Source organism: Haliotis asinina, chromosome 5 (assembly GCF_037392515.1).
Source record: "Haliotis asinina isolate JCU_RB_2024 chromosome 5, JCU_Hal_asi_v2, whole genome shotgun sequence".
Lineage (NCBI taxonomy): Eukaryota > Metazoa > Mollusca > Gastropoda > Lepetellida > Haliotidae > Haliotis > Haliotis asinina.
In genome coordinates, this window is record NC_090284.1 from 64,324,912 (window position 1) to 64,379,746 (window position 54,835).

The 54,835-nt window shown below is 39.7% G+C and overlaps 3 protein-coding genes across 3 annotated transcripts; 1 reads left to right on the top strand and 2 right to left on the bottom strand.

Annotated features, from left to right (window-relative positions):
- Positions 1-16,957: 16,957 nt before the first annotated feature.
- Positions 16,958-32,077, top strand: LOC137283197 (fibrinogen-like protein 1). The gene is made up of 5 exons (XM_067814642.1): positions 16,958-17,230; positions 19,594-19,699; positions 20,093-20,308; positions 21,430-21,560; positions 31,751-32,077. Exons 1-5 carry the CDS (start codon positions 16,958-16,960, stop codon positions 32,075-32,077), a joined length of 1,053 nt encoding a protein of 350 aa, XP_067670743.1.
- Positions 32,078-39,799: 7,722 nt separating this feature from the next.
- LOC137283249 (fibrinogen-like protein 1) lies at positions 39,800-43,094 on the bottom strand. The gene is made up of 5 exons (XM_067814676.1): positions 42,816-43,094; positions 41,854-41,959; positions 40,907-41,122; positions 40,615-40,745; positions 39,800-40,126 (listed from the first exon to the last, which is right to left on the bottom strand). The coding sequence occupies exons 1-5, from the start codon at positions 43,092-43,094 to the stop codon at positions 39,800-39,802; spliced, it is 1,059 nt and encodes a 352-aa protein (XP_067670777.1).
- An 8,433-nt stretch (positions 43,095-51,527) lies between these two features.
- LOC137284089 (beta-1,3-galactosyltransferase 5-like) lies at positions 51,528-53,786 on the bottom strand. The gene is made up of 2 exons (XM_067815768.1): positions 53,705-53,786; positions 51,528-52,693 (listed from the first exon to the last, which is right to left on the bottom strand). The coding sequence occupies exons 1-2, from the start codon at positions 53,721-53,723 to the stop codon at positions 51,528-51,530; spliced, it is 1,185 nt and encodes a 394-aa protein (XP_067671869.1). The 5' UTR covers positions 53,724-53,786.
- Between the last annotated feature and the right edge of the window lie 1,049 nt (positions 53,787-54,835).

A 54,835-nucleotide genomic window follows, 5' to 3' on the forward strand; every position in this document is an offset into this window, starting at 1 on the left:
TTTTGTCGTGATTGAGACTCAAGATAACAGCAGACTAAAGTTGAACCCTTTTGCGATACAGAAAGGCATACAAGGAATTGCTGGTGACGTCAAAAATATCAGACGTTTGCGTTCAGGTGCGTTGCTCGTTGAGTGCAACAGAAGACAACAGACTACTAACCTGATGTCTACCACCACATTCGTCGGCATTCCAGTATCAGTATCTCCGCATAGGACACTTAACACAAGCAAAGGAATCGTCAGGGATAGAGATGGATTATTTGCCGACATGTCTGAATTTGATATTGTTTCAGAAATGAAAGATCAAGGGGTCACATATGTTAAGCGTTTTACAACACGTAAAAACCAGGAGACCATTCAGACTAATACCTACCTCTTTTCATTTTCCTCTCCAACAGCTCCCAGATCAGTAAAGGCAGGCTATTGTCACATCAATGTAGACACCTATATACCCAATCCATTAAGGTGTTTTAAATGCCAGAAGTTTGGTCATGGTGTTAGTGCTTGCACATTGTCTGTTGTGTGTGCTCACTGTGGTGAGAAGACACACACAACAGAAGATTGTGACAGTGATTTTAAAAAATGCACCAACTGCTCAGGCGACCATTCTTCATTTTCTAAACAGTGCCCAATTTGGAAAGAACAAATGGAGATAAACAAAATCAAATTTACACAAAATATCTCTTTCTCTGAAGCAAAAAAAAACTGGTAAAAAGATCTGATCTTCCAGAAAGTTATGCTACAATAGCAAAAACATCATCGGGTTCTAGCTCTAAAACAACATCAACCACAGGCTGCCAAACTACTTTGACTTGGGTAAATTGTGATTCTCCACAGCTTTTGTACCCTGCTATATCACAGACTCAGGAATCACTTCCTAGTACCTCAAAGTCGTCTTCTGATCACAAATCATCATCATCTCAGTCAGATTCAAAGTCTCAATCAACAGCTGATAATCGACAAACGGTGAAAGGTAAACCGAAGCCAAAGCCTGATGCTTCAAAACAACAAAGTGGCAGAGCTCCCAAGGGGTCACAAAATAAAGTTCAATTATTTAATAAATACGGGTCTCTTGAAGACATGGACGTTTCTGAAATCGTCCATTCTAGGGCACATAGCTTGTCGCCCTCCAAAAGAGTGCGGGGTAGATCCCCAATAAATCCCCCCAAAAGATAGTTTATTCCAATAATATTGTACAGTGGAACTGCAGAGGATTGAGGACTAACTTACATGAATTACAGCTATTGGTCCAAGACGTTACACCTTCAGTGATATGTCTCCAAGAGACATATTTGAAACAAACAGATATATTTGACCTTCGTTATTTTAATGCATATCATTCTTTTTCACCTCCGGGTGATAGAGCCACTGGCGGATCATCCATTCTTGTCAGACAAAATGTTATTCAAAGCCCTGTTTCGCTTGTTACTAATATGCAGGCTGTTGCAGTGAGAATTACTTTACATGTAGCGTTTACACTGTGCTCTCTTTATTTTTCGCCGTCTTCGTCTTGTATTTATAATGATGGTTCCAACACATATTTACACCCTGGTACGGGGACTTATTCTGCTCTCGACTTGGTCTTCGAATGGTCAGTCCACGGTGACCTCTGTGGAAGTGATCATTTTCCTACTATATTAAAAGCTGTAACTCCATCTGATGTTCCTCCATCATCAAGGAGGAATTTTAAAAAGGCTACCTGGGCTTTATATGAAACACTGCGTGCTGAAAAACTTAAACCCGAACGTTTTATTGACGTTCCCGATGCTATTAAATGCTTTTCTGATGAATTGAACTCCATAGCTGATGAGTGTATACCAAAGTCCTCTGCAGTCCCACATATTCGGGCACCCGTGGCGAGCCACCTCCTCGTGGTGGGTGCTGGGTAACGCGAAGAGCTCGCCGGCACCCCCGTTGTGGACCCGGGGGCATATTTGGTCCACCAACCCGTTTGCCGTGGGTTGCGGCCCTGTGTCGGTGGAGGACGGGAGTCTGGGGGTTGAGGGCACTGGGGACCTGTGACTGCGGTCCCTTTGCTCAACACACCCCTTCGACCCTTACTTCACCTAGACGGGAGGTTGAATGGGCCCGGTTCAACCAATCGGCTGGTCATGCTAAGCCCTGTACATGTAAATTTTACAGCATAAATTTTTAGAAACCATTTTGTCTTTTGTCAGTTGTCATGGCTTTGTGATGATATATCTATTTTACGATTAAATAACTCAAATTTCGTATCTAGCCTTGAGTCCTATGTCCAGAAGGCAGTGGCTCATGGGCCAATCTGGTGGAATAATTACTTGCTGATTATTCTGCTTGAGTATATCATCCGGGTATCCTTGGTGCTGCAGGCTGGAAACCCGCCTGCTCTTAGCATTGTCCTTGTGATACTCCGTGGGGGGTGGGGAGCTCGGATGACGAATTCATACTAACTTACCATGGAATACCAAACCCCAAACAAAAAAACGAAACGCCAACTCGACAATGATGATGATGAACAGCGACCCTCCAAATCTATTGATTACTGGCCTCGTTTTCTGATTCTTGAGACTCTTGATAATACTCCTTTAAAGCTGAATCCATTTGCGATATCTAAAGGTATCCATGGAATAGCAGGAGATATTAAAGATGTGAAACGCTTGCGTTCAGGATGTTTATTACTTGAATGTAATAGAAAACAGCAAGCAACTAACCTGTTGTCCATTGAAACGTTTGTTGGAGTTCCGGTTAAGGTCTCTGCACATAGAACACTGAACACCAGTAAAGGTATTGTACGAGACCGAGATCGTCTATTTGCAGATATGACCGAGATTGACATTGCATCGGAAATGAAGGATCAAGGTGTGATGTATGTCAAAAGATTTTCCAGTCGAAAAAACAATGAAAGTGTTCCAACTAACACATACCTGTTTTCTTTTTCTGCGCCAAATCCACCCAAATCAATAAGGGCAGGTTACTACAGCGTTACTGTTGATGCATACATCCCCAATCCTCTGAGATGTTTCAAATGCCAGAAGTTTGGACATGGTGTGAAGACTTGCACATTGTCTGTTACATGTGCTCACTGTGCTGAGACTACTCATGTAACAGAAGATTGTGAAAGTAGCTCCAAAAAATGTGCCAACTGCAATGGAAATCATTCAGCATTTTCTAAGGATTGTCCCACTTGGAAAAAGCAGATGGAGATCAACAGGATTAAATACACTAACAATGTCAGTTTTGCTGAAGCCAAAAAGTTGATACAGTCAAGGGATACTAGTGAAACTTATGCCTCCATCGCCAGAAAGCCATCAGAAATGACCAACAAAGAAAATACTTTTCAAGTCATTACCTTGTCACATGCCTGTCAAACAGACTTGACGTGGATAAACACAGACATTCCTAAAAATCTTTCTCCTGAGCAATCAACACAGACAGCAGATTTACTTCCTGATCAGCAGAACTTTTCTCAGCACCAATCTCCAGTTTCTCAACTTGGATCACAACCAGGGAAGAATGAGAAACAGACAGGTAAAACAAAGATCAAATCAAGATCAGACACTTCAAGACCAAATCGAGCTCCTAAAGGGTCAGACACGATCAAATTATTTAATAAGTTTGGGTCACTAGAAGATATGGATGTGTCTGATAACATCCATCCTCGGGCACATAGCTTGTCGCCCTCTAAGAAAGTGCGGGATAGATCCCCAATCAACCCACCATAGTTTTTTCCAAAAGTATAATACAATGGAATTGTAGAGGATTAAGGACTAATCTCAATGAACTACAGCTATTAGTCCAAGACTTTGCACCAGCAGCTTTCTGTTTACAGGAAACATACCTGAAACAGACAGATACTTTTAATTTACGTCAGTTTGATGCATACAATTATTTTTCCCCTTCGGGTGACAGGGCCACTGGAGGATCTTCAATCCTCGTTAAACAAGATGTTATCCATAGTTCTGTAGCTCTTAAAACTAACCTCCAGGCCGTAGCAGTGAGACTTACTCTTCACGTTACGTTTACACTATGCTCTTTGTATATACCGCCTTCCTCAGCACTCCAACAGTCAGATCTGCAAGATCTCTATGATCAACTCCCAAAGCCGTGTATCATAATGGGTGATCTCAATGGCCATAACCCGCTATGGGGTGGTACAAACACTAACTCAAAGGGTCAAATACTGGAAGATTTTATCTCCAATAATGACTTATGTTTATACAATGATGATTCAAGCACTTATCTGCACCCTGCAACCGGCACCTACTCTTCTCTTCTCTAGATCTGTCTCTTGCAGACTCTTCACTTCTTAATGGGTTTGAGTGGTCAGTCCACAATGATCTCTGTGGAAATGACCATTTCCCTACTATATTAAAATCTATAACTCCATCTGATGTTCCTCCATCATCAAGGCGGAATTTTAAAAAGGCTAACTGGGCTTTATATCAAACACTGTGTTCTGAAAAACTTAAACCTGAACTTTTTATTGACGTTCCTGATGCTATTCAATGTTTTTCTGAGGAACTGAATTTCATAGCTGATGAGTGTATACCAAAGTCCTCTGCAGTTCCACACGTAAGAAAACCATGGTTCAACGATGAATGCAAACAAGCTAGGAAGGCAAGGAAAAAAGCAGAACATTATTTCCGTCGCCATCCTATGGTGCATAATTTAAATAAATTTAAGATTTTAAATGCTAAAGCGCGGCGTACTTTTAAACAGAACAAACGCCAATCTTGGCAAAATTATGTATCTAAAATAAATTCTCGGACACCTATGTCCAAGGTATGGAACATGGTCCAGAAAATTAAAGGTAAAGGTACTAAATCTAGTGTCCATCATCTTAAACATGGAGATCAATTACTTACTGATAAGTCAGATATTGCGAATAAACTGGGTGAAACTCTCGCTAAACATTCAGCAATATCAAAAACAACAAGAAAAGAAAATTATTAATTTCAATTCTGATAACGGGGAAGATTATAATGAAACGTTTTCTATTCATGAACTCCATACTGCTCTTGATCAAGCTCATGACACTGCTACAGGAGCTGATAACATCCATTATCAACTCCTGAAACATTTACCAGAATCCTGTCTGGAAACTCTCCTAAGTATTTTTGATGATATTTGGACATCGGGTAACTTTCCTCCTTCATGGCGTGATGCCATAGTGGTAACAATACCTAAACCTGGACGTGATCATACAGATCCATCCAATTATCGTCCGATTTCATTAACTAGCTGTGTTTGCAAGACCATGGAACGCATGATAAATAATCGACTTGTTTGGTACTTGGAAACAAATAATCTCATAACAGATATACAGTGTGGTTTCCGTAAAAACAGAAGTACTGTCGACCACTTAGTGCGACTGGAATCATTTGTTAAAAACGCACTAATTAATAAACAACATGCTGTGTCTATCTTTTTTGATCTTGAAAAAGCATATGACACCACCTGGAAATATGGCATTTTGAGAGATTTACATGACTTCGGTTTGCAAGGTCGTTTGCCTGAATTTATAGCCAAGTTTTTAAATAACAGACAATTCCAGGTCCGTGTGGGTTCTACCCTGTTACGAGAGTTATGCGCCCCTGAGTGAAGTCGATGAAATCTGCTGAGAAGAAAAGAAAGTCTGGTAATATAACATTCCCGCATCCAGCATACATATAAACTGCCACAGATACCCAGTAAAGGTTGTAGCACAGATTCTCATTCATGATGATTGATATTTCGCTCTATAGAGCGAGGATCGGACGCTTTAAACACCCGAGGGGTACACGGCAGGTTGACCATGTAAACAGCAGGTACACGCCATTCACAGACGGCTCAGACATGCCCTATCGACTCACCATATGTGCTCTACTGATATCAGTGCATCTTATTCTCTCCTTCTCTCTGACCAAATATGGGGAACAGTTTGACATGTTGCCTTTCTTCACATCCATGCTGTCGACCGATCAATGTTTACACCTGTGTGACAGTTGTGACGTCACTAGCCCTAACACATTGTTTACTTTGCGACCGTTCATACAGTGTGCTTCATCTCTCCCATCAACGATACATCTGGCTGGTGATGTAGAACTGAATCCAGGGCCTCTGAGTAAAGAATTAGAGGAAATGCAAAACAATATTTTTAATCGGATCCAGGATTCAGAAGACAAGGTTTGTGGTGAAATCAACTCAGTTAAAGTGGACATAAAATCCCTCCAGTCTGATATCAGTAAACTTAAGACAGAAATTGACAACACTAAAGAAGAACAGAATGTACTCAGACTAGACATAGATTCGCTGATTGAGAGAATGGAAGACGCAGATGACTATCTGTGTGAGTTAGAGACGAGGATAGAGGATCAGGAGCAGCGAAGCAGGAGAAATAACATGGTATTGTATGGTATTCCAGAATCTTCAGGTAAAGAGACATACACTGAAAGCAAGGCTAAGGTTCTGGAAGTGCTTAATACTGCAAGGGAAGTGAAGGAACTACCACCACTAAGACCAAGAGACATAGAGAGGGCCCACAGAATAAATGCAAAGAAATCAGATTCAAATGGACCTGTTGTTGTGAAAATGCTACACTGGGAGGATAAATGGCATAGTGTTAAAATGAGGGATGTTCTGAAGGAAAAGGGTATTGGCATCGCCAATGATCTCACGGTTGCACAAAGACAAGAGCTTGCTAGAAAAAGAAGTTTACATCCAGATAGGAGATTTTATTACAAAGGCAACAAACTTGTTGAGGAGCCGAGAGAGACAGCACAAAGTGAGGCCCCAATACTCAGGGTAAACGAGAGCGACACACCCCCTCAAACTACCAGCGATAATCTACAAGCCAAACCACGTCAGCAACGTCAAACAGACAAGAATAGGACTGCATCACGCCGTCCTAACAGAACACAAAATAGATAGGGGTTAGGCCAGGCTGAGAACACTCGCAAAAATCCTTTAGAACACTACAATGATCACAATAAAGATAGCGAAAAAAAAACACAAATGTGTCAGATAAAGACATCCATTTTATATTTTGGAACATTTCAGGAATTTTCCATAAACTTTCTGAATCCGACTTTATAAATTACTTACAGAGTTTTGATGTAATAGGTTTAACTGAGACTTGGGTAGATGATCTGTATATACAAGATGTATTTTCAAACTACGTTTTGATAAGCAAACATGCTGAACGAATTGCTAAATGCGGTAGATTATCTGGTGGAATATTTGTCTTGATAAAAAAAGAGTTTGAGAAGTTTTTACTGTGGTCGAAAATCACTGAAAATTCCATATTTATTATGTTTGACAAAAAGATGTTTGGTCTGGATGAGAATATTCTATATGCCTGTGTCTATGTACACCCAGAATCATCTACCTGGTACAACAGACCTGTGTTATCATGTAAAAATGGTATTAGTATTTTCCAAGATAGTCTACTGCAAATACTTAGTGACATCCCCGAAGATGTTTTGATCTTATGCGGTGGAGATTTTAACGCACGGACAGGTACAGATGCAGATTTTGTCGAAGACGATATACTTGAACAAGTTGAAAATCAAAACTTTGCATTCCTAGACTTTATATGTGATAATTTCAACCAAGTGCGTTACTCTGCCGATAAGATAATAAACAACTTTGGAAAATGTTTTCTGGATCTCTGTGCAGTAATTAACATACACATAATGAACGGGCGATGTGGGTCTGACACTAAAGTTGGAGATTTCACTTTCATTGGCAATAACGGCGCAAGCGTCGTCGATTATATTATATCATCTGCACCGTTGTTTGAATATGTATCTGATTTTGAGATAACGTCTCGACCCGAGTCAACGCATCTTCCGCTCACTATGAAGTTACGTACGCTTCATGTGAAATCGTCGCGTATGAAATCTGGTTGTAAGAATACTTATAGATTTGTTTGGGATCATAACAAGCTTGACTCCTTCAGAGAGAACATTCTCTCGGACCCTGTGCAAGATATTTTAGATAAATCTGTGGACAGTGCATTCACATGTATAGACACTAGCGTTAATCTTATAGTAGATGCCCTTTGCCTGGCAGCGTCAGATATGAAAAGAAAGTGTAGAAGTACGAGAAATGATCTGAACGAATGGTATGACGATGAATGCAGAAAACTCAAATCTGAACGCTGTAAATCTTTGAATAGGTTCAGGAAAGATAAAGATAAATGCTCATTGATACAGTATAACCTGTTAAGAAATAAATATAATGCCCTCTGCAAATATAAACGTACTTCATTTTATAACAATAAGCAAAAAATAATAGAAGAAAATATAAATGACTCAAAACGATTTTGGCAGGAACTTAAATCCCTAAATAAGAAAAAGGATTCTTATAATGATATCCAAACCCAGGAATGGTTCCACCACTTTAGAGACTTATTTGCATGTCAAAATACGGGTAGCGAGGAAGACACAAAAAGTAATGAAGGTGGGCCAGAAGACTCTAACCCAACCAGTGACGTTTCAAAAGATATACTTGACTCTCCTATATCGAGACAAGAGATTCTAGAAAGTATCAATAACCTTAAAGTTAACAAATCCCCGGGAATAGATGATGTAATTCCAGAATTCTTTAAACACTCTGCTGATCTTCTTCTACCGTATTTAGAATTGATTTTTAATCTGATATTAGAAAAAGGGACCTTTCCTACAGCCTGGTCGGTTGGGATAATAGTGCCTATACATAAGCAAGGAAATTTAAATAAAGTAGATAACTACAGAGGAATCACATTGCTGAGCATATTCAGTAAAGTGTTCACATCGATTGTTAACCAAAGACTAATTTTTTGGGGTGAATCAATGGACAAAATAAATGAAGCCCAGGCAGGATTTAGAAAGGGTTACACAACAACCGATAACATGTTTATACTACAGAGTGTGATCCAGAGATATTTGAATACACAGAGTGGTAAGCTATATGCAATGTTTGTTGATTTTTCTAAGGCATTTGATTCTGTCCAAAGACATAAACTTTGGTCATTATTTAACATGAATGGACTTAGCCCCAAAATGAGTAAGTTATTAAGTGATATATATCAAAATGTGAAAGCCTGTGTTAGAAACAACACCGAGGTGTCTGCAACATTCGATGTAAACATTGGAGTTAGGCAAGGCTGCGTACTCAGCCCGTTCCTGTTCTCTTTTTTCATAAACGAGCTAGCGGTACAGATTGAGCGAAATTGCTCACATGGTATCCAGTTGCATCCCGATATGTTCTATCTTTTCCTCTTATTATTTGCAGATGACATTGTTCTCATTTCTAGCACTATAAACGGCCTACAGAAGCAGATAAACGAATTAGAAACCTATTGCCAAAATTATTGTCTAAGTGTAAACATGAATAAAACAAAAATAATTGCATTCAAGAAAGGAGGTAAACTATCGAAAAAGGAAATATGGTATTATAAGGGTAATGCCGTAGAAAGAACTACATCATACAAATACCTTGGAGTATATTTTACAAACATTCTGTCATGGTCGACACACACAAAATACGCATCTGTGCAAGCACGTAAGGCTCTAATCGGTATATTAAGAAACCTGAGAGTATTAGGAGATATAAATCTAGCATCCTTTTTTAGAATATTTGACACCAAAATCAGTCCGATTTTACTTTATGGTGCCGAAATTTGGGGCTTGAAATACTTTGATTGTATAGAAAAAGTTCACCTATTTGCTTGTAAAACATTTCTCGGAGTAAAGATGAGCACACCAGACGTTATGGTATATGGAGAATGTGGCAGGTTTCCCCTCCACATATTCCAGCAAACTAGAGTGATCAAATATTGGATAAAGTTATTAAACATGTCATCACACCGTTTACCCAAAAAATGTTATGAAATGATGTTATTGTTGCATGAAAACGGTAAGCAGAACTGGGTATCAGAAGTAAAAAACCTACTCTTCTCAACTGGATTCCATAACCTATGGTATGATCAAAAAGTGTTCGCCGCATCACTGTTTTTAAATACATTCACACAAAGATTAAAAGACATATATCAACAAAAGTGGTTGGGAATTGTTTCATTATCAACAAAGTGTAAGTATTACTCAACACTAAAAACCCACATTTATACTGAAGGTTATCTATCATGTGTAAATGTTAAGAAATTCAGAACAGCATTATCACGTTTTCGTTGCTCATCCCATGATTTATTGATTGAAAAGGGGAGATTTATGAATATAAAAAGAGAAGATAGACTATGTAAATGTTGCACTAACAATGCAATAGAAGACGAATATCATTTCCTTCTTGTCTGTCCAGCATTTGATACACTACGCAGAAAATATATGAAAGAATACTATTTTGTACATCCATCGATTGCCAAATTCTCTTCACTGCTGACGTGTTCAAATGAAAAGGTAATCCAAAATATTGCAATTTTTATTCACAAAGCTATGCTATCCAGACAATTCTTCTATAAATGATATGTATATGGAGTGCGCCCTACAAATGATATAAAGATATGTGTGATATCGAGAAGTGAGTGATTTAGCATGATACTATATTACATTTGCTAAAATGTCATGTATATGATTTGATATGCCATTATATATGATGTACAAGCTGATCTCTGACATATGATATATAGGATATGACGTGAGACGATGATATGATGTATTATGATATGGTATGATACTATTTCCGATGTGAGAACATATATGATACGACATGACATGACATGGTACCATCTGATATCATATGATCTAATATGACGTGATACAGCATTATATGGTATGATATGACTCCATGATATTATACTACTTTATATCATGAGTAGTATGATGTGTGTTTTATACTATAGGCCTGAGGCCTTTCAGTATTGAAATAAATAAACTATTGAATATTGAATACCCTGTCTGATCATTACAATCAGGATCAGGGTGTTCCACAAGGCAGTATTTTGTCTGTCACTCTTTATAGCATCAAGATCAACAGTTTATCTAAAGTTTTAAACGATTCAATTGATGGATCCTTATTTGTGGATGATTTTAATATTTCTTGTCGTGGTAAAAATATTCATACCATTGAACGGCAATTGCAGTTGTGTTTAAACAAGATTAATAAATTGTGTCTTGAAAACGGCTTTAAATTTTTCTAAGTCGAAAACTAACTGCATACATTTTTGTCGAAAATACAAACCACATAAAGACCCTGTACTATCTCTAGATGGGACGCCCATTAAAGTTGTGAAGGAAGCCAAGTTCTTGGGTCTAATCTTTGATTCACATTTAACGTTTTTACCACATATTAAATCACTTAAAACTAAATGCCTGAAAGCATTTGACTTGTTGAAAGTGGTTTCAAATTCTAAATGGGGAGGGGATCAAGCTACAACTCCATCTATATCGATCTCTCGTGCGTTCAAAACTTGACTATGGCTCCATTGTCTATGGTGGAGCCTGCAAAAGCAACTTAAAACTATTAGATTCAGTCCATCATCAAGGTCTAAGACTTTGTCTTGGCTCCTTTAGAACTTCACCTGTTGACAGCCTGTATGTCGAGGCTGATGAACCATCTCTTGAGCAGCGACGTATAAAATTAGCTTTACAGTATGAAACAAAACTATATTCAAATGAGTCAAACCCTGCACATAACTGTGTTTTCAATCCTCTGTATGAGGAGTTATGCATTAAGAAATATTCTCTTGTTCCGCATCTTGGTTTAAGAATAAAACCACTTATTTCTGCTGCCAGCATTGAGCTGGAAAACATAGCTCCTTCCCGTCTTCTTTCTTCTCCTCCTTGGCAGTTGGTTAGGCCACAAGTTGACCTAACATTAACGACTTTTAAAAAATCAGAAACTAATGAATTACAGTATAAACAAGAATATAATCAACTGAAACATAAATATAGCAATTATAAATCCTTATTTACAGATGGGTCCAAGGACGGTGGCGCTGTGGCTTGTGCCACTGTCATTGGATCCAGAACAATATCTTCTCGATTACCAGATAACAGTTCTATTTTTACAGCAGAAGCTAACGCCATACTAACAGCTCTTAAATATATTCAAAGACACCCTAAACGTAAGCAATATATAATCTATTGCGACTCTCTTTCTTGCCTTCAGGCTATTAAAAATATCTCTTGTAAACATCCACTTTTAATTGAAATTATTGAATTGTATAATGATCTTGCCTCTGGCCAATACGACATCGTCTTTTGTTGGTTAACCAGCCACGTAGGTATTTCCGGTAACGCAATGGCCGATCTTGCTGTCAAGGCAGCACTCAACAAATCTGTGACACCACTTCTTGCTCCATACTCTGATTACAAAGCGAGCATTAGAACTTACATCCGTGATCTGATGCAGAAGAAGTGGGACACCAAAGTAGGTATCAATAAACTACATGAAATAAAACCCTACATTGGTTATACCCACTTGGGTTGTCAGTCCAGATTTGAAGAGGTAATCATGCGACGATGTCGTATTTGCCATACAAGATATACCCATAAGTATCTGTGTAAAGGTGAGGATCCTCCGTTTTGTATCCCTTGTGATGAGAGAGTCACGGTCAAGCATATTCTGCTTGACTGTGTTGAATTCTCCATCACAAGGGATAAGTATTTCAATGTCAAAACTATCAAGGATCTTTTTACAACTGTTAGTTCTCATTTTATCATTGTTTTTTTAAAGGAAATTGATTTCATGGTAGAAATTTGAGCACTGCGATTCTGTAGATATATGTATTTTAATAATTGGTAGTTTAGATTAGTAACTAGAATTGTTAGTGGCTGTATCCTCAAAGGGGGTTGAAGTACTGTAAAACTATTGTCCTCCTATGGGTACGTAAGTCCACAAACATTCAAAGTAAATTCTAAATTTCCAGGTTTTTAATCGTAGTATAAGTGTGTTTTTTTTAACTGTATGGCTAGATTTCCCAAATTTCTGATGGCTGAGGGGGATGATGTAAATCCAGCTAGGGTCCATGAAGGTAGCAAACGTACTGTAAGTCCCCATGGTCCCTAGTATGGTGATCTACCTTCAGTTGTTAGCAATCTATAGCCCAGTTTTATATTGTATTGTCCTCTATTGATAAATTGTTTTAGGCATAGCTACTAGTTTTACATTCTTTTCTGTGATGTTCTAGTTGTTTTACTGTCCTTCGTCGACAGGTTTTTATAATACTCATATATTCCATTTTAATGTTACGTTCCCGTCACGATATGGCTGAAATATTGCCGATGTGACGTTAAGTTGTAACTCACTCACTCACCAAGGCATATTGAAAAAATATGTACTGGAAAGGAAATTGAACAGTTGTCAAGTAGACAACCAACCATCAGGTCCTAGGCCGTCCACGCAAATGATACGTCGGCTCGTCGTCGTTGTAAGATTGTTTTCTCGACATGTACAAACTATCAGCGTGTGACACGAGGCAGAGCGGAGGATGCCTCATATGCATCTTGGCTTTCAAACACTGTATAATTTAGAATTGAATGTGGTATTAGAGAAAGGTAACTTGGGTAATACCCTAATTTCTTGTCACTAAATGAGCGGTAGAATTTTCAACGGCATCACCCACTGGTTGTCTGAACTAAAGGCCGACGATCATATGCCGACGTATTAGAAATACTATAAGGTTAACACATCGACTCCGGTACAGTTCTAAACACTGAGTTATAAACATCTCGGAGTCTTAAATAAAACGTGATAAACCGTTAGTTGAATCGAATTGAAACCATTGATTTAGTCGTTATTAGACTAGATATTCACTCTTCTGTTATTCCCCAAATAAGTAAATTTAAAGACAATCATGATGTGTCAAGGTCTTGGTTTTGAATTTTTTCCGTCATTGCCAGTGTACGGTGTGTGAAGTTTGAAACTAAGACGCCATACATGCGTCTTGATTTGTCGGCTTGTCAAGTTACTGTCGGTCTCACCACTTGGTAACTGTCATCTCACCTCTACGTCAAGTTCACAGGTAGTGATAGAAATGAACTAGCAGCGTTTCGCCAAGTCAGAGCATAATTTCTTACACTTTCCATGTCAGTATTATTGTCCGAGTGGTCCGAGTTTCCAGCACGCCTAAATTCGTTGTGCAGATGTGCGTCCTTCGGCCACCAAAGAAACCTGCGTTCCTGGATTCAAACCTAAGTTTGTAAGCCATAACCGCACACATGGATTTCAGAAAAGTTTTGAGTGTCTGAGTTTCCATTCGTGGCGGGTAGATTTTGAAGCCTGCATGTAGCAGCAGGCCCTGATGGCCGGCTGGTAAAATAAACCATCGCAAACACTGATTATACACCAAGATTCCGGATCACTGAATGATGGAGTTACGTTTTGGTGGTTTTTAACACTCATAATTCAATTCGCTTCAATATTGAACTGTTCTAGATCTATGTGGCGCATAGTTTAAGTAAGCAATTTCAGGACAGTTCAGTGAATGACTCAGGGAGTGGTAGGCAATTTATCAAAGACATCGTAGTTAGGGCTGATCTTGTAACTAGTGTTGTGTTTTGCCAGAAGAGAAGGGACAGAAGGATATGAATCTGAACCATACTGTAAGTATTTAGTTCTGAACGAAAACTTGTCTCGCAAAATAGAACACATTGGTATAAACGTGTCTCAAAATGAGAGATAGTTATTTTTCAAAAATTCTGTTTGTAGACTGAAGCTCACGTTTTCTTATTAACAGAATGTTTTGCAGTTTTATCTTTATCTATCTCAATAATTCATAGACGGATAATCGAATATAGTTGTTTACCCTTTTTGTTTGCGTAAATACAATGAGTTCATAAAATAACATGTTGACATTGCGGTCCTTATTGAAAGACTTCGTCCCCATCGTCTTTACCATTAAGGTCTTCAGCGTTATATTCATTAACTTTTGTGGTGTTGCAGGTAAATGTGTTTACGGTAAACAGAACGTGGTGTCTTGGCAACATCTTCACTCTCCGAACACTAATCATTGTGCTCATAAATCTGTACGCTGGCTTTATCTGCATCCAGTTTAGAACCAACCATTTCAGTCTCGGTGGTTCGGGGTGTGGAGCTATTCTAAATATATACATATGGAAATTAATTAAGCAACACCAAATTCAAAGACACATAAAAACTTAACAAAGTTTAACGAAGTAATTTTGATGATTGATTATTCAATTTTGATGTATTGACATACAGCATGAGCTTTTCATGGGTTGATATGACGCGCGTGAAGCTTGCACAGCGCACGTGCATTGCTTTAACCTCAACTTTCGAAAAATGCACTTTTTCCCTGGGGTGTTTACAAGCGCAGGTTGTCGATTGCATTCGGTTTTTCATTCATTTCAATGTCATGGCACGTAGGAAATTATCAGAGGCCACTCGTTGGCAAATAATCGGCATGAGGAATGCTGGTATGTCTCTAAGACAAATCGGGACTCAAATCGGACGACATCATTCCATAATTTCAAAACTTTTGAAAAAATACCGGGCCACTAATGAAGTTAAAGACCTGCCTAGACCAGGAAGACCCAGGAAGACCACAGTCCGGGAGGACAGAGCTTTACTGAGACTTGTACGGCGCAGGTCCTTCGACTCGAGCTCTCGGTTGAGACAGGAGTGGCTTCCAGGGAGACCCATCTCGAACAGGACTGTTCGGAATCGTCTGAAAGCTGCAGGATACCGGGCAAGGAGGCCAATCAAGCGACCCAGACTGTCTCCAGCCCATAAGGCAGCCCGACTGGCCTGGTGTAATGACCGTTTGCACTGGAACATTGCCTCTTGGAGGAAGGTCCATTTCTCAGATGAGAGCCGGTTCTTGCTGCACATGGTGGACGGTCGTACTCGGGTCTGGAGGCAGAGGAACACAGCAATGGCTCCACGGAACATCCAGGAGACTGTGGCCTTTGGGGGAGGTTCCGTTATGGTATGGGGGTGCATTTCCATGAACTGCAAGTTGGATATCATTACCATCCGTGGCAACCTTAACGGTGTTCGTTACCAACAGGAGGTTCTTGACAGGGCTGTGGTACCTCATTTTGAGAACCATCCTCTGGCAACGAGACCCATATTTATGGACGACAATGCTAGACCTCACAGGGCGCATGCTGTAAATGATTTTTTGCGGCAAAATGCAATTGACAGAATTCCATGGCCTGCCATGAGCCCTGACCTCAACCCCATTGAACATTTGTGGGACTTTATTGGCCGTCGTGTGAGGCAGAGAGACCCACCAGTCCATAATCTCAACGAATTGACGGCTGCCCTGCATGAGGAGTGGAACAGGATCCCCCAGAATCAGATCCGGAGACTCATCCAAGGAATGAGGAGGCGTCTGGAATCGGTGGTGCGTGCGCAGGGAGGACACACTAGATATTGATGAAAGTCGGTGTGCAGACTCTCAGATGACTGTTCTTTCTTTCCATGTGACATTTGTGTTAATACACCTGACAACAACGTCTGTGGATGAATAGTAAATTGTGTCCATTTTTTCATGAATTTAAGACAGTTTTAAGAATTTGGATTTCGTTGCAATAAAGCAAAGTCTTGATACTTTTTCCCTTTAAGTTGTTTGTCAGAGATCGTCTGTTGAATAAAAAAGTGTCAAACTATATCAACCCGGCATATTTTGATTGTCAGAACACTTCAAAGTTGCTCCAATAGAAAAAATTGGGGTGTTGCTTGATTAATTTCCAGGTGTATATAATAAGATATCTTCTTTGTGCCATTGGTTCAAAACCCTCGATCTGTAACCATGAAAGATGGAGCAATATCAATTTCATCTTTACATTATTCATTACTTAATAAAACGCCCAATATGTCCAACGAACAGCCGTATTTTCTTGTCACCCGATCATAAGTTATGACGGATATTTAAGGACCAAGTAAATTTTCACAAAATGTTCATCCACAAACCACCTAGTCCCAAAGTGGCCGGTCCCTTCTTATGACATTGAATTTGGCTTGACATATCTATATAGCGTATTTGCAACATCTCAGCAGAAAAGCTTCCTGGATCAACTTTCGGGTACTGAGAATGAGGGTTATTCTTGTATTGGTGATTGTACCTGCTGTTTCATGCCATACAACTTTCGGTAAAGTTGAGTCTTGCAAAGATCCTTCCCGAGCACCAGACACCTTCTTCGCAGCTGAGGGTGTCGGCACGATTGAATGTGGGGTTCTGTGTGGCAGGGATCACAGGTGTAGGTCCTTCAGTGTACGAGGTGTGGGCAAGAACTCTTCGTGCTATCACAGCACAATGAGGATCAGCTTGGACGTTGGCTGTACCAATGACTTCAAGCATTTCAATGTGAGTAGAGTTTTGAGTCTCTAGCAGTTCTTTGACACCGTACACAGTAATATTCGCGCTATATTGCGGCAGTCTGTAAAACAGTCCAGTGATTAACAGCATAGCCATCCGTCTACGCAATTGGGATACGATGACTTGTGGAGAATGATTTAAGTGGAGCTAGTTCCAATGTCACGAACATGGGCATTGAGGTAGCTTTGTTGTTAAAGCGTTTGCTCGCTCATAGAAACCCTAGGTTGGCTTCTGTTATTAATACTGCATTTATTGCATGTGGCCTTCATCTTATATGTACCCGTGAAGGTCCCGGGGTAGAATAGGCCTTCAGCAACCCATGCTTGGAAAAAAGGCTACTATACTTGTCGTAAGAGGCGACAAACGGGATCGGATGGTCAGGCTCGCTGTTTTGGTTGACACATGTCATCGGTTCCCAATTGCGCAGATCGATGCTCATGTTGTTGATCACTGGATTGTCTGGTCGAGACTCGATTATTTACACACCGGCGCCATATAGCTGGGATATTGCTGAGTGCGGCGTAAACCTAAACTCGTCTCAAATTTGACATTCCTGAAGTACCGTGGAAGAAATTTACAAAAAGGAAATGGAACAAATATACAGGTTCAATATATGTTGAAATTATGGCTGTGTCAGGTAAGATGTGAATATCAAAGGGCTCTGAGCAAAAGACGAGTATCTGTTAACACTGTATTCAGTGTTAATCTTCGAGAATCTGTAGAAGCTACAAAAATATGTTTGCTGATATGACAGGCTTAAAAACAATTATGCGAAATCTCAAGTAATATGGACAGGTGCCAGGAAGGTATTGTCAGGGATTTGCTCAGCCTGAGCGTCCCGAATATTATAAGTTACCAGTGCTTATTTTATCAAGGCGTTTACGTGACAATTGGCTCAAATGAATAAGTTTTTCTTTTAAGTTTAATTAGTAACAAAAACAGCTGGATGAAACAAATCACCACTCGTTTTGGTAGAGTTGTAAAGATAACAGGTTTTACGCATTCAAAAATTGATTTATCTACACCTGACACGTTCTATACCCCTGCTCATTTCTTGGGGTTGAATGACGTGTTAATATTTAAATTACTTTGGAGTTGAAACCCAATTAAAATAACTCTTATGTGGAGAACTATGAAGACGGTAAGTCTCGGATTTTTGAGACATAAACAAATATTAAGATCACATCGGATCATTTAGATACAATGAATAGGAAGTGGCCGGGATCAAGTTGACAAAGTTCAATGAATCCGTTACTTCGTTATAAATGTAGCTTACAGTCTTTTTCAGTTTTCCAGGCAGTTACCGAACTTATGAAATGTATGTCACAATCGAGATTGCCCCGAGGCAGTATCCCAAAGGTTCATCGAGCCTTTCGTCGAGTTTCGTTTTAATGTGAAAGCATACAGTTGGAATTGAGTATTTGAACGAGTATAATAATCTACGTAATGCTACAGAGGTCAGTGATTGAACGAGTTTACTTTTGCGCCTCAACATTCCCGCTAAATAATCCAGTCTACACCAGACAATCCAGTGGTCAACAGCACAAACATCGATCTGCGCAAATGGGAACCGATGACGTGTCAACCAAGCCAGCGAGCCTGACCACCCGATGTATTTCATTTTATACCCATTCTGACATGTGTTAAGGGATAATAGGTAACAAAACAGAAGTTCAATAATTACAAGTTCCCAAGCAATATGTTTTCATATATGTAAGTCTACCTTAATCTATGAATACTGTGCGTACCTTTCCCTCCAGCACCAAGCTTTAGTCTGCCGACCCTGGACGTATTCATATCTTGTTAAATTACACCAATTCTTCAATACGTACCAGGGTTATCTGTAGGTTTAGTCAAACACCCCGTACACTGCATCTTAGCAAATTTCCGAGAATTCTTTAGTTTGAGCTTGCTTGTCAGAAATGTAACTTTAATCGCATAGAATATAAATATCACTTATTGTTAATATGTCCATTTTATAAATCGTTTAGACACGAATGTATACCTAGTAAATATCACATTTTCCCATGAAAAGAAAAAATACATGCTCTTCTAAATGAAACAAGTTTTATTGTTATAAAAGGATTATGCGTGTTTTTAAAAAGATGTCTTCGTTAATACCATTATCAATCTCCATGTAATTATCAGATAATTAGCTTTGATCTATGTTCTCGATTCTGAATAAACAATATCATATAAACAATTTCATATATATATTGAGAGAGAGAGAGAGAGAGAGAGAGAGAGAGAGAGAGAGAGAGAGATAGATATGCGTATTTGTTGGTGTCATCATAAACTTATTCACAGTTATCACCACATATTGTTACGATTGAATATCATTGCTTCCCTAGGCGTATGATTCAAGGTGTAACTCTCGCGGGAACTTCATAAACTCGACGTATGGCTGCAGATGCTACGATGGTTATATTGGCAAATGGTGCGAAAGGCTCATGCAAGGTAATAACTAGCAACACCGACGGAACGTGCATCACATGCATACGTTCCTCTAATGCACACCCAGCAATAGAACAAAACAATGTTCACAAAGATTGAGTTTTGCCTTTCGCCGTACGACGTAAACATTCATCTATACTGCTTGTATATACATCGAATTCATGCCACTCAAGTGAATGCTAAATAACAAATTGAATACAATATTGGCAAAACTTTATGGATAACAAAAACCTTTATTTCGAGATTGCGACGTTTCAATAGAAAACCCTGCCCGATTGTCAAGTAGAAATGATAATAGTACAAGAACCTTCATTGTGAGGTTGCATTCAATGGTTGACATTGCGCCTGCTGGCATTGCACAATGACACACAGATAATTCCCTCTTTTGTGTCACAGATTGCTCCGAAGGATGGAAAACTGACCACTACAAAGGCTCGAAGGAAGCATATTACATTCAGCCTTTTAACTCTCCCGTTTCCTTCAAGGTATTTTGTAAAATGTCTAATGGTGGTAAAACATATCTGATGAATCGAGGATTTGGATTCCCACCCGTTAACTTCTCGAGGTCGTGGGAAGAGTACAAAAATGGTTTTGGAGATTATCAGATAGATGGTAAGTGTTATTATTTTAAAACGCGTTTTTTACATAGCTATATGCATGCACATCAAAAACAATGTCACTGTTAAAAACGTTTCAGGAACTCTTCAAACAACAAATACGGACAGTGAGTGAGTATGGTTTTACGCCGCTTTTAGCAGTATTCCAGCAATAGCCGCAAAAGATTCATATACACAATAATGTCAGAATACCATTTTTTATAACACTATTTTATTGATGAAAGTAAAACATCAGTATATAATCAGGCGTTATACGTGTCCGATTGATCTGAACCTGGGATTAATTACTAGGGAAGGAGAAGAGACCATGCCTTATTTCTGTGATGGAAAATTAATACTGAAAGACATTGCGATTTGCTTGCGTTTGCGGTTATGTGTGTGTGTGTGTTTGTCTGAGCGTGACCCTAGTACGGTGATTTATCTTCTGTCGTTGGTGATATATAGCCCGTATTTTATATTGTCTTGTCCAACTAGTGATATTAGTTTTAACTTTTCACACTAGTATAACATTTAACTGTGATATTCTAGTCGTTTTACTGTCCTTTGATGACGGGTTTTTATAATGTACATATCTTCCATTTCCGTATTAAATGTTCTCGTCACGATATGGCTGAAATATTGCCGATGTGACGTTAAATATGAACACACTCACTCACTCTAAGCGTGACTGTGTTTGTGCTTGCGTTTTTGCTTGTGTCCGTATTGTGCGTGCGAGCTTTTCTACGTATGTTTGTGTGCGTATGTCGGTAAGGGCGGTTGCAGTTACGTTTGCTCGTGTGTCCGTCCGTCGGTTTGATGAATCCGTCCGTGTGTATGAATGTCTGAATGCTAACTGTGGGTAAAGCCGAGAAGAAATTTGGGTCAACCCTCGTTTCCTTACATGCAGCACCACGACAGTCCAAATGGAATACGATTTGCTTTATGTCAATCTTTTCCTTCTGCTTTTTTCTCCGAAAGGGAATCGAGAGTCATTGAAAAACGTTTCGTACTTGTTTTCTGTACAAACAAATGATACTGGACAATTCAGCTGATGCCACTAAAACTAGGATAATTGTGCTGCTTTCAGGTATATTTTTATCGCAATTGTTAATATTACGGCGTATTTCTGTTTTGTAGGCAACCACTGGGCAGGTCTATCCATGCTACACTATGTTACCACAAACCGGCGTCATAGATTTGTTGCTTTGGCAAGATTCCAAGAGTCTGGCAAGCTATATTGGAGACAACATTTTTACATGAATTTCACTGTAAGTTAAAATCCTTGGCCACTTATTTTCTTATTATCAGTGGTTTTCAGGTTCTAAGTAAAGATTGACTGTTTTGGATAACTTGGACGCTAACATTACTACCGCATGAGTGAGCAAGTGTAGTTTTACGCCGCTTTTAGCAATATTCCAGCAATATCACCACCGACTACTGCATGAATCTACATTGCCAGCGTGCGCACGTGTTTGCCTGAGAGCATGTATTTTATGAAGCTGTTAGACGCCATTCATTTTCTTGATCATCCGCATTTGCGGATTGGGGAGAACGATTAACGGCTTGAAAACTACTCTTTAGATGATGAATGAATACGATTGGTATTCAGAATATATATTCAAACATTTTGTCATTTAATTAAATATGAAAAGGAACTGCCGATAAAGTAGTTAATGCCACCCAGAACACCCAGTCTAAGCAATATACCTTCAGCGATGGCACATTCCTACACCCACACAATATGCCTGAAAAGGTAAGTATTGACAGATGGATGCCAAAACAGCACTGGTCCTTCCCTGCGACAGTTGCCTGTTGACAAACCATCTCCTGGTGGTAATCTCTACTCGATTACTTTGCCTCAAAGACCAACTCGCAACCTTTGTCCCGGCTTTCTACAATCGTTCGGTTGACCTACAGAGATGGTACCACGGGGGCTCTCTGTCGAACGTGCCGAACCATGAACCATGATTATCCAACGTGTACTGTTTTTGAGGTCTTCGGTGTGTCCGAGGTATCAAACGTATCTGTGTGAGATGCCACCTTCCTCGACTTCCTTTGTACGATACTGTCCACTTTGGCCGCCAGTTCTTCAGAGGTTCTATAAACGTATTTGAAAACATTTTTGTGTAACTTTCAGCTCTGGGAAATACAGTATGTCCCTTCTTCTTTGGAGCGTAATGAAAATCATATAAGATCAAGGTTAACAAACCATATATAAAGTTAATTAATCGTCATACAAGTTTGAATCCGTAATCCTCTCTAGGAATCAACGTGCATCAACATATTATTTACATTATATCATATTTACATCAACGTTCAGTATTCATTTATCCACGTATATTGCAAATGAACTTTGAATGAGAAATAGATCGCTGAAATTAATTGTAAGTGACATATTCCTGATCTCTTAATTTGGATTCAAGTACATTTTGTATAAACGCACCAAAGCCGCTCGTTGCTCTGTGACACCTTCACTTCTTTACGTTCGCATGTCCTGTGTTTAAGGCCGCCGCTGTTGGTTTTGGATTTGTCCTCTGTGTAAACTATGTACTTGGACCCTTCATTCATGTTTTGCATTACGTTAAGATGCCCGCATTAATCGAAGCAATCAAATAGATTAGGGTGTCGCTGAGCTGTTGCGGAGAATCGCTTTCTAGAAGAGATCTTTCGATTTGTGATTCCCATCCCCTGTCTTTCATTTTGGCATCTAGTATTTTTGTCAGGCCTTTGTGACAGTGCTCAGTGCAGGAGTACCATTTCTCTGGATGCAGTACGGTAAATAAGTGAGAAGTTCGTACAGAGAGTTCCCGATGTATTCTATCCCGTTCTGACTTCGAACCTCTGTAAAACATATCATTAAAGTTCGATTCAGATCGGGTTCATTTCTGGCCAAAGTCAGAAGGTAATTTTGTTTGAGTTGGGAAATAGTTTTTCTCTTTCTTCAAGCCAAGAAATGAATAGACCCACTGCCCACAAACTCATGTTTTCAGTTTATGTTGAAAATGCAGACTTGCTTAGTGTCTCTGACTACCCGATAATGGAGTACCTTCTTCAGAATCTTGTGCACGGGGGATTGTCTCGTCTTCAAATTACGTCAAAGTAATCTCATCGCTGTTTGATCAATCAAAATTGCAAAATCACCAAGGGTAATGTTATACCGGTTTGTAGTCAAAAACAGTTTTTGATCGGAATCCATTCTTTATGGTGACAGTGGTAAGCGGTGAAGAGAAGGTCGTTTCCGTTGTGACTTTTTTATAGGTCACAAGCTGTCGATTAGTGCAGCAGGAGTATTTATGACGAGTGCGTTTTTCAGAATGTTTGAGATCAGAACATGTTTCGGTGTCTAGGTCCCACGAATCAATGCAATGTTGACTTCGTTTAAAGCAGGAGAAATGCGTGGATTAGTTTCGCTCCTCAATGTGTGGATTAGTCTCGCTCATGAAGCCCATCCTCGGCTTAACAGCCTCGAACGAGCTTCACGAGCGAAACTTATCGACCGACTGAGGATTTTCCCCTACACTTAATTTCCTCTCTGATACACTTGATGTTGGTAGAATCTTCGTCCCATAAAGCCTATAGACAGCCCTTCGAATCACTATCATGTCAAAGTTGTCAAGGATGCTTTTACTTTCCGATTTTGACTTTTGGGACCTGCCTTGTCTGATGTGTTTACGATATAGTAAACTTGCTGGTAAGACATACCACCTGCACTGCAAGTTCTATAATAAACCCATTCTAAGCAAAAGAAAGGTTCAGTTATGTCTTTTTCAAGCACAAAAACGTTTGCAACAATCGACTGCAACTCGTTGGCCATAATGAAAGCTGTGATAAAGATGTGCATGAATGACGGGAAGCATGTTTATTAAGACAATATTTATATTATAATTTCTGCTATAAAGAAACAGTGATTTAGAAAAATAACACAAACATTCATAATTTGTTTGTTTATAGAAACGTTAATTCATATTTATGCATCACTTTTATGAGAGTATGGCACCCATGAAGAGCCACCTCCTCGTGGTGGGTGCTGGGTAACGCTAAGTGCTCTTCTCCCGAGTGGATCCGGGACAGAATGTGTCCACAGCACCCCATTGCTTGTCGTAAGAGGCGACTAAATTGGGCAACCTGTTTGCCGTGGGTTGCGTCCCGTGTCGGTGGAGGACGGGATCCTGGTGGTTGAGGGCAGTTGGGCTTTTAACTGCGTTTCATTTGCCCAACACACCACTTCGGCCCTTACTTCACCTAGACGGGTGGTTGAATGGGCCCGATTCAACCAATCGGCTGGTCATGCCAAGCCCTGTGCATGGACTGTATATGTGTCATTGCACAGATTTCATTTGGAATTGTTTTGAATTTCGGCTTTGGCACTACTTGTGATCTGTAAGTGTTTTATTGTGAATTCTAATATGAACTTTGCCTAGAGTCTTATGCCAGAAGGCGATGGCTCATGGGCCAATCTGGTAGTTTAATTATTTATAATTCTTCTACTGGAGTATATCATCCGGGTATCCTTGGTGCTGCAAGTTGGAGGCCCGCTTGCTTTGGCATTGTCCTTGTGATACTCCGTGGTGGGTGGGGAGCTCGGATGATGAACCATATGACACCAATCATGGCTTATGAAGTACCCCATAAAAAACAAAGCGTCCGCTTGAAATTGATCCTGTTCATACTGACCACAGACCGTCTCTGTCGACTGAGTATTGGCCACGTTTCCTTGTTATTGAGACTCCGGACAAGACACCATTAAAGCTGAACCCTTTCGCAGTATCTAAAGGCATTCAAGGTATTGCTGGGAATGTTAAGAACATTCGGCGCTTACGTTCGGGTGCGCTACTAGTTGAGTGCAGCAAGAAACAGCAAGCATCCAATCTGATGAGTATTGAATCTTTTGTGGGCATTCCGGTCATGGTCTCTGCTCATAAGACCTTGAACACTAGTAAAGGTATCATAAGAGATCGTGATCGATTGTTTGCTGACATGACCGAACTTGATATAGCATGTGAAATGAAAGATCAAGGTGTGCTGTATGTGAAGCGATTTTCAACCCGAAAAAACAATGAAACATTCCAAACTAATACCTATCTGTTTACTTTTTCATGTCCAAATGCTCCTAAATCAGTGAAGGCAGGCTATTGTAACATACAAGTTGATACCTACATCCCCAACCCGCTCAGATGTTTTAAATGCCAAAAATATGGACATGGCGTGAATACTTGCACATTGTCTGTTGTGTGTGCTCACTGTGGTGAGAAAACACACACAACAGAAGATTGTGACAGTGACTTTAAAAAATGCACCAACTGTTCAGGCGACCATTCATCTTCTTCGAAACAGTGTCCTATTTGGAAAGAACAAATGGAGATAAACAGAATAAAGTTTACTCAAAATATTTCCTTTTCTGAGGCAAAAAACTGGTAAAAAGGTCTGATCTTCCAGAAAGTTATGCTACAATAGCAAAAACATCATCGAAGTCTACCTCTAACATAACAAAATCATCCACAGGATGCCAAACTACCTTGACTTGGATAAATTGCGATTCTCCACAGCTTTTGTACCCTGGTATGTCATCTCAGACTGGGGAATCACTTACTAGTACATCAAAGTCGTCTTTTGATCACAAATCATCATCATCTCAGTCAAATTCAAAGTCTCAATCGACAGCTGATAGTCAACAAACTGTGAAAGGTAAACCGAAGCCTAAGCCTGATGCTTCAAAACAACAAAGTGGCAGAGCTCCTAAAGGGTCACAGAACAAAATTCAATTGTTTAATAAATACAGGTCTCTTGAAGACATGGACGTTTTTGAAAACGTCCATTCAAGTGTACATAGCTTGTCGCCCTCCAAATGAGTGCGGAGTAGATCCCCAATAAATCCCCCCAAAATATAGTTTATTCCAATAATATTGTACAGTGGAACTGCAGAGGATTGAGGAATAATTTACATGAATTACAGCTATAAGTCCAAGATTTTACACCTTCGGCGATATGTCTCCAAGAGACATATTTATAACAAACAGATACATTTGACCTTCGTCATTTTAATGCATATCATTGTTTTTCACCTCCGGGTGATAGAGCCAATGGCGGATCATCCATTCTAGTCAGACAAAACGTTATTCAAAGCCCTGTTTCACTTAATACTAATATGCAGGCTGTTGCAGTGAGAATTACTCTACATGTAGCGTTTACGCTATGCTCTCTCTATATTTCGCCATCTTCGACGTTTGCCAAAACTGATCTTCAGGCTCTATATGACCAACTCCCGAAGCCTTGTATTATAATGGGAGATTTAAATGGGCACAACCCACTCTGGGGTAGTGTAACTACAAACACTAAAGGGAAATTGTTGGAGAACTTTTGTTCTGACAATGATTTATGTATTTATAATGATGGTTCCAACACATATTTACACCTTGGTACAGGGACCTATTCTGCTCTCGACTTGTCATTGACAAATTCGGAACTACTAAATGAATTCGAATGGTCAGTCCACGATGACCTCTGTGGAAGTGACCATTTCCTACTGATGTTCCTCCATCATGAAGGCGAAATTTTAAAAAAGCTACCTGGGCTTTATATGAAACACTGTGTGCTGAAAAACGTAAAACTGAACGCTTTATTGACGTTCCGGATGCTATTAAATGCTTTTCTGATGAACTGAAATCCATAGCTGATGAGTGTATTCCATAGTCCTCTGTAGTTCCACACATAAGAAAACCATGGTTCAACGATGACTGCAAACAAGCTAGGAAGGCAAGGAAAAAAGCTGAACATTATTTCCGTCGCCATCCTATGGTGCATAATTTAAATAAATTAAAAATTTTAAATGCTAAAGCACGGCGTACTTTTAAACAGAACAAACGTCAATCTTGGCAAAATTATGTATCCAAAATAAATTCTCGGACACCTATGTCCAAGGTATGGAACATGGTCCAGAAAATTAAAGGTAAAGGTACTAAATCTACTGTCCATCATCTTAAACATGGAGATCAATTACTTACTAATAAATCAGATATTGCAAATAAACTGGGCGAAACCCTCGCTAAACACTCGTCCTCTTCTAACTATTTACCTAAATTTCAGCAATATCAAAAACAACAAGAAAAGAAAACAATTAATTTCAATTCTGATAATGGGGAAGATTATAATGAAACATTTTCTATTCATGAACTCCATACTGCTCTTGATCAAGCCCATGACACTGCTACAGGAGCTGATAACATACATTATCAACTCCTGAATCACTTACCAGAATCCTGTTTAGAGACGCTCTTGTCAATATTTGATGATATTTGGACTTCCGGGAAATTTCCTTCTTCATGGCGTGATGCAATAGTAGTACCAATACCTAAACCTGGACGTGATCATACGGATCCATCCAATTATTGTCCGATTTCATTAACTAGCTGTGTTTGCAAGACCATGGAACGTATGATAAATAATCGACTTGTTTGGTACTTGGAAACTAATAATCTTATCACAGATATACAATGTGGTTTCCGGAAAAACAGAAGTACTGTCGATCACTTTGTGCGTTTAGAATCATTTGTGAAAAACGCACTGATTAATAAACAACATGCTGTGTCTATCTTTTTTGATCTTGAGAAGGCATATGACACAACCTGGAAATATGGCATACTGAGAGATTGACATGATTTCGGTTTGCGAGGTCGTTTGCCTGAATTCATTGCTAAATTTTTAAATAACAGGCAATTTCAAGTCCGCGTGGGTTCTACCCTGTCTGATCATTATAATCAGGATCAGAGTATTCCATAAGGCAGTATTTTGTCTGTCACTCGGTTTTAACCGATTTAATCGATGGAGTTTTATTTGTGGATGATTTTAATATTTCTTGCCGCGGTAGGAATATGCATACTATTGAACGGCAACTGCAGCAAAATTGATAAATGGTGTCTTGAAAACGGCTTTAAATTTTCTAAATCAAGAACCAATTGTATACACTTAAGTCGTAAATACAAACCCCATAAAGAACCAGAACTATTTCTCAGTGGTACCCCAATCAAAGTCGTCAAGGAGGCCAAGTTCTTGGGACTTATTTTCGACTCACATTTGACCTTTTTGCCGCATATTAAATCCCTTAAAGCCACATGCCTGAAGGCACTCGATTTATTAAAGGTTGTTTCAAATTCAAAATGGGGAGGGGATCAATCTACCCTTCTTCACTTATATAGATCACCGATCCGATCTAAACTTGATTACGGCTCCATTGTATATGGTGGCGCTTGTCAAAGCAACCTAAAACTACTTGATCCTGTGCACCACCAAGGCCTAAGACTTTGTCCTGGTTCTTTTAGAACCTCTCCTATTGACAGTCTATATGTCGAAGCTGATGAGCTTTCTCTCAACTTACGTCGTATCAAACTATCTTTACAACACATTACAAAATTAGCTTCTAATGAGTCTAATCCCACATTTAATTGTGTTTTTATGCTCTCTGTGAGGATTTGTATACCAAAAAGTCTTCCCTTGTTCCGCCTCTTGAGCTCAGAATTAAGCCATTTCTTGCTGCTTCCAGCATTGAGCTGGACCATATAGCTCCTTCCCGTCTTCTTTCTTCTCCTCCTTGGCAGTTGGTTAGGCCACATGTTGACCTAGCATTAACATCACTTAAAAAATCAGAAACGAATGAATTACAGTATAAACAAGAGTATAATCAATTGAAACATAAATATAGCAATTATAAATCCTTATTTACAGATGGGTCCAAGGACGGTGGCGCAGTGGCTTGTGCCACTGTCATTGGATCCAGAACAATATCTTCTAGGTTACCCGAAAATAGTTCTATTTTTACAGCTGAAGCTAACGCCATATTAACAGCTCTTAAATATATTCAAAGACACCCTTAACGTAAACAATATATAATCTATTCTGATTCTCTTTCTTGTCTTCAAGTTATTAAAAATGTATCATGTAAACATCCACTTTTAATTGATATTATTGAACTGTATAATAGTCTTGCTACTGGCCAGTACGGCATCGTCTTCTGTTGGTTACCAAGCCACGTAGGCATTTCTGGTAACACATTGGCTGATCTTGCTGCCAAGGCAGCACTCAACAAATCTGTGACACCACTTCTTATTCCTTACAGTGATTACAAAGCCACCATTAGATCTTATATCCGTGATCTGATGCAGAAGAAGTGGGACACCCAAGTAGGTACAAATAAATTACATGAAATAAAACCGTATATTGGTTACACCTACTTGGATTGTCAGTCCAGATTTGAAGAGTTTATTTTAAGACGATGTCGTATTGGCCATACTAGATATACTCATTCATACCTTTTAAAAGGTGAGGATCCTCCATTTTGTATCCCTTGTGATGAGAGAGTTACAGTCAAGCATATCCTGCTTGACTGTGTTGAATTCTCCGTCACAAGGGATAAGTATTTTACAGTTAAAACAATTAAGGATCTTTTTACCAGCGTTAGGTATCATTTAATTATTGATTTTTTGGTTGAATTTTGAAATTATGTTGTGTAAATAGATGTATTTTAATTCTTGGAAGTTTGGATTGGTAACTTGAATTGTTGGTGGCTGTACCCTCAAAGGGGGTTGAAGTATTGTAAAATTATTGTCCTCCTGAGAGGGTACGTAAGTCCAAAAACATTCACAGTAAATTTAAACTCTCCACTGTTCTTAGTCGTAGTATATCTGTATTTTTAATTTTTGGCTAGATATGTCTAGATTGCTAACAGCTGAGGGGATGATGTAAATCCGACTAGGCTCCATGCACGTAGCAGAGGCACTGTAAGTCCCCATGGTCCCTAGTGTGGTGATCTACCTTCAGTTGCTGGCAACCTATAGCCTGATTTTATACTGTATTGTCCGAATAGTGATATTATTTTTAAACTGTCCACACTAGTTTTAATCTCATTTGTGATATTCTAGTTGTTTTACTGTCCTTCGCTGACAGGTTTTTATACGATACATGTACAGTCGAACCCCATTGTCTCGAACTCGGTTGAGACGAATTCTCGGATGTGTCGAACTGACATCTCGGTCCCTGCCGATTTCCTTATATTTATCATTATTTTTACCCTGATGTGTCGAACTAGATGTGTCGAATTCCCGGTTGTGTCGAACTCATTTTAGGGTCCCCAAAGGCTCTAACAAGTACAAATTTACCCTTTTGTCTCGAACTGTCAAAGTTGGTTGTTGCAACTGAAAACTTCAGTCGCGCAATCGGAAGTCATCCTCATAAACGTGCTACCTAAAGATCAAAAGTAACGATTAACGGACTCAACAATCAAGTGACATGTTTAACTACGCATCTATACACACATTGTCAGCACACTTACCAACTGAACTTTAAATTTACTCAAACAATTAACCATAATTAAGTTGTTACCAGTGACACGTTGATCACGGACCGACGGGATATCTCTAAACAAACAATGGCGCATGTTGTTGTCATGTGACAATCTATGTTAGCGGTCATGTGATTTCCTTGAAAATACAAAATGAGAAGTGAGGAAAACGGAGTTGGATTATCTAAATTGATGTTGGTTTAATATTTAGGTGTAGGATCACCCCTACCCTAGCTGCAGCATGGGCCGCCCTCGACACCCTTGTCAGATTTTTGGAAGCACGTGGCACTGACGTCTGTTGTGACGATGCCATGCCCGAACGCCAAACAGACTGTAATTTCGGGGTTTTTTTAGGAGATAAATTCCCCCATGTACACGTATGTACATTCCGATTCCGTGTGTATGAACCATACAACTTTTATACTGACTGAAAATGAATTAGTGCTGTCAAGTAAATGGGATCGCTTGTGAGTTTGTGAAATTATTCTTGTTCTTATCTTTTTGTATGCATATTTATTTGCCATGACGAATAAAGTGATTGAATTGATTTACATTGGTATATGTTGTAATTTAAAGATCAATACTGCCGTAAACGTTTATTGCAAAGATATATTGTTTGTATGTGTATCCTACTGCAAAATAACGATGTGTTAAGCACAGTGGTCGTGTTGGTTCTTGGTCTTTTCAATGCTGACGGATGTATCGAACAGTCGGATAAGTCGAACTTTTTCCCTTGGACCCGACGAGTTCGACACAACGGGGTTTGACTGTATTTCATTTCAGTATTAAATGTTCTCGTCACGATATGGCTGAGACACTACCGATGTGACGTTAAATATTAACTCACTCACTCACTCACTTTATGAGAGTATTACAGATTATAAGCATACATGTAAAGCCTATTGCATGTTTCTCTTGTTAAACTCGAAAAAAGAGCTTAAGTTGTTGGTTTCGGTACCAAATCCTTTCCCGTAAACTGCTCTTTAAATGCATTGGAATGCTCTGTAGGCGAGTTGATACATTATAAAAATATTAAGGCTAAAAAGCATTTTTCTATCATTACCGGCGGTACTTTAGACGTCACTACACGCATTCAAGCAATGACACCTCGCTGGATGATTGTTTCAGGTGGGACCTGAAGAAAACGGATACCGTTTTGACTACCCCTTTTCTAGTCCTCATTTGACGGGCGGAAAGGATCGTGCCCTGGAAGACGGGTTGTCATCATTTCGAGGGGCAAATTTCTCCACCTACGACAGTGACAGTGACAACAACTGTGCAGACATACACCAGTCAGGGTGGTGGTGGCTGACAACATGTTCTGAGTACAACCCAACTGGTCAACCACAGTCGCCAGCAGTCCAGAACAAGACGACTGACCCAGCACATATGTCCTGGCCTCACCGTCTAGGTTACAGTGCCATTTTTATCGAACTCTACGTTTTTGCAACCTAGTTAAATCGCAAGAGCCTGGACAGGCAAATCACAGAGTCTGACGGGCATTATCCGTCGTAAAGCATATATTGAAAAAGAAAACGTTCTGTCTTTGAAACTCAAAAGAATCACGAAGGTACAACACTATGAACTTTAGATAATGTTCTTGTTCAATAAAAGCGATAACAACCATATCCATATTGTTGAGTGCTCATTGCCAGGTAAACCGGAAGTCACCCGTGAGAAACCTGCTAAACACTATGCTGTAACTCTATTCTACAATTATCCAAGTTTACAGAGTTATGTAAGTAAATACAAAGGTATTCCAATGGCAATACAACAGTGTGTGAGAGAGTGAGTTTTAGTTTTACGACTTTTTAAACAATATTCTAGCAATATTACGACGGGTGGGCACTAGGAATAGGCTTCACACATCGTACCCATGTGGGAAATTGAACCTGGGTCTTCATTTAAGGACGAAAGCAGTGATTAAAGCAACGACGAGCAAGCTGGTAGTATTCACATCATTCCAACAACAGTCACCTTTCCCAATATAGGCTTAGGACGAGTATATAGGGTAAGAAGGGTACACAATGGTCACCTTTCCCAATATAGGCTTAGGACGAGTATATAGGGTAAGAAGGGCACACAATGGTCACCTTTCCCAATATAGGCTTAGGACGAGTATATAGGGTAAGAAGGGCACACAATGGTCACCTTTCCCAATATAGGCTTAGGACGAGTATATAGGGTAAGAAGGGTACACAATGGTTTGTCTTCTTGTCACTTGAAAGGCAGTATGAAATGGAAGCAAGAGTTAGCTCAACTTGTATACGAAGAGACTCCAGAAGATTCTCCTATTACCTGGCTTAGAGTATAGAGGCACATTCTGTTGTAGTGCTATGTAGGACAATCCGGAGCTCTCTCAACTTAGCACACCACTGATTGACCACCCGATCCCGTTAATCGCCTCTTACGATGAGCATGGATCGTCGATGAAGGGTCAATGTCAAGGTCAGTGGTCAACAAAGGTCAAGGAGAGGCGTTTTAAAGAGGAGAAATCCCTGTAGGAAACGAACAAATTTATACTGAAGGAAACAAATGCAGGATCAGAGGACAGTTCAAGTGTTCCTTAAATATGTCCCAGTTTTCATGACGGCTTTGAATTGCGCTGTGGGAGGAAATCTGCGAATGATGTTTCCTTATTTGTTTTCCTCAGTATATAGTTCATCCATTGTGGCACAGATCAATAAAGGCAAATCCATTGATGTATGCATGTAGACGAGGTCAGGTGTGCTGCCTACTTAGGAGATATAACTCCGACTTTTGAAATTCGGTGAAATTCTACCGTAGAATATACACTGTCACACCTTGTATTTTAATTTGGAACTTGTCCCGTGACAAGTGGAAACATGGGAGTAGATCCGGTTTGTATTGACCTTTGAAAAGCACTGTAAACTCCCATTGTAAAGGGTATTTGGTTTTTCTTACTGAGCATAGTCCAGACTGGATATCACAATGTATTGGGGAAGTGAGTGAGTTTAGTTTTACGTCGCACCCAGCAATATCCCGGCTATATTGCAGCGGTCTGCAAATAATCGAGTCTGAATCAGACATCCAGGAATAAACATCATGAGAATTGATTTGTGAGATTGGGAACCGATGACATGTGTCAACCTAGTCAGCGAGCCTGACCACCCGGTCCCGTTAGTCGCCTCTTACGACAAACCTTTTTGCAAACATTCTACCCCGGACCTTCACGGGTCCCTCTGATAATCGTCTTCTTCACATTTGTTGAAATGTAGTTACATTTGGATCATCACTGGCTGGGTAGTAGTAATACATAAAGTCAAAGCGTTGACATCCTTTATAGTATCGAGAGAAACCCTATGGTTATTGTCAACACAAGAATGATTTTTTAGCTACATTCGTATTGAAGAGAGACTGAGACACATCAACGTAGAGTGAGTTCAGAACTTCTGTTGCGTTAATCATCCGTTAGGTTGGGGCATGTTATCTTAAAATTTAGAAGCAGCGGTCATCCAACTCCTCATTTCATGCCTTTGGGCCGAAAAGGAGAGCAGGGTAATGTCTTGTCTCACCCCGGAACCACGGAACGGCAATGACCATCGCAACCCCAGTCACTCACCGACGGAGATTCCAACCCAAGCACAGTTATGACAACAACCAGTGCTGTTTGTTGTCTAAAGCCTTCGACCATCCGTTTAGGAACTGATCTTCAGCAACCCATGCTTGTCGTTAGAGCCGACTAACCGGATCGGGTGGTCAGACTCAGTGACTTGGTTCACATGTATTAATGTATCCAAATTCCGTAAAGCCATGGTTGTTTTCTTGATCACTTGATTGTGTGGTCCAGATTATATACTGTATCCATGAAAAGTTTAGAATCACTACTGTATATGTAGCCCCTTACTTCAGTCAACTGTTCTAAACTAGACTTCAAAATATTCAATACTGTTTAAACGTACAGTATACGCATGAACTGATGTATTGTAAAACGAATTTGCAGCTTTGAAAAGATTACTGTCGTGAGTCTCATACATGATGAAAGTCAGTAAATTCTTTGCAAGACTTTACACCAAAAAGCAGCTGTTCACATGCACGATATTTGCTGTATTGCTGTATGGTCATCGTACCATTCATCTACAAAAGGGTTTGTAATTGGTTCCCCCAGGTTGGTAGAGAAATTCATCTTCGATGTAACCATATACACATAACCAAAAGTGAGTTTAAACTTTTGATGGGCAGTATATGGATATATAGACTGCGGTGTGACCACATGACATACACATAACCAAAAGTGAGTTTAAACGTTGATGGGCAGTATATGGATATATAGACTGCGGTGTAACCACATGACATACACATAACCAAAAGTGAGTTTAAACTTTGATGGGCAGTATATGGATATATAGACTGCGGTATAACCACATGACATACACATAACCAAAAGTGAGTTTAAACTTTGATGGGCAGTATATGGATATATAGACTGCGGTATAACCACATGACATACACATAACCAAAAGTGAGTTTAAACTTTGATGGGCAGTATATGGATATATAGACTGCGGTATAACCACATGACATACACATAACCAAAAGTGAGTTTAAACTTTGATGGGTAGTATATTGATATGGGTAAACTGTGGTCATGTAACTGGAATATTGCTGCCAACCAAACTAACGCATTCGGCATAAGATGACATGCACGAAGTTACCGATGGACTTATTTCTCGCCTTTAAAGAGCAGCGTGGTTGTTGTGACTATTGTCATCGGGAAATTGCGTTGATGGCGTGTTGTGCCACTTATTGCCATGGAGGATGGAATGCCAAACATTCTAAAGGCAAGAAACAACTGTTTAATGACAGCAAAACACTCCTGATAAATCAAGGTTACAAAAAACTTTCGTTTCTCGAGATTGTTCGAAGAGTAAGAAAATAGCCATGACAATTATCAGAATGATAATACTGTACTGCTTCATACTTGCAGATCGAAATAATTTGTTTATATGTATCCAACTTGTATTCTGCTTTTGTTACTTTTAAAATGGTCTTGGGGTTCTTCACTTAACAACCTTACCACAAGTTAACAAGAACATGCCTCTGGACAGGAAGCATTGTGAACTCATCTTGTTGAGGAAACCTACACACGGCAACAAACGGGAAAAAATTCAATAAATCAACAAAAAATAACATTATTATGTGTCTGATTATTTTCTCTGATGTTCAAGTTCGATTTTCGTGTTTTTGTGACTCTTGTTTGGAGTTGACTGGTCTTCACTGCAGAGATGCAGGTATAAATCTATGATTTTATCATCAAATATTTGCTCATTATGCCATTTACAGGGAGACATAAACACCCTATTGTCCTTCTGTAGACTGTTCGTCTTCAAAGTTGAGTAACTTGTCTCATAATCTGATAAAGTTTTCTATATATTCCAGTCAGCATTTATTTCAATATTCTTATCATCACTTAACTATGAGTAGACTGACTGTGGCAGAATAGCACATACAGAACTCGCTTGTAGCGAGGAAGATCTGGCCTTGCTACGCGACTGGGTTCCAGTTCCACGGTGTTCCTTGTTTAAGTCCATTATGAATGATACAACTAGAACTGGCCAATGTCCATCCAACTAAATAACTCACCTATGTGTGGTACACTTCAGCATATCCGGATGAGAACAATTTTAATTTAAAACTAGCAAGCTATCACATAAAGATATCTTCGTAGAGATACAATACATACGGGGCAAAGATCGCCAGTAGCTAAAGGTCAAATCAACAGGAACTGCTACAGCTTTACTCATACTCATTACTCAAGCTGTATGCGATTATCGTTTTGCCAAAGTAGTCCACGATGAAACCCAGGCAGTGATGAACAATCCTTGAATGATGGGGTCTTACGCAGGGTAATTGTTTCACACTATTTCAGGCCTTTTATGGGTACATCTACCAACAACAAACGGGGTGACCATTGCGACTGCTCAATACAATTGACTTAAAATCCCTTATAGGTGTAACCGATACTTCATGTAATTTCAGGCATTCTATTTAAACCTTTTTTGCGTTCTGTTTTAGCTAACAATTCCACCATTACCAGGTATCCAAGAGAAGACAAGGCGTTGTGATTATAGCCTTAAAGTTTCATTCTTAGGGTACCGAAGTTACTCACAAAAACCCAAGCACCTACAGGAAGGGTACATTGATTGGCTCAATTATGTTTGAGGTAAGAAACTTCCGAATGCAACTTGCCCTTTAGCTTTAAATTGAGCTAGAACAAGTGAGCTGAAGAGACACCACATGGACACACATTTATCTCTGCCAGTGTGCCTCACCCCTATTTAAAGAGCACCTAAAGGAAGCCGCCAGCAATCCTAACCAACATGGCAGTCAGAATAATTGGGTTCAAGGAGGTCCACGTAAACACAAAATACTCTCGGCCAAAAAACCCGCATACAGCGACATGCCACCGTTTACGGCCACGTTGATAGCGAAGTGCTTGTATGAAACCTTTCCCTGAAAATAATTGTATACACAGGGACCACAGTGATGTAGTAATCTTTAAATTTTCAATAACAACATTAGCATGTATTGTTGCATAGCTGCTATTTTAACGTGAGAAGTCCATATCATGTAGGGGTGACGGTCACGCCGTTTCACCGGCAGCTATTTCCTGAAATACTGGACGTGTTCGAATTCATTGCTTGCAAGGGCATTTGTAAACTATGGTCACGTGCCGTCAATTAGCAGTAAAGAGAGTTACCTAACCTAGTTCGTGCTGCCGGATAACAATAGGATTGGTCATTGACATATTCCAAAATGTATTATTTTATTGATTACATTCAACAGTAACCGTTCAGCAGTTTTGTATCTTGGCCAAAATAACACATATATCAATCATTCCCAAACAATTCAGCCTCTGTCAGTCTTAATACCAATGTGGCATGTTTGTCTGACACTTTGATCCTGATTATATAATCAACAGACAGGGTTGAAATCGGACTCGAAATTGTCTGTCAGTTCGAATAACTACCGTGCCTCTACACAGGGTTGTATGTCTTTTTATATATACCGTGTTTCGATCTTGTGCCATATGTTCTAAACAAATGACTTAAGTCAAACTAAATGGTCAATGGTACCTCAACTTTTATTGATAGTCTTCCCTTTCCGTTGTTCTTCATGTTTCTGAAATTCAGGCACAGGAAGACCAGGTATCGTCTTTAGTTTCTTTAGATTAGAATTTGAACCTTTGTAAATGTTCCATTTCCTTTTTGTAAATTTCTTCCACTGGAGACGTACTTCAGGGAGTGAGTGAGTGAGTGCGTGAGTTTGGTTTTACGCCTTCACGGGTCGACACCACAGGAACGACGACTGATTAGTTGATTAGTAGAATATCAAACTAAGACTGTGATAGACTGTCCCTGTTTGATGAGGTCGTAAAATGATTCACAATGCATCTGGCTCACTGGTTACACCTCTTAATAGTCTTATGCGTGTTTTTTCCGGTTGTTCGGTGTAGTTCTGTAACGTATTGATTCTTATGTGATTTCGTGCGGCTTGCATGACACAAAGTGGCCGCAATTGTTAACGTTATACGTCCATAATTATCATTACTACGAAATTACGCAACTTATTGTTATGGTTATTGGTACAATATTTATGCTGTGACATATCTGATGTTAAGATACGTTTTCCATGTGTACATTCCGATTCCAAGCTGATACTCCGATTGCATTAAGGGGTACTGACAAGCAAAAAACAAACTGGAGTTTAAGGATTTATTAACATTAGACAATAATGGAAGCAGTGAAGCTGGACATAGGAAGTGCTCAGTTCAAACCACTCAAAGTGTAAGCCTAACAGGCGAATATGCACACCTCTGCAAAATATCTGGGCCTCCCTTCACAAAGCATTAAGGTGATCTTAAGTCACCAAGGTGAAAGTAGCCCTAGGTACACATCTGAATCGATCTAAGTACACAAAGAAAAAGAAAATGTCTACAGAGGTTAAAGTGACGCCAGAGTGAACATATTAACCACATGTTATGTAACCTACCCGGGAGGATCCGGGTCGGATTTGTCTCTCAGTAATCCATGCTTGTTGTAAGAGGCGACCAACGGGATCGAGTGGTCAGACTCGCTGTCTTGGTTGACACATATCATCATATCCCAACTGAGTAGATAGATGCTCATGCTGATGATCACTGGATTGTCTGATGTTGTTGGGTACTGGTTCACAGACGGCGCCATAGAGCGGAGACGTTCTGTGCAACGTTAAACAACCAAACAACCAAACAATGATACGTCACCAAGAATGATATGTACAATCCAGCCCCCAGACTAAGAGCATAAGTTTTTACAAGCTTTATACCACATATGTCTTTATGACAAGCACACTCCCCCCCCCCCCCCCCGAGTAGTCATTTGACCACTTAAAAGCACTAGCCAAGGCTGGGAACTGTGTTTCATATAATACACGTAACTTACAGTATGTATTATGTACTGGGCGGTGAGTAGCCTAGTGATCAAGACGATCGTTTTTCACCCATAAGGCCGGGTTTGATTCCCCCAGATAGGTATAATAGCGTGAAGTCCGTCTTCACTGTAATAGTATTGGAAAAGCGGCGAAGCATCATATTCTTTAGCTGTATTGAGTATAATCATTCATCAGGTACTAGGTATTTAGTTACTTCAAGAAAGGTTACTTAAACACTTACACCATGAAACAGTACAGACACAAGCCAAACTGAATGTCGTCACATGCGCGATAAATTGTTGAATTAGAGTTAATGTTAACAGGTTTGACAGCACAATTCTTCCGTTTGTCAAACTGCAGCGAGTCATCTTCGTGAAAAGAGTCTCGTATTTTCACTGTCCTTCGATACAAGTTTTTACGTTCTCAACTATTGATTTTAATATTAATATAAATTAAATTGTTCTGGTCACGATATGGCTGCAATACTGCTGGCGTTACGCTAAACATTAACTCTTCGTGAAGGAATGGTTGGCGAACACATCAAGATCCAGCAAATCTGGTATAGAAATACGGCTGATGCCTGAGTCAACTTAAGGAGATACAACAGATCTACGACTCTCATACTGATAATCAGTTTACCAATGATACAGTCAGCAGAATGATTGGAACACGCACTGGAATTAAACGCTGTCAGACATTTTCCTGTAACTGAATGAAAATCCGGACATTAGTCCAAGCAGTGGATTAATCTACTTCCAGGTATATTTCAATCTTTACTGGGGCCTTGTTTTCAGCATGTGGCCATGTCAACGACGTTGGATCACTGGTCTGGTGGACCACCGACAGTGGCTGTGGCTGACCAGTGGGGTTGTATGTATAACAACCGTTGAACCACCATCCTGACTGGCTGATGTTGGGGCAGTTAGAGCCGGAATTATCATTGTCATAGGTAGAAAAGGGGACACCCACAGAGTTGACCAGTTCGTCCATCAGCTGTCGATTGTCGGTATCCCAGAAGTTTTCTGATGAGGAACTATAATCGAATTTGTACAGGTCTTCCTCTCCGTAAGCCTGCAAACGGAACAAAACACTTGTAAAACTACGCAAAAAAACTATTTTACTAATCTCTGGGAGTGAGAACATGTGTTTGATACCATTTGAACAACATTACCGTTATATAAGGGCGTTTCATTTCGATTTGGGAGGAACGTTCAAACTGCCACAGGCATTAAAAGACGTAAACGTAAAATCCATATGTACGACTATGGCTGAGATACCTAGATTGCAATCAAGGACCAAAGGTTTCTCGGGGGGCCAAAAGATGCAGATACGTACAACGAATTACGGGGTCTCAGACGCCCGGGCCACTCGGTCAATAGGAGAGGATCAGAAAATATACTGACTTAGTGAAACACACACACGCGCCCGCAGTACACGAGCATGCATGCTGCAATATACGTCAAATATTCGTGATGCAGTTTCCAGCTCATTACTATCCATCGTCATGCATGACACTCCACTTTCTCCCCTTCGACTATGACATAGAAGTATGGAAGTACCTTAAACACGTTATAGAAATGTTGCCTCCAATGCAGGGATCCATAATCTTGGAAATATGCCATAACGACAAACTTATGATCTCGATTTGTGGTCACACTGTGCAGCATTTCCAGCCCCGCCCAATAGTTTCCTGGAGCAACCAAACAGCACATGGACATACATAACTGACAAAGACACTTTTGAACCAAGGTAACCTAATTCTTTTAAATACACAATGAAAATGGTCTGAGTAAAGTACATATTCTAGTACATTGAAATATGTTAGTAGTGCAACTCCGCAACTCTACCTACCATTCTCCTCCAGATCTCCAAAACCATGCTTGTACTCTTCCCAAGACCTTGCAAAATCGACATACGGCTCATACAATCCTCTGCGCATGAAGTGCGTGCTTCCCTTGTACGCCATTTTACAGAATACTTTGTATTTCACGACTGAATTGTTGGGCTGGATGTAAAACAGGCCCTCCTGACCTGTGTAATGATCAGTGTTGTGACCCTCGGAGCAATCTGCAGTGAGAACTCAACATCATTGAGTCTGCTAGGTGAAAGATATATTTCGACCAAGTCTGTGCATGTATTTAGAAACGTCTTTCATAAATATAAAATATATTTGCTTTTTCTAAAACAACGTATACTTTCAAAAAACAAATATCGTTAGTAGGTATGGCATCCTGAGGTTGAGTATGGGGTACCGACTCTTTGAGCTGGATGTTAGAGGAAGGGTCCAAGTGATGCATGTCTACATTAAACTTGATGACACATTCGAGTACGGCTACAGGTCGCATCAAAGAGCATAATCAGGTCGAATTTGGATTATTTGAAATTTTTTCTCGTATGGGCCTTCTGAAATCGTGACTTGTTTAGATTCGGTTCTTACTTGAACGGATTTCATCACGCCTATCAATTATTCAGTCTTAACTTTGAACGCAGTTTCCTGACAAATGGCATGAGTTTAGTTTCAAGCCACACTGAGCATTATTTCAATATGTGGCGTCCGACTGTAAATAATCGAGTCTGGACCAGACAATCCAGTGATCAACAGCATGAACATCGTTCAGTAGAACTGGGAATACGTACGTCAATCAATTCAGCGAGCCTGACCACCCTATCCTGTTAGTCTCCTTTGACGACAAGCATGGGTTACTGAAGGTCAACATTCTAACCCGGGACCTTCACGAGTCTTCAAGATAAACAAACATTATTATGATTGAAGGATATGCACTATCGTTTACAGTTACCTTGCATAAGGCGTTCACACCATTTGCCAATAAAACCATGGAAACACCTGCATCCATAAGTGGCATTTATGAACATCCCTTCATTCTGACACCGGTAGGCATCCCTCTGCAAAATGTGTACATGACAATTTATCTACAGTAGTCCCGGTAAATGCAACGATATAAAAAGGTCAAAGGTCAATGGTGGGATGTCGGATCCTGAAATCCTCTGAATGTTACCATGGCAGATACAGGAGATATGTCCATGGAAAACAATATTGCAACATTATTATGTTTAAACCCCATAGAGTCATTTATATTCATATCATAATTATGTTTGTTTGTATGTAAGATTATTTTTACCCTTACCAGACAAGCCGGTGATCAACACAATGAGCATCGATCTGCGCGATTGGGAACCGATGACATGTGTCAACCAAGTCATCGAGTCTGACCACCCGATCTTGTTAGTCGCCTCTTACGACAAGCAGTCACATTGGATGGTCAGAATAGTTGACTGGGTTGATAAATGTAATCATATCAGAACTATGTAGGTAGCTAATAAGCTGACATCAGTCACAGGATTGTCTGGTCCAGAGTCACCGTCATCTCACCGGGAATACTGCGACGAAACAACAAACAATCACGCAAACATGAGTGAGTGAGTGAGTGAGTGAGTAAGCTGAGTTTTAGGACACTTTTAGCAATATTCCTGCAATATCAGGTACACCAGAAGTGTGCGTCACACATTGTACCCATGTGGGATTCGACCCCGGGTCTTCGACCAGACGAGCGAACGCTTTAACCACCAGGCTACCCCACCGCCCCATTGCAAAAATGAGCATCAATCCAAGCAACTCGTATACGAGAATATAAACCCTTAACCACGCCATGAAGGTAGACAACCAGATTGATTATACGCTTCGTTCAACAACAATACCCTGAATCCGTCTGACAGGCAACATACAGGACCATTTACTTACATTGAAATGTCTGTACCACTGATGAGGGCAGCCCCCGTCTTCCTGCCTCCTGTCAGAGTTCAGGAAACAGGTGAAGTACTGGCCCTCCTGTTTGACGCTGAAAGACTGACAGCTGTGGTCTCTTGCGCACAGAATTCCACAGGCTGTAATGGTGAGTCCTATGATTCTTTGGAATGTACTGGCGGAAAGGTTTGGGTCGTAACACGAGTTGACCAAGGTGAAGTTCATATCGGCAAAGATAACGGGTGTCGTCATCACAGCAATAAAAAGTCTCAGCATTCTCAAATTGTGCAGTCTGTTTAACAAAACTGGTCTAAAATGAGATACGTTTATGTATGTTAATAGGCGGATATAAATAATAGCTGAAAATCGGAAAAGCCATACGAATACCAGCAATAAGAGTACACGCGAATCATCTCTTTAAGAATGTATAAAACTTGCTGTAATGTATAAGACTGTTATGGATTACATAACGCGATGCCTAAACTTCAACATCTAAAGTGATAGTGGAAATGTCAGATAAAACTGATGATCAATACCCGAAACTGCCAAATGCACAAAAACATTGACAGCTTACACATAGAGATACTATGTGTTTATAATTAACATTCCATATATGCCGACCCGTCTTCCCAAAACACATTTCTTAATAAATGTTTGAATTAGGATGAATTATAGGGCATCCGAGACAGAATATGGCATCCGTAAAGGGAACTGAGTGGTTGGTTACGTCCATGTGAGGATCTGTACAACCAGGACGGTAGAGGCTGACTAAAGTCGTTGCACGTAACGGCCACGTTTACACACACAAATGTCATGTCCACGACGTAAAACACGTGTCGTTCATTTAATACTTTTGCTTCTGATACGATGGGCATCAAAATGGAATATATAAGTCAAATGTACTCACACGTCCTGCAACGAAGTTTCAGAGCTTGTGACTTATTCTGATCAAAGCAGAGTGCACAGCCATGTATTTACACGTGACGCTACATTAGTTGCCTATGTACTAAGTAACAACAGTTATATCTATTGGCGTTAAATGTGCTAATCATGTGTGCACGATTGATAATTTTGAAGGTTACACAGACGATTGATGAGTCCCCAATAATGTACATAAATGCATATTTCTGAGAACAGTTGAAACAATTCTTCGATTTCTTTTGAGTACAAAGGCTGATATTTACATATGCAATGTGCTGCTTATGGATCTCACAGATCCAAGTCACCAAGTGTGACTTGGATAATTATTACCATCTGATGAGGAATGGAAATTATCATGTAAAACATGCTGGCGGGGAAAATTCTTCATCGCCCGGTACTGGTAAAACTGATACACACATGTGAAATTATACTAAGATACTTCTGTATATGGATATAGAACCATAGTTAAGCAAGCATCTTGAGGCTTAGGTGATCTCCCTTTACTTATAATTATGCCTCATGAGGACACGTAGCCCAAACGGCTTCGGTGACCTCCTCTTACTTATGCCATGTCTCATGAGGACACGTGGCCCAAACGGCTTCGGTGACCTCCTCTTTCTTATGCCATGCCTCATGAGGACACGTGGCCCAGGCGGCTTAGGTGACCCCCATCCCATTTTTCCTTTTCGTCACGATCCATGCAAAAGTATGGCGAGGTCATCTAAGTCGCATGGGCCATGTGTCTCCATGGTGTGGATAAGTATGGATACTCCATAAGTATGGATATGTCACTAAAGCTTTAACTGAGCGAAAAACCTTGAACGCTTTTTGTCAAAATATTCTCAAGGCTACTGGGTAACACATCTTGTCCCAGAATACTGAGATCAATGTATGTATTTTCTCAGCATTTCGTTTGTGTACTAAAAGCACTTATCACACAGTATGTGTCTTTATCTAGTGTTGTTTTGAAAATATAGGATATGCATAATTACTGAGTCGAATCAATATTTTTCTCTTCGTTGTAAACATTCCTTAATGAATATTGATCCAAAAACCAAACATCTTACAATGAGTGTCAACAGTGCTGACGTTAGCAGTCTTACAAAGATATAAGATAGATCAACCCTAGTGGAAAGCCTAAAAAGCATCTCTTTCCTAAAAAGAGAAGGCGTCTTTTTAAACTTTTAACAACATGGTTGTAAGAGATTGCCACACAAATATGTCTGAAAAGGTGGTGTCAAATGTATCAAAATGTTGTTAAGAGAGAGAGAGAGAGAGAGAGAGAGAGAGAGAGAGAGAGAGAGAGAGATTATCTATTGTTTGTGTACGAGCTAACGATGCAACGTCTGTTACATCTGATCACTTTCCATATTACAGCTATATGGCGGCGGCCTGTAAACAATCGAGTCTGGACCAGACAATCCACTGATCAACAACATGAGCATCTTATAACAAGCACAGTTGCCTTTTATGGCAAGCATGGGTTGCTGAAGGCCTATTCTACCCCGGGACCTTCACGGGTAACAAAAAATCAGCCATTTCGGAACACATCACCAAATTTCCTGTCCACAAAATCATTTGGGACACTATCAAAACACTCTCCAACAACAAACATGATTACAAGTAGAGAAAATTGGCAGAGGCCATTCACATCCGCAGACACAACCCTTCCATAAACAGGGATCAGGGTATATTTTAACCTAACCAATTCGACACTTTAACCAACAAATATTACTCTCTCTCTCTTCCTTCACTAATCTTCCATTATCTGGTCCCCTCAACGCTGTAATCCCCCCCATCCCATCCCTGGCTTCACACTAATCACTGGTTATATGAACAACTCTAGTTATATCCTTTGATGTTTTTATTATCTCATCTCCTCAAATATATTATTGTTAATTTCGTCAGCTATAACTCATGTACCTGTATATAAACTGTTACACCTTGTCCTCCCATATGCTGGAAAACGGTATAAGAATCCATACCGAAACGTCGCCATTGTGAAAATAATGAAGTTGATCATCCATAAAACTTGTTCCTTCACCTTTAAAAATCTTAAGGACAAAAAGTTCAAGTTATTGAACAAATTCAGAATTACCGGTGATAAACAATTACTGATTGAATACATTAAGCTCAGAAATATGTACAGATGCATGTGTAGAAGTAAGAAACAACAATACCAAGATCGACAGACAAATGAATTGACTGATGTGGATATCTACAACAGGGCGTTTTAGCAAAAAGTAATGAAAGTGTCAAGTAATAGAAAAGTAGAAACATCTATAGGCCAGAACGAGTGGACCGAATGCTTCAAAGGTATTTTGAATATAACAGGTAATTCGGTAGATCAACTTCATCTCGACAACGCAGGGGAAACTCTACGTGACCACTGCAGTCTGTTATGTGAGGATGACGACATTACGCATCTGATAAATAGGGACATATCCGGACAAGAGGTCGAGACAGTTATTTGGAACTTAAAGGACGGTAAAGCACCAGGTCCAGATGGTATAAAGCCAGGAATGGTAAAATGTTGTAATGACTTCCTTACTCCGCATCTTACGGTCATCTTCAACGAGATATTAGCTACCGGAAACTACCCCACTGAGTGGGCCGAGGGTATCATCGTACCTTTCAGAAAAAAGGCGACGTCAACGAGGTGAATAATTATAGAGGCATATGCCTCATGGATGGTTTTTGGAGAATATTTTGATCAATTCTAAATGAACGCTTACAATTGTTTGCAGATGTTTACGATGTTCTCCGAGGCCCAAGCAGGATTCAGGAAGAATTACAGTACAACCGACAATATATTCACTCTTCAAAGTTTGATTCAGAAATAGCTCTCAAAACGCGGCGGTCGCTTTTATTGCATATTTGTGGACTTTAAAAAGGCCTTGGATTCCATTAATAGAAAGCTTCTTTGGTACTCACTAATAAGAAACGATATCCATGGCCGAATATTAACTGTGTTAGGGAACATGTATGCTAAAATACAGTCAGCTGTGAGAATAGGTACTAACTCAATTTCTGACTGTTTCCAATTGTGTGCGGCAAGGGTGCGCTTTCCTTTTTACAATATTCATTTCAGAATTACAAATCATGTTGGAAAATGCTGACCTTAGAGGTATATTCGTCGATCCTGAATTTATTGCAGCTCTTTTTGTTACCTTTTGCCGATGACTTATGTATCTTCGACGATTCGGTAATTGGTCTTCAAAGAAAAATAGACATTCTACAAAACTACTGTGTGACATGGGGAGTAGAAATCAACATGAATAAAACAGAAATCCTAGTCTTTCGAAACGGAGGATTCTTACGAAATTCTGAGAAATGGTATCTACAAGGATCACAGATAAAATGCTCAACATATTATAACTATATCGGAATAACGTTCTCTACTCGACTGTCATGGACATTATCTACTGAGGAGACCGTTACTAGTAAAGCTAACAAGGCCATAATGGCTATCAAACGGTTATCCTACAAATATCCAAATATGTCTGCAAGTGTTCTTTTCAAGCTCTTCGACAGTAAAATAAAACCAATACTACCTTACGGTGCAGAAGTATGGGGTTATCAGGACAGAGAAGTTATTAACAAATTCCACTCTAATTTTTGTAAATTCGTTCTCAGAGTAGGTAAGCATGTGTCTAGTAACGCAGTATTAGCAGAATGTGGTCGATATTGTATTAATATTGAGTATCAGAGTAAATGCATCCGGTAGCGGTGTAAACTGTTATGTATGCCTACTGATAGGTATCCAAAACAAGCTTATATTTTTATGAAAAAGCTTGATAATTGTAACAGAATTACCTGGGCATCTTATATTAGGACATTGTTAAACATGTATGGCTTTGCATTTGTTTGGGTAAGCCAAGAAGCTGGTACTGGCAATGACTTACTAGTTGTATTTAAACAAAGACTTATAGATTCTGCAAAGCAACATATCTTCAGCAAAATAAATGAGTCAGTTCATTTATCTTTTCATAAATCATTAAAGTCATTTTTGGAGTTTGAGTACTATATCTCCAATGTACAGCTAAGGGAGCATAGACCTTATTTATGCTTATTACGTATTCAACAATTGCCAGTCCTAGAGATGACAGTGGAATCAGAACACTAAAAGCTAACAGAATTGTGTTGCCTGCACTGAAGTTTTTTAAAAAGAATCCTGCATTGCAAGGCTCGTGACTTTCTTCGCATAACGGCTCCCATGGGTGCGAGTGTTTTCGACGATCTTGCGGGCTGGTTATGGAGATTCTACGTCCGCTTTTCGACATTTGTAGGAAATAAGGTTTTAAATCACTACCATTTTCAAAATAATATATTTCTATATAACTAATCACTTTAAATCTTTAACATCGAGACTGTATTCCATATATCTGGGCATATTTTAGTTTGACGTTGTATTGGATCATTTATATTTTTTCAGTGCAGTTATTTAAACATTCCAGCAGCGACACTACAGCAAGGTTGCACGCATGTTACGTTTAAAAAGTATTTTAAGTGATTTATGAGCATATGTTTGGAGAAAAATGCAGCTGATTTGCATAATGCACGAACCCCATGTATGAAGTGTTCATTTGCATATATAAGGTCTACCGCAGGCATATGTGTTTAACGACCCGTGAAGGGTAGAATAGGCCTTCAGCAACCCATGCTTGTCGTAAGAGGCGACAAACGGGATCGGGTGGTCAGACTCGCTGACTTGGTTGACACATGTCATCGGTTCCCAGTTGTGCAGATCGATGCTCATTTTTTTTATCACTGGATTGTCTGGTCCAGACTCGATTGTTTACTGACCGCAGCCTGTAATATAGCTGGAATATTGTTGAGTGTGGCGTAAAACTAAACTCACTCACTCACTCACTCACATGTGATTAACAAATGATTTCTCCTTCTTTTAGTTGTATTAAATGTAATTGTAAAGCAGTATCTCTTTAACAATATTAATGTGTTGTCCTGGCATGCAACATCCCCTCATTGTCACTCACAGAACATGTCTAGGATGAAATGGAGCGACGCTTACTTCATCCGAATTCTCGAACATCACTTCATGATTTCCGCAAATTTCTTTCCAGGATAATGAAAGATCTTGTTCATCATTTACAAATACCAGGTGCGTTGGAGTTATGAGCTGTGTTTCATTTGAAACATTTGTCTTTCTATGTAATAAGATGCAATTCTGCACTTTGTGCCTAGTATATGAGTATATAAATAGAAAATACTTCTACTAAAAAACCTACAGTGGCATCTCTCACTGCTCACTTGTTTTATACATATATCTCCAGTACAGATGGTGACTGGAGTTGTCACTCTCTGTATGTTCATCTCACATCTTTTCTTTTCCAGATTATTAATTTTACTTTCAGAGTTTCATTTTACACAATTGAAATATGTGCATACACGGTAGAAAATAAATGCAGTGAGAGTACATACTCGTGTCTCCTGATAATAACTTGATTCAATGTAGCTACTGATTTGTAACATATGTCAATCCTATATTACCGTATGGAACAATCACCGTTGTCATGTGTGCTATGATTTGTGGACACTTTCGGCCATGATGCATCCTTTTAAATATGTTGAAATACCATTGCAAGTTTTATATGTAAGTTCTGCATCACTTCCGATATCACGTGGGTCTGTTTTAACAGAGTTATATATTGATATCACCAGTACGTACACCAACAAGCTCGGATGTCTCCAACACGTGAACGATTGGGTTCGTAATGTATAGGCCAACATGTGCTGAAACCGTCACCACGTAGCACGTTCAATATACAAACTTCATATCAAACAAACCGAAACATTCCAAAACTAATGCTATATTAGGTAAGGCCAGTCATTGATCCAAACCAATACTCAGGCTAATTCTTTAAGTGGCATTTTGAAGCTAGTATGGTGAAAAGGAACATCTTTAAAGGCTAGCCAACTTTATTGCAATATGTGCGACGTTTCAGTGTAGAAACTAACACTGTTATCATCTAAGTATTCGTGGTGCAAACGATATCACTAGAAATAATCAACAACAACACCAGAGAATAAAGAGGAGAAAAGCACAAGAGCTGCAAAACCGTTTGGATCAATCAGCCACGACAACAGCTGTTCACATATATTTGAAAGGATAAATAGATGCAGAAACCGTTAGCTCTTAGACGTCATGTCCACAGGCTGGCACATTGTAATTGGCCCGTGTGTAAAATGTACGTAAATATTTGGTGTATCAATAACGAATATTGATATTTTCCCTAGACACCAGAGATTCCTGTTAAACATGCCAAGGTATTTACAACATGTAAGTAATTTGGCAGCAGGGAATATTTCCTAACAATTTGTCAACTGTGTTGGATGGTAATGAATAATGCATAGTTATTTCCATATTGTGGCTAGTTTTAAGAATATATAAAGAATCTCACCCAAGTGTCTACTGATATCAGATATATCAACACAAGTTGATAAAGTAACATAATATTTATACCTTTATAAACGAGTGGTGATATAACTAATATCAGTAGACGCAGGGTTGGGATTCTGTTTATCATCCAATTAGTTTTCAATGTACATCTCTGAACACAGCACTGGCATTACATTTGCAGTGCAACGATGTCATAGCATTTTCAGGGCATTATGCGAACTATACTGTCAAAGCGATATCTACTTAGAGATATCGTCTGATCTCACACAAGCGATATCTCCTGTGGGACACAGTTTTGGATGATAAATGCTAGTATCTTATTGCCCATCAGTTTTACACGTCATTCGATGTTTGGAATTTGTGTTCTTTCGAACAGTATCACAGAACCGTAGTGTTCTCTTACTTAGCTTCATATGACATTTTTATTCGTTAATTCATATGCCAGTGTCATCATATTAAACAGATTGTTTGAAATAAGTCAGTTCCACATAGATGTTAATGTTACATATCACATGCTTTTAACTACACTATTGTAAGAATTTATCTTTCTAAGAAATCATGCAACAACTTTCAAATCCTATTTTCTTTTTTCTGCAAACCTATCATAAGTCCATGACAGCCTGCCATTTATATAAGTAAGGTCAGTATAGGACTTCCCAAGATGGCGCAGATGTGAAACTTGGGAGTCCAGGCAAAGACGTCTTGTGGTTGGCAGACTTTTTCATCTCAGTACTCTCTTCAATATATTCTCTGTTGTGCTAGTTCTTGCATCGATACAACAACTATCCTCTGCAGGGCCACGTGACCTTCTGCTCTTTGTGTAACTGATATTGTGAGGGAAGTCGACCGCAGTCATGTAGCGTTTCACCAAGCATTGTTGTATTTGATCATTTAATCAATCTTTATGGCCAGGGTTAACTGACTTCTCATAAAGCCACCAACATTCAACAGAAATGTGTATTTTATGTGGGCATAGAATCCAGCTATTCCAAACCTGGATCGCAAATGAGTCTATATCGAAACGTTGCATTTTCGAAGTTCAAGAAGTTGTTATCCACAGATATTGTACTACCCATCCTGATTTCAAGCACGAAGGACCCCGTGGAAATGAACAATTTCGTGCAGCGTTGTAAATCAGTCTTATCTTTCAAAGTCACAATTAACATCCTCTGACAGATAAACGTGACTGCCTAGTAGATATTTCAGTTTCAGTTTCACATGAACGCTCAGTATCTCCGTAGGCTATATTCCCTTTAAGTTCTGAGAAACATGTTTATGCCGAGTGGGAATTATTAGTAATAGATATACATATTCGCCATATCATTATTCTTTTACGTCTGATTATTAGCCTGATTTGGTTAATATACTTATGAAACAATAATACTTTTGTCCAACATGGACAAACGGTATGTACCATTTGTGTACATTTTCATTGCGGTCACATTCTTGAACGCAATCTTTAGACACGAATCAAATGTGGACATCACTCCAGCGCTGAGAAATTTCGACACTGGCACTTTTGCTCTTGTCGTACATTTGTATCTCAGGTCCCCATAATCTGTAACGTTAATGCCCAAATTTGATCGTATAACGCCCGTGACAAATACATCATCCATTGGGATAAAGCGCGTCACCGAGGATGCATGGTAAAGCTTGGACAACACGTCTTTGGATACAATAAAACCAAGTCCTTGACAAAAATCGGGCCACGTTTTAAAAGGATATTGGGCTGTTGAAACGTACCATTTCACTGTAAGATCCCTCCATGGCGCAAGCCTGTGAGCTATTGCTCCTACTAGCTGATTGGTAGGTTCCTTTAGCTGAGTGAGATACTTAACAATCACATATGGGTTTACAAACATGTCATCATCCATCTTCAACACAAAGGCTGCTTCAGGACAATGGTTCAGCATCCAGTGATAACCCATTATGTGTTTTATACTCAGATTTCTATATACATCAATGAAATTCCCTTGAATCATGTCTTTAAATTCGTTAGCTTCTCTTACGACATTGTTTTGAAGTGTTTCATTATATGAAACCCCGACGGTAAAAACAAGGACGACTGTTTTATTCCACGCTTTACGAACGCTTCCAAAGGTTTCTCGGATTCGACGTCGATAATTGAAATGCTCCAAGGCTGAGTGAACAATGATCAACAGATACACATGAGCTCTCAGACAGAGGTCGGAGTTCAAGGTGAACTGATACTGATGCAGATTTACTAGAGGATGTCTGTCTTCATCTTCCTTTAACACAGAATAGTTGAACAATCCAGGTATCTGTTCATAAGCGGGATGTTTGAGTGGAAGGATCTTACTGGAGAAAATGTCAGTGGCATGTTGCTTGTAATTTCTGTTCCCGAGAACCATACCCAGGTGGCGTGTACCCGCGTTTTGTACACCGGGAACTGGAGATGGGAATCCTACACGGTACAGGTAGAGTGACACCATGACAATCACGGTTACAAACAAGAGGAACGTACGTCTCCGGGTCCTCCTCTTGCAAATGGATATAAACCTGCCAATGGCATCTGGAAGAAAATAATGGCAATATGTCAGAATCAGGGAAAACAACTGTCGGCTGAAATAGATTCTGCTGTTGACAGTTTACCACAATTTATTGAAGAAAACAATTTTCTCTAATCCCCATGCAACGGTAATTTTCCACGGAACTATCTTACTTCAAGCAATAAGTCACTTGTTTGGGGCACCTATTGTGAAACCTATAAATAGTGTTCCCCGCCGTGATATTGCTGGAACATTAACTAAAATCGTTTTTCAAACACTCTATATTTGACCCAGGATATATACACCGTTATGGGATGATATGCTCAGCAAGGAGTTCGCCCTGAAATCATGGCTTCTGCTTCACACCAGTTGATGTGGCTTCCAGACACGTAACTATCCTTGCAGTATGGTGAAGACGTTTGTGTCGCGGTCTTGGAAAGCGAAATCTACATGCATGTCTTCCGGTAAATCAATTTCCGATCAGCGGATCAACTTAGACTGCTAGAACAGGTAGATATTACAGGTTCACATAAACAAACTGCTAAGATAGACTGCTGGCGCAGGTATATACTACAGGTCCACATACACAAACTTCTAAGATTGACAGCTAGATTAGGTAGATACCACAGATTGACATACAAAAGCCGCTAAGATAGACTGCTAGAGTAGGTAGATACTACACATTCGCGTATAGAAACAGCTGATATACTGCTAGATTTTGTTAGATGCTACAGGTTCACATACACAAACTGCTAAGATAGACTGCTAGAGTAGGTAGATACGACAGGTCGGCATACACAAACTGCTAAGATAGATCCACATACACAAGCTGCTGAGATAGACTGCTAGAATAGGTAGATACTACAGGTCCACATACATAAACTGTAAAGATAGACTGATAGAGTTTGTTAGATACTACAGGTTCACATACACAAGTTGGCCAGTTCTTCCAACACCACATGGAAACTGTTTGGTTCCAACAAAACCAAAAGGAGATCGATGGAAAACGTGTGAAAATAACAAAACCAACATACCTAATTCTTGAGAGAACATGTCTTCTACCTCCCGTTAATGTTGTCATTTCAGAGACCTTCTCCTCACTGTCCAGTTCAATGTATTGCAAGCTGCGCCAGTAACTGGTCAATAAACGCTCTGTGTTATCGACATTGTCGATTATACTGTTTCATTGCCAACAGTCAGGCCTTGAGTTTTGTGGTTGTCAGTAAATCATTGAACGTCTCTTGCCATGGCTGTTACGAGCATACGGTCCATTATCAGTCTGTGGCACAGCCCCTGAACCATATTGTTTTCCTTACTGTCTAACCCGATCTGGAATGCTAAAACCCTAATTGAAGCAAGTCTAGATTTCTCTAGGTTCTGAATCTCTGGTGTCTCTGGGACTCCTTTTTAATTGTAATGGGATGCCCTATTACTCAAGGAAATCAAGGTATCGTTTTGACAAATACACACAGACGGAGAAACGCACAGGCGCTCTCAGCAGGTCATTCCGATACATTTCCATAGTCCCAGTCTGCCGTCGCAAGACACTTCAATGTCCAACACAACACCATATGCTTTACGTTGGCATCGATACACGTGCTTCAGTTCGACCCAAGATCTTCCAAGAAGCGGAAGATCAAGAGTGTCCACTCTTGTCCAGGACCGATCCATCCGAATGTTTCTCTCACGTCACCGACTTGCTACAGCCATGGACACTGTAGGAGTTGTGCCTAGTAGTCGAAAGCTTTCCAACCAAACCATCGTGTGGGAAAAGTGGGAATTCGACCTGTCCTGTCCTGACACGACTACTACACCGACGACGGCCTGTCCAATGGCGCATCAGCGTACATGAACGGAATCGGGGCAACTGGCGACTCTTGAGATTCAGCGATGAATCGCGTTTCCTCCTGCAACGACAGGATTGGAGTCAACGTGGATATCGACCATTGACAGGTGGACAGATTAGTGAAGATAGTGTCACGATGTGGGAAGACATGAGCTACATGGGTAGTTCGGTGCTAATTGTTAAAGCGTTCCCTCGTCAAAGCAATGCCTTGGATTCGATCCCCAATGTGCGTACAATGTGTTCACGCACTCACAACGAGGCAACTTACTATTCGTAACGTCAAACAAAGTGATGCAGATCCTTAGGGGAAGCCATGATG

Bases quoted from the DNA above. Each gene is read 5' to 3' on its own strand.
- LOC137283197 (XM_067814642.1), top strand. From the start codon at position 16,958: ATGAGGGTTATTCTTGTATTGGTGATTGTACCTGCTGTTTCATGCCAT. The intron at 17,231-19,593 runs GTGAGTAGAGTT...TTGCTTCCCTAG, and splicing joins ATGACTTCAAGCATTTCAAT to GCGTATGATTCAAGGTGTAA. The intron at 19,700-20,092 runs GTAATAACTAGC...TTTGTGTCACAG, and splicing joins GTGCGAAAGGCTCATGCAAG to ATTGCTCCGAAGGATGGAAA.
- LOC137283249 (XM_067814676.1), bottom strand. From the start codon at position 43,094: ATGCTGAGACTTTTTATTGCTGTGATGACGACACCCGTTATCTTTGCC. The intron at 41,960-42,815 runs GTAAGTAAATGG...CACATTTTGCAG, and splicing joins AGTGGTACAGACATTTCAAT to AGGGATGCCTACCGGTGTCA. The intron at 40,746-40,906 runs GTAGGTAGAGTT...TGGTTGCTCCAG, and splicing joins TGGAGATCTGGAGGAGAATG to GAAACTATTGGGCGGGGCTG.